Below are 72,089 nucleotides of genomic sequence, written 5' to 3' on the forward strand. Positions count from 1 at the left end.
AGCATTTTTTGCTTGTTGCTTTCTTGGTCTCATCATAATCAAACCATTTTTAATCACTTAAGGTCATCTTTGTCTACTTTGAAAAAAAAAATCCTAGTAAGCAATTTGAAAACAGGATGCAATAAGACTATTTACTTGCCTATTATATGCTAATAATTGTCCTTCCAAAAATCTAGACCATTTTGTAGAGTTAACTACAAAGTCTTGTATTTACATATTGAAACAATAATTAGTAATGCAACATAGGGTCATAAAAGCATTATTTGGCACTTATTTATGAAACTCCTTGATAATTGTACATTAAAATATGCTCTATAAGGGGGATTACTAGTCTCACCAACCTCACATGTGTACTCTTATTATAGTTGAGAATATTGACCCTTCTAAAACTTGACATTGCAAGCATTATTGAATATGAAATAAAAAGATGAGTGATAACTATAAAATGAGGCAAATTTTTAGATGGATCTCTTGCAACAACCACATGGGATCAAATGTTTTGAGAAATAGATGTTATTTAGTTAAGTGGGTCCATTTTTTCATTAGTCATCAAAAAAAAGATAGCCCATCTCCATGATGAATGAAATGATGTATATATTTGCTATAGAAATTTAAAAGTAGGATTCAATAAGACTATTTCCTTGCCTATTATATATGAAGACAATCATCTTTCCAAGAATCTAGACTACATAGAATTAACTACAAAGTCTTGTATTTCCATTTAATTGAAATAATAATTCCTAATGCAAAATAGGGTGAAAAAATAATTATTTTGTACGTGTTTGTGAAACCCCTTAGTAATTATACATAAAAATATGCTCTATAGGGGATTCATGATCTCCCCAACCTCATATGTGTACTCTTTTTATAGTTATTTGATATTATTGGCCCTTCTAAAACTTGACATCGCAAGTATTATTGAATATGAAATAAAAACATGAGCAATAATTACTAAATGAGGCAAATGTTAGATTGATCTCTTGCAACAACCACATGGGATCAAATGCGTTGAGAAATGGAGTCGATTTGTTGAGTGGGACCAAATTTTTATTATTGCCATTGAGAAAAATGTATCCCATCTCCACAACAATCAAAATTATATATACATATTACAATTTTCACAAAGCAAAGCTAGTTTGCTACTTGTTTGTGAGAGAGCCCACCTTGTATGTCACATATCCCCTTCATAAGAAAAGGGAGGCCTAAGACTAGAAGAAAGGAAAAATGGCAAATGAGAGAGAAGGAAGAAGAATGAGAATAAGAAACCTTTCTCTCTTAGTTTCTTATATCATTGTGCCTCTCTCTCACACACACACACACACACACACACACACACACACAAAAGCATATATCCCATTCTCCCTTTATTTTAAGATAATGATCTACACTAACATAGGAGAGTTGGATAGGGTTGGAGCTAGTGGGAGGAGAAATGATCACATTTAATCTTACTAGACTAACTTATATGGTAAGTAATGTTCCTTTTTAGTGATCATCACTACAATAGAATTGGGGTAGAGACGCAAAGGCATGATGCACATCAGCTAGCACATTTATCTTTTGGTGTAAATTCATGTGTAAAGATGTAGAACATTTATTTTTACAATTGTCAAGAAGAGGACATGAGAGAGAGAGAGAGAAGGAGAGAGTGTGTGTGTGCATAAGAGAGAGAAATACTGCAGGAAGAAAGAGAAAGAGAGCGACGAGAAAAGGAGAGAGAAAGATAGGAAGAGAGAGAAATAAGCCATGAAAGCTTGGAGAGGGAGGTGAAGATGAAACGAGACTTGTATTATTATATGGTCAAAAATCAAGTCCCTAACACCTTATATACCAGCTAGTGTAGCTAGTATTTTCCCATTATTAAATCCCCCACTCTTACATTCCATCTCTACCTGAAGGTTTTTTTCCTCAAAAACAATTTGGGCACTTATGATAATTGGACAGGAGCAAATCAGAGTACTACTCTGCTGCATTATTATAGGGGTATACTAATGAATGAAGAGGTATTATTGCATATGATGGGTCATTGGGGTATGTACGATACATAGGTATTATTGGGGAATTATAAAAATGAAAATTTAACCCAAATATCTTGAGTAAATGTGAGCTGCAGACAGTGGACAGCAAGTTGTTTACTACATGGTCCTGCTATAGTAAATGTGTCATAACTTTCTATAGGAGACTTTAATCGAGGCATGCTACACATCAAAATGGAGCTCTTGGTAAGTGCTTTCATCCCATGTAGGTTAGGTTTGGCTGTTCAAAGTTCGGAGTAAAACTTGGTGTAAAACAATGAGCTATCAACAATCTTCCATGCACTAAAATATGGCCATAAATAACTAATCTTCAGCCAAAAGAGTCTACCAAAAATATGGATGCTGGTCTAAATGAGATCCCAAGCAATCCATTAACCTCCTCGATCAAAATGTATTCCATCATAATGATTGTCCAAGAGAAGAGAATGCCCATCAACCACATACTCCAATCCACCTGGATCAAATGGATACAATGAAGTAACTCCATAATCAAGTCCATCATTAGGGCCAAAAACGTTTCAAAAATGGCACTTGTAAGAAAATGATTAAGTTACTAATTAGTTGAGGTTTTAAAATAATGAACCCTCCAAATTTGGCCATTCAGACGTGATTAATGAGAGAATTTATTATTTATTTAAGAGGTTAGCCATTAAATGCCTAAGGATGTTAACTCATGTCAGAGATCACTTTTTGGCCATTATTCTTTCTTTTTAAATATTTTACTATCACGTTTCCCACCAAAATCACACTTCTTTTTTCATCTACATTCATTTGAATCATCTTTTTCTCCTCTTCACTTTGTTTCTTAGTTCTTAAAGGAGATTTTACTCTGTCATAAAATTTCTCACCAAAATCACGTCCGGTTCTTACCAGCAGTGTGCATTGGTCTCCCTTCATCTCCTTTAACAAAATCTTGAGAAGGTGATCAACAATCAAAAGAATGTCTACATAGAGGATCAATACCACTTACTTGCCGATTGAGCTATAGAGATATGATCCTCCATGGACCTGAGACGAGATCATCTCGTTAGTTTTCAGCAGACCCAACTAGGTTGGGACATCCAAGCCGCATCTTTACTTCAACCCCTAAGATATCCATTCTGTAAGATTTTGTTTCAACTAAATCCAAGCTTTTTCTTCAATCTCTTCAATTTGATTCATAAGAAAATGGGTAAAAGAGTCCCATGGTGTTGATGCAAATTGGTAGGGATAGATATACTAAGGATAATCCTTAAGCTAATAGAATAGAAAGTGAAAATTTTCACTTTGATATTGACACTTGAAATAGAATATCTTCATTATACAGTGTTGTAATATCAACTTTTTAGCAAGGACTAATTGATAAGACAAGAATAATATATTATAATTAGAAGAAAGAAAGTACTTTGATTTCTGGGAGATAGAAATATTTACCTAGTAATAGATTAAAAATGTTCATTATTCAATTTTATCTCTTAAAATATAAAAAAATTAAACAAGTAATAGATAGAAGTATTAGTGATATTGTGTATCATATCAACTTTAGGACTAAGATGATTTTATGTGTGCAGGATGCTTCGAAGAATATGAAGGATACAACTTCTTACTTGATATTAGCTCTTGGGAGTATTTTTCCCATCATACCCTCAACTATGATTAGCACTATGGGGTTTCAAGTTTCAATATCTTCAATTGTGATTCTTTTTAGCACTATCAGATTTCAATACCTAAATGGTGGCTTGATGTCATGGGATGATACTACTCATGATATCATATCCTAGCAAATCTCTTAGGATCTCTTCCCTTGATTTGTAAGAAGAAATAGAAAGGACTTGACTCTATTTCTTTCTCTCAAAACTCTGATTCTAATGCAGACTGATTTTATAATTGAAAGTATCACTACATTATTGATGCTTTATCCTTGTATATCTTTTTTCAAATGTAATATATCTCAATTTCAAAAAAAAAAGACCATCAAAATAATCAATCTGCATTTCACCAAAAAAAAAACATAAGTTTATTAGGCTCTTAAAAAAATTTAGAAATTTTTAAAGATTTTTTTGAGCTCGTTTGCTATTTTAAAAATATTTTTAAGCAAAAAAGGGCCTAAAAGAGACCCAAAAAATCACAAAAAAACCACCCAAAAATAGCATAGCCAATACGGCGCGAAAATGGGCATAGCCGATACGGCGCAAAAATGGGGTCTCGGATACCCATTTTTGCACCGTATCGGCTATGCTATTTTTGGGTTTTTTTTGTGATTTTTTGGGTCTTTTTAAGGTCCTTTTTTGCTTTACTTTTTTAAAATAGCAAACGAGCTCAAAAAAATTCAAAAAAAATTCCATAAGTTTATTAGGCTCTGAAAAAAAATTAGAAAATTTTAAAGATTTTTTTGAGCTCGTTTGCTATTTTTAAAAACATTTTTAAGCAAAAAGGCCTAAAAAAGACCCAAAAAACACAAAAAACCACCCAAAAATAGCATAGCCGATACGGTATGAAAATGGGTATCCGAGGACGCTTGGATACATGGCGCGAAAATGGGTATTGGAGCGTCCTCAAATACCCATTCTCGCGCCATATTGGCTATGCTATTTTTGGGTGGTTTTTTTGTGATTTTTTGGGTCTTTTTTAGGCCATTTTTTGCTTTAAAATATTTTCAAAAATAGCAAACAAGCTCAAAAAAATCTTAAAAATTTTCTAACTTTTTTTAGAGCCTAATAAACTTGTGGAAATTTTTTTGATGGGTTTAAGGTCTCACAAAAAATAAGTCATTACAACGGGGTGTACTTTGCACGCGCATGTTTACTCCTTCACGATACGGATCTAGGAGAATCCCTACGGAGATTTTGTTGTGCCACTCTCGCACCATATCAAGTCATCCATGATACAGAGCGAAAAGTATAGTACCAAACATTATGCTTTTTGCCACGCTTGCGCCGTATGAGCTGCTCCACGATACGGCGCGAATATGACCCTGCGAAAATTTGGCTTTGCTGCTCTCGCGTCATATCAACTTATCCTCACATGGTTGACTTTATGACTTTATGAATTATCCTTACATCGTTGCTGCTCATGCTCATAAGATCACCCCAATGAATAAAGATTTTAATATGATTAGCAGAATAAGGTACCAAGGATGATGTTTGCAAGAGAAAAATCGATGTACTTGGACATGTTAATTATAAGAGAATGGGTGAGGTGTATGGGCAAATGGTTATCAATGTTTCTTGCATTTCTGAGGAAGAGGACTATCTTAGCATATCTCATGAGGAAAAGTCCATGCTAGTTGTAAAAAGGATATTTAATTGTTAGATTCTGTAGTTTATTATTGCATAAGGTAAGGCATTTTGACTCTAAAAATTTTTAGTATATAGAATAATTATGCTATTAATTGCAAATAACACTCCTTTATTTTTGCTATTAGCTTTAGAACATTGATTGCATCTCTTAGCCAATAAATCTCTAAAATTATGTGTATTGTTGATCCACTGTTATCAATGGAATTTTTTTCGAGATTTGGTTCAAATATAGCAATGTCTTTCAAAGCTTTTGATTCCATCACAACTACCATAAATTTTTTTATTATATCGGATACACTCACTAGAGAAATTATCCTCATGAACTCTCTAAGTGGTATCCATGGCCAAGGAAGAATGTGGGTTGAATGGAATACTGCTTGCTTTTTGGTTAATTATTTATTTTATTTGATTGTCTATTTTAGTTACATGTTTCCATTTGCAGTGCTGGCAGGCTCCTGACTACCTTCTTGGACACCACATATGAGGATATTGTTGATCCTAGAAAACCATATAACTCTCTCTAACAAGAAGTACCATTGCAAAGTCAGAAAGTCATACATATACTTGTGGAAAAAGAGTGCTTTTCAAATGTTTGCAGGACAATAGATTCAAAGATACTCAAGATAGATGGAGTGAATGTAAGTCTCTTTCATATTGTTGGTTTTTTTAGGGACCCTTTTTTACCAACTTGTTACATTTTTTCTCGTAGTGCTAAGATTACCCTAACTCATATATGCGATGGATAAGGGACCAATGTATTGAGTTGATATTGGATAGGGTAATCACACTAGTTGATTCTGATTCCCCTCCACAAAGCCACGAAACATGCATAATAAAAGAACCCACAATCTGATCAGCATAGATAATATCTGTGAACACCTTATGAATCACATGGAAGGTTCCACTTAAGCTTTCCATAGGTTGCCATTCCATACTTATTGATAGAAATATATCTACAACCAAGAATTCGTTATTAGTACTTGCTTAAATGAAAAAAAAAACGTTATTAACTCAAGTCTTACAATGTGTTTGCTGCGAAACATACTCGTTTGGAGGCAAGTGGATATCCTTCGCCATGTAAACATGTTGCAGTTTGATAAACCACCCTTCATGCATAATTTTGAAAGAAATGATACGTCCCTTCCAGTGATGTTTAATATCCTCTCTTTTTTTCTTTTCACCTTGTGAGAGTCATTGCAAGAGGGCAACATGGCAACCTAATCGTTTATACTAAAGATCTTTGGCTCCCAATTTTCATCAACTCTGTGGCTATAGACAGTGCAAGAGTTTACCAAATGAGAAGAGCGCCTTCTGGATGCCATACTTAAATTAAATTTGCAGAGAAAGAAGCTCATCGAGAAAGATGAATGAACTAAAAAGTAGAGAAAGAAGCTCACTGAGAAAGGTGAATGAACTAAAAAGGAATATTAAGAAGACTAATGAAAATATATTGGGCGCCAAAAAGTTTTCGACTTTCAAAAAAATCATCATTAACTTCACAGCAACTTTATTATGTCATTTGTCAGATTTTATAAGTAAATAAGGACTTCGGGACTAGATTTTGGCTAAAAAGGAGGAGAGAATCACGAAGTGGACTCTACTATCTCCAAAAAAGAGGAGACAAGAATACCATATTCTTGCACACGTGGCAAACTCTCTTTGGCCCTTTTCTTAATCCCGTGATTAACAAAAGTGCATTTTTTGAAGCGTTTTCGGCCCTAATGGATCACATCCATAATCTCCCGAATCATAGGGAAACACAATGCCATCTTCATATTCATGTATGCCCAAATCATGTATTATATCATCATCGGACATATGCTAGTCATCATAACCATGATCAAGGTACTCATTATCAAATGTGTTTAATGGTTGTTGTAAACCTTGATTAAGTGTAAACTAATGCTCAAGAATATTATCATGAGGTTTCTCCAAGAGTCTAAAACCTTCAGCATAACCATCTACATCTATGAGTGCTTCATGTGATTCATCAGCTAAGATGTCATCAACTTGTACATCTTGCTCTTCACTGTTCCCTTCTTGTATATGTTGTTGGTCTTCTTGGTCATCTTCTTGTTGCTCAAGTTGCTCATTATCCCAGTCTTGTTGTTTAGCTTGCTCATTGCTCTCTTCATCATCATTAGTGCTTTGAAAATAACTCATCATTACATTTGGGTAATCATGAGGTATGAACTGATTGGGATATAGGATACCGTGGTAGTTATGAACTTGTTGCTGATCAAGGCTAGAAGAGTATTGATAAGCATGACCATTATTGTCACATCCATAAGAACTAGGCTACTCAAGTAAGAAAGGTTCACATGTATGATCATAACTATGTTGTTGAAAAGGTGGATGCTCATAAGCATAAGCATGTTGCCCATAATAGCCATTTTGCTGCCAAGGTTCAATGGAGTGATACTCTGCATTATGACATAGTACATCATATCTATAAGCATTAACATGTTGTCTAGATGTACTTGCATATTGCTCATGTTCGTTTGCATATTGCTACTATCCATATTCATAAGATGCATGCATGTCACAGTATGTGCCATCATATGTACCATCAGCATATGCATGTTGGCCATAAGTATAAGCATCGGGTGCATAATATCCATGAGAATTCGCATTAACCGATGGAAAGGTGGTTCTTTCCGCATGTACATGTGACTGATCGTCTTGCTCTTTTCCCTTCATTTGGAATTCCATCCACTTAGTGAGCTAGGCAACAAGGGTGTCCATAGTGGTCTTCATTTGATCAATGCCTTCCATCAATTCTCTATGCCTCTCAACATGCCTTGTCTCATGTGAGCTGAGGGTGTTAGTATGAGCACACTGAGGCTCCCCACATCATCAGAGTATTCTTCATCTTCCATTTTAGGGTTGTTCTCAGTCCTTGGTTCTTGTGCATCCTTGTTTTATTGCTGAACGTCTTCATTGGCCTTGGTTTTTCCCCTATTCCATGCCATGGTTAGGTGCAGTCCCATTAGACCACCTGTCACTATTTTGCCCGTAAATTAAGCTAGGAAGCTCCAATTGACCTAATTTTTTGATCAAGTCAAAGCCAAGTATGCCCTCTTCGAATTGAGCATAATCATGCCTCCCAAGTTTTATACAAAAAATTATGTAATAGAAAAAGTATTGTTGTATTGTGTAGTCTAGAACCCTATCTACACTTGTAGGAGGCCTGTTTTGACATGTAAGTATCTTGTAGACTCCAAATAGAGCTCCAAAACTAATCAAAGCCCTTAGTAGGACCTGTGGGCACTCTACGAGACCTGCACCTCACTTCCTGGGAATAGGTATACTTTTGCAAATGCTAGCAAATTGCTTACAACACCTTGTGGGGTTCAAGAAAGGGGTTACAATGGACCAACTTGTCAATGCATGACTAAAGGGTCATTCCACATGGCATAATACATTGGCCAGTAATCCAAATTCACTATTTGTAGCCTTATTCCATAGCCGACCATTTCATAAGTATCTCTTAGCATAATTTCCCATGCATAGGCATCTCTCCCATACATTTCAAGCATCATATTCATTGCCATTAAATGCATATGTATTTTCATGTCTACAAATACATCCTCAGTAGTATTTTCACATACATTTGTTGCCAATAATACATCCATATATCAGCAAATACATCTATGCCAGTGCCAAGTCAATATCTTGGTTCTTCAAGAGAGTACCTACACCTGCAAGCAACTTTGGGCTTCAGATCACCAAGAGGTGGGCAAGATTCCCCCTAAGCCGGGTTGTGCACCCCTTTAGAGTCTTTGATGGCAAGGGGGAGGTCACCCCTCTTTTCTCTTTCCACCTCACTTGGCATCGGGCTTTTCCTCACCAGGAATATACATGGTAGACATTTATTAATTAAACACCTAGCATGAGATGCATTTGGAAGTAGGAATTGAACTTTTTCATGAAATGCATGGAATCGAAAATTGGGATCAAGGGTAGGGGCTTACCAAGCAGTGACTCACTGTTAACTTACCCTTATACAATGGATTTTTGTTTTTTATTTTTTAAATTCAGGTAGCTCAGTCAAGAAACAACAACTCAATTGGTTAAGATAAGCAAAAGCAATAATCCTCAATGAGTTTTAGCATGAATTTACCCATTCCACGCAATGAAAGTGAGTATGAAGAGTTGGACAGCAGACAAGCATCAAATTTATCTCCTAATGACTACTTGAGCTCTTGCATTCTCTCAAGAAATTGGTTATGACTCAACAAGAGAATGAATTTGAGAGAATAAGAGTTCAAGAACCAAGTACCTTTTGATGCTTGATGAAGATGGCAATCAGACAATGATTCAGCCTTTCTTGAGTGCTCCAAGATGCTCCATTATGCTCCAATAACCTCCATTGTTGCAATGCTCAACCAAGAGAGGAATCTTTGAGCTTGAAGAGGAAAATTCTTCAATTGGGATGGGAGGATTGAGCTCTCAATAGCTCACAACTTGCCTAGATGGGCATAGAACCTAGAGAGTGTGTTGTGGGTAAGTCCATAATGGTTTTTCCTTCTAGATTTGGCTTCAACAGATTACTACACTCCTTCAAGCTCGTCTTGGCCTCTTTGTCACTTGATTAACTACCTTAATGACGGGATTAGCTTCAGCAAAGGATACTTATAACATGGGCTTCCTATCCCTGCTACCAAATCCCTCAATTTGTGGTGGCAGTCACAACAGATACTCAATGTGATTGGATGACAGTTTTAAGCTTATCAAAAGCTATGAAAAAAAACTTGATAGGTGTTGTAGGGCCTACTTGCAATGGGGATACCCTCTCTGCAACACAATTCTTTTGGAGGAAAGGAATCAACAGCACACTCTCAAATCCTCCTGGTTTGCATAATTGTGATGGTTCCATTGCCTTCTGTGTGAATCTTGGTGAGAGCAACCACATTCCTGAAAATGGAGATGAGGAGGGAGAAGGCGATACCACTCCCCTTAATTGATCCGATGATATCTTAATTGCAATCAGGGAAGCCATGTTGATCCTCTGATTGATATCTTTCATAGTCACATCCCCTTGAATTCCACTGGCCTTCAGTAAAGAAAAAGGATATGCAACTAGATTTAGTTTCTCTGTAACAGCCTGAAACTGGGAGCGCGGTGTACATGTGCCTTGTCCTGAAGACCTCCTCACTACTTGCTTCCCACTGGTAGTACCCCTTGTCTCCAACATATGATTTGTTTTTGTCAACTGAGGATGGAAAATTTCTAGTGCGTATACCGATCTGCAAGCTTTCGGGATTTTTACACCTATATCTGTAGCATTCACCAGTCCAGTCTTTGTAAATCAATTTGCTTGATCTCGAGGGCAATGGTGACTCAGGTGGATGAGCTTCTTTTTGGTTCGGCTTCAATCGATATCTTAGGCTCTATCTTGGGAGCTCCGTTAAGATGCCTTCAGTATTTTGACAATGATGATCCTAATGAGGATAGACCAAATCAGTTAGAACAGGTTGATAAAGGTGCCATTCGAATTGGGAGCCTTGCATGTGATTCTATGGATTATCTGGAGACTAGTAGATCAGATCATGTGCATGGTGGAAGAAGTTCTTGTAAAAGAAGGATGTCTGCACCAGGTCCATTCTGAACTTCAGAATCTTCTCGTAGACGAGAAAACATTCCTACCAGGATAGGATTTGGGCCCATTAGGCCTGATTTGGATGCTTCTAGTACCAATTTAAATGGTACAGCTAACAGTTCTTTGGTCCAGGTAGGGGATGATTTTCGCAATGATCGGTTTGGCTTTATGGGCAATGATAGTGATTTTGTGGAATCATTCAGAACCAGTACTGCTGGTGAGAGTTTCCAAAGAGCCCATCAAAGCCAGACATACAATGCTCTCCAAGAATAGAGCTCCTCACAGCTACATTCACTTTTTGCGAGAAACCTAAGGAGGTCTGCCCCAATGGCACATGCACCTCTGATCTCAAGAAGAGCCAGTGAGCAGCTCTCTAGCGAACTAGATGGAAATGGAACTAAATCTGCTAGTTTCAATGAATTTGATCATTGGTCCATGGCATTTGGTGAGAGAGGCTCCAATCCTTTAGTCTTTTCTAGCTGGGGAGGCAACTGTTCTTACAGGAGAGGAAATATTGTTTTTCCTTCTCCTTTCCGGGAGAGCTCCTCAAGTTTGATCGATGGAAGCTGCTTCAGGAGTCTATTAGGCAGAGCTCCCAATTGGGCAGGAGCAGGTTCGGAGGCCTTCTTCCTCGAGCTTGTTTACATTGTTCATGCCTCATCCAATTGACTTATTCAGGCAGAGTATAATGAGAAGATAGTTCATGCATGGGTAGATCACGGCAAAGGCAATCTTCCAAAGAAAAAGATGAAGATAGAAGTGACAGGACTAGATCGGGAAGATCAAGAGCCAAGGCAAAGTGAAGATGGCCAAATGACTGCTTAGAATGAAGCTCAAGGTCCTTGGGAAGCTTTGGTAAAAGCCATCTGATCAATGGAGATGGGAGAGAAAAGATCAAGGGTGGTTCTCCTCCATGGAAGCTTGGCTGAAGCTTGAGAATGAAGAGAGAGAAGATTGTTCCTGAAAAGTAACTAGGACTTTCCCTCTTCTACTCCATTTACCATTGTCTTCTAAGAAAATACCTTCAAAATTGGCCAAAAATGACCCATGAGCTGCTAAATCTGGTCTTCCAACATCCAAACTTGGTCCAAGACTCCATTAATGCTTCAGACCTACAATCCTTGTGATCCAAAATTCCTTGATAATTGCACTACTGCTCCATGTCATGTCTGTACATGTGTACCTGTGGCTCTTAAATCTGTGTGACTACAAAAAAGATAACTGAATGGAATGTTGGCCAATTGGATCAAGAACCTATGGATCTGATACCAATTGTCAAGAAGAGGACATGAGAGAGAGAGAAGGAGAGAGAAAGTATGTGTGTGTGTGTGTGTAGAAGAGAGAGAAAGACTAGAGGAAGAGAGAGAAAGAGAGTGAAGAGGAGAGAGAAAGACAAGAAGAGAGAGAAAAAAGCCATGAAAGCTTGGAGAGGGAGGTGAAGATGAAAGGAGACTTGTATTATTATATGATGGTAAAAAATCAAGTCCCTAACTCCTTATATACCATCCAGTGTAGCTAGTATTTTCCCATTATTAAATCCCCCTCTCTTACAATAATCGATATATAAATGCTACTTTAAATATGTATAAAAACACATATTTTTTTGCCTCAACAAGCACTTGATTACACACACCTCTAATTTTAAAATTGCACACGTGCTATTTTTGGTTTCCTATTTGAGAATAAAGATAGAAGTTAAATAAAAGAGTGATACAAACACACAACATACATAGAGAGAGAGAGAGAGAGAGAGAGAGAGAGAGAGTGTGTGTGTGTGTGTGTGTTTTGGGGTGGGGGGGACTTGAGCTTTGCCAAAAGAGAAGGATTTGAAGTGAAGAAGGCACTTGCTTGCTTTGATTCAAGCTTACAAGATTAACTATTTATTTCTTACTATTAATCTCTTTTCTTATTATATCCATGAATGTAAATAGCATCATGATAGTAAGGGTTTGTAATTTATGCACAATAAAAGAGGTGTTTGCCATCTATGTTAACGCTAGTCTTGTAATTTGCCACAAAAGTGGCTACAAGTCACATTTGTGGCTTAGGTCTTATAAGTTTCACTATATTTCGAATGACGTCTATATAATACCAAAGTTGAATGAGATTTTACCAATATTATAAGATATTTGAAAAAAAGTTTCAAGTGAAACTTCATTTTTTACAAAAAAATGGATATTCAAAAGTGCATGAAAATTGGTCAAAATAGTACTCAGAGCAAGGCTTTTTAAAGCTCTTAAAAAAGCTAATAGTTTTTATCTCATTGTAAATATCTTAATAGAAATACATATTATAAATATTAAAGTATTTTTCATGAATGTTTTAGCTTGAATTTTTTTTGAGATGGTTTTGATTAGAAACACTAAATGTTTTCAATTTTCAGCGAAAATGGCCACAAAGATAGACATAGAAATATATACTTCTTAGCTTGTTTTGACCCTTTCTATTTTTTTCAACTATTATCTTATGTTGATCACATTTTTCTAAAATCATTTCTTCTTAATCTTTCTCGTTGTTGATGAGAAATATAGTTTTTTATAGAAGATCCAATTAATTACCACAAATGTGGCTTTTTTGCTACAAGTCTAGTGCTAGCACGGGGATCCTTTCACCATTATGAATGGACTTTTTTCTAACAAGATTGTTAACACGTGAACTATTTTTCTTAAAGCAAACGGGGCCTTTCGATGCTTGATTAAATGCATTACAAGGTAATTTAATGTGCAATTTGATATTGGGATTTTTAACACACTATAACTATAGCAAGTTTTTTTTACTTTTTGATGTGTTTTTTTACTAGTTTTTAACCAAGCTAATAATTATTATCTTTTAACTTTTTGTTGATTTCTTATGTGTGTAGGATGCAAGATTTACCTTATTTAGAAAAAGTCAAAGGAAGTCATCATCAGATAATCAATGGTACGACTATTTATATATAGTTTGTTGTTTGGTGTACTTTTCAAAAACTTAGGTTTATTAAAATAATAGTCAAGTGAGTAAGAGTATCCAAGCCATTACTTGGCATTGTATGCTAGTTTAAAGAGCAATGTGAGGATATGTAGAGTTAATGTATGTGATATAAAATTTGTTTAGACTAGGGCAGCCAAGTATGTAATCCCTAAGCCATATAGTACACCCCTTTTAGAGACCATGGTAGTTAAGCTGCTAAGAGGAGCATATTGTTGTGATGTGGTAACATGGACACAATGTGTTTGGAAAAAATCATAATATTGGTTTTGGTATTGGTAGTCTCTAGAAATAGATTAGGCCATGCTTATCATACATGTATACCTATGGCTATGCATACACATAGGTATAAATATAGGCTATGCATTTGTATATGTGTGATACGTAGCCTATGCATATGTTATATCTAAGTGTGTAGCCTATGCATATGTGTATACACATATGTGTATGCGTATGCATATGTGCATATATATATATGTATATGCTACACATACACTTATACATATGCACATGCATGGCCTATATATATGCATATGTGTATATGTGGAGACTATACATATACGTGTATATTTGGGTAGCCTATGTATATATGTATGCATATGTGTACATGTGCTTGTGCATAGCCTGTGCGTATGTCTACACTATATGTATACATATACACATAGGCTATGCATACACCTGTACATATATATATATGTGTGCGGCCCATACATATGCATATGTATATATGCATAGCCTATACATATACGTGTGCATTTGTGCAACTCATTCATATGTGTATGCATATATATACTTCTGCTTGTGTGTAGCCTATGCATATGTGTACATGTGTATGCATATGCTATGAATGCATACACCTATATATATGTGTGTGAGTAGCCTATACATATGCATGTGTGTATATTGAATAGTCTATTACACATATGTATTTGTGTAGCCTATACACATATGTATGTAGCCTTTGGTGTGTGCTTATGCATAGCATGTACGTATGCATATTGATGAATATATGTTGGCATTTGTGTATGCATATAAACATGTGTACATGCGTATGCATAGACTAGGCATGGATTTATATGCATAGATGTGCCTATATGTTTATATACACATATCCACATAGACTACTTATATGTATATACACATATATATACCTATGTGTATGCATATCCACATAGAGTATTTATATATATAAGCATATACATATCTACATGTATACATATATATAAGGATATATGTGTGCATATGCATAAGCTTATGTGTACTAGTATTTCATGTCATGCTATTAATCACAATTTATTGTGTTATGCTACATGTACATCTAGACATATGTATACACATAAGCTATGCATGTGCTTATAGGTATATATGTTTCTTTATGTATATGTATCTACATATCTATGTATATTCATATGTCATGTCATGCCACTAATCTAGTTACACTATACTTTTGTAGATGTTTCTATTCATCTTAATGCAAGTTTTGATGCAACGAGGGTCATTATCTCATGTCCCTACTCTTGAGGATGTGTGCAAGAGAGAATGATGGCCGAGGTAGGAGCCTTCTTTGTCCCACCCCACATGATCTATATGAGTATGTGACCATCCCTCGACCTTATCAAGTGTGAACGATTACACAATCCTCAATAACTCCTACAATATTAGCTTTACCTTTTCATGATGCAAGAGCTCCACAATCCTTAGAGCACGAGCCATCCCCCATGAGTTTGGTAGGAGTAATAGGTATAGGTTGTTTTGGTGGTGGTCTGAGTCCCTCTCCATAGTAGCATAGAGAGAGTCTAGTATAATCCCAACAACATGAAGAGAGGAAGGCAAAACCTAGCCAAATGTGTACTAGTAATTAAATCTTTCAGGTGGGGTTCCTCTAAAATCATGTGGGAAAGAAGGTCTTAAGCTACTTGTGTGTCCTAACATCGCAAACTATAGAAATTTCTTTTTAGCCTTCTAAAACCAAGATCCAAATACAATGTAAGCAACCATTACTGCAAAGCATGAGAAGTACCCTCGCAATCCAAAGCATAGTGAAGCATAGGATTGTCAGCCCACTTGGAGGGAGAGGCACAATGAATCTAAATAAAGTGATTTGGTTCATTGCATTTTGGATCAAGAGGCGTCGACACATGGAAAGTAAACTTTGTAAGTATCTTTTTTAAAAAAAATTATGTGTGATTATTGATTCTTTAACATTAATTATATCCAATACTTGTGGTCTTTTCATTTTGTAGCTGAGTATTGTTGGCTAACTACCCACTAGCTATTGTGAGATAGCTTATAAGCATTATCATAATAGTAGGCTCAATACACAGACACACTTGTGATAACCACGCATCATTACAAAGCAACAATAGCGTGAAATTATGGTATGAAAATTTTATTAATTCATATTTTTGTTAAATGGATTGAAAATTCTAAGTTATCCTAAGCCTGAATTTTTTTCATTTATAAGGACAACACAATGATGCAGTTGGAGAGAGAGGAAGCAGAGCAAGGGATGATGCAAAGCACCATGACGAGGAGAGTGATGGCCATGAGGATGATGAAATTAGCGATCCTACAGAGGGAGGGGATGGTGATGATAGCTCATTGTAGGATATATGAGCTTTGATGTACATAATAGCATGTTAGGTAGTAGAAGCCATACTAGCTAGCTTAAAATTTATGTATACATAAGTTTAATATATTTCAAGTAATACAGTTACTCTTGGTCATTTTTAGTTGTCTCAATCTATGCTAATGTGTGTAATCATTTCTTAACATATGCATTCAATTTGTAAAGCTAATGCTCAACTCAATGACTACATAAGAAGGGAAGAAAAAAAAAACTAGGGACTTAGATGTTTGTAGCTAATAAATGTCTACTTTTTTTTCTAACCAAAGCGTGTTTACAACCGTGTGAAATGTCATGAAAATTGCATGTCAAAGCATGGCTAACTGAACACTTAAAGGAATGTGAAAATTGGAAGTTAAATTGCATATAAAATTTTGAAAAAAGTGGTGTTTATGTTTCATGAAATAAGCACAATTCGAAATGCAACTTGCAAGTCTCTTTACACACATTTTATCACAACTTTAGGTGCGGTTGTAAATTTTCTTTATCAATTAAGAAAATATGTCTATTTGAAAAAGGCGACAAAGATAGTCAACTATTTATGAATCCAAGCAAATAACTCTAGGTTTGTGTGCAAGCATCCTAAGATAAGGCACTTCCACATCGATGGCATCATGCTTCTTTTCATTACGGTAAAGGGCTTAGCAATGAGGTGGCTCCCTTTAGTCTCACATGTCCCACATTAATACTATTGTAGGGAAGGGTGATAATTTTTACAATATGACATCAATAAAGCATCAAAACTAGAAGTTAGATGTGCCTTGAAGGATGATCTTTTTTGAATCCTCTACACCATACTTCACTCCATTTTGATACTCCAACTTCTTTGGACAAATGGCATTTGGTGCTATGCTTTTCTTTCTAAGCTTGTCTCCAACAGTAGGCAAGTAAAGCTTCAACGGTTCTTGAAAATCTTGGGGCTGAGGATAAATATCAGTACGGGTCCCCCTCTTTGATTGATGTGGAAGGGGGGGGGGGGGGCTACTAATCAGTGCCCGCTCAAAAAATGTGAAAATAATTTTCATCTTTCCTCGGTGCCCCCATGGCCCCACCCCTTGCATTTCCAGCACCAGAATGTCAGCAATTAATACCCTTAACTTCCTATTCTTCCCCATCGTACTCCGCATCCCCTTCTTCTTCCGCTATAGCGCCTTTTTCCTCCTTCAGACCCGCTCAACCCATGTCCTTTGTTCCTACTGGATATGCATCTTTTTTTCACATTAGGAGTTCAATGAGTTACCTAAAATATGTATATCATGGAATTGTTGATGCGGGATTTAAACACACCTAATATTGGAATTGTCACAAATGTTTCTCATTCTCCCTTTTTCCCCATGGAAGGTTGCCTCTTTGGGTTTCATTTGATTAAATGCTACTCCATGTTGGCTTACGCTTGATATTCCACAAAAAATAGATAATTTTTTGCATATACTTGGAGATTTTAATTGATTTATGATGTCATTCTGCTACAGTATACATTATACTTGTTTATTTTACAAGTTAGTCATCACATAACCTGACAATGACTTTGTATACTTTGAGAGCCCACCACATTATACTTTGGAGAAATTAATATGATAAGAAACCCATCACATTGTGCAAGAGTCCCAAAACTAAATATTTTCAACTGAATATATGTATTATTTATATTAGTAGCTAATTGAACAACAAAGGAGACATTTAGGTCAAATATGTGTTATTTACAGAATAAGTAAGGAGAAGGAAAATAGACACAAATGTACCTCATGCTATCATGGCTCATAAGGCCTACTAAAACTACAACAGTAGTAGTAGAAAGTTGGACATACATTATCCATAAAAGGTTCATGGAGTAAGATTTCTACGCATAGAAAGCAGGATATACATCGCCCAATGTTTGGGACGATGTTGTAGCTGCTAGTTTGGATTGGAATGTGTAGTTGGGGAGATGAGACTTAACTAGTCGCAATGGTTGGATGCATTAGCATTAAGGTAAGCAATAATCTACTTGTGGTGTGGGTACCCACTTCAAGATAAGTAGGACTTTTCTATCCTAGGATGTGGATGCAAAATGGAGGTTACTTTGCAAAATGGAGCATGGATGCAAATGACTCTGCAAAATGGAGGCTTGGGGCATCAGACTATGGGCAAGATGCTTTTGCTATGTTGATTGCATATTTTGAAATACTCTTAGTTAGCTATGGGCAACATTGCTCTTTTATCTATATCATGAAGGAGCCTAGTTTAACTTGACTTTGCAATATGGAAAGTAGAGATCTAGGTATAGGAAGGAGAGATAAGGTGCAAACTTGGCAGAAGAAGAGGTATATCCCTACTCTAGAACCAAAATGCTACGTGGAAAGTAGAGATCAACTTGCAGGAAGGAGGGGAAGGTAAGGAACTTAGCAAAAGAGTGTGAGGAGGAGAAGAAGGTGAAGAAGAAGAGTAGGATACCTTAGTGTGAAGTGGATGTTGTTGATGGCTGAGGATAGATATCAGCATGGCCCCCCCTCTTTGATTGACGTGGAAGGGGGGGCCTGCTGACCCACGTGATGTGGACTTTGGAGGTGAAATTCTTCTATTGTTTTCACCTCGGCACCCAGCCCCACCACTTGCTGCTCCGGCTCATAGGTACCGCACCACCACCCATCGATTCTGAGATTCCTTTAGGATTAATAATCCGCTCTCTCTCTCTCTCTCGTCATGTGAGTAATCTATTCATTATTTTGCCTCTAGATGGCCTACCACCTTAAAATTTTGGGAATTTGGAGATCAAATAAACGATCAGGTTCTAATGCCTAAGAATTCAAAGTCAAAATTGATTGGTGAAACAACCTTCTCATCTAGCTATTTCACATTATTTGCCACATGAGGTTATAATGTAACCTTCAAGGGGTTCTCACCATGGACTCATTTTTTCGTATTTCAATTTGAGAATTGAAAGTTTTCTGAATAAATGGAAATGGCTTTAGCAACTATTTTATGGCATTATACCTTTCACTAATTATCCTTTTGATGAGGCATGATGTCCATTTGGAAATGGTATGTTTGAGAGAAAAAAACATACAAGTTAGTCTTTAAGAACTTATTCAATAAATTCACCTTTGATGTGGATGTATAATGTTATTTGAAAGACATCTTATTTACTTTTACAATGAAAGCACTATTAAAAAGAAGAATGCACCATCAATCACAAAATGTTGTATCATTTCCAAGAAGATAGTTTGCAGTGTTGTATCAATCCCTCCATCTCACAACTATTGTTCCAGGTACTTCATATAACTTGCTATCACAATGAAAAAATATAGAGAACAACAATCCAAAATCAATCACCAAAAATGTTGAGCGGATGGTGGGCATAAAGGTCAAACCACCACCGAGCACCAACTAAGCTGCTTACAAACATCGAGGGGCCTAACTAGGAATACTTCGTTGTTTGGTGTGACGAACGATTAGACTAACATGTTACGGAACGGACATGGCGACGATTGGAAGCGACGACATGGATCATGCAGGTCGATGGGAATAGGGGCCGGAGCAGGCCTGAGACGATAGCGGCTTTCAGAGGATGGAGTGTGGAGATCAAGATGACGCGGAGTCGACAGGGGAGTTGTACCAGTTGCCCGACGGGAGGGTGCGGGTGGCGACGGCGCAGAGGCAGCCGCACACGCGCGAGGCGTGGTATTGGCAGCTCCCGCGCCCGGGCGTGCGTGAGCCCGACCACTTCCTGCGCCAGCACTTCCCGGCCTGCCTCACCCGTCCGGCCTTCGCCCCCGCCCCGCCCGACCTCGTGGTCCAGGTGCTGGCCCCGGGCCTCGGCCGCGGGGGCGGTCACGCCAGCCCGCTGGGCCACACCACCTACGTGGCGATCCACTTGGCGGTCCTGAGGGCCTGCGGCACCGGGACGTTGCTCCACCTCTACAATACGCTCGGCCCGCCAGAGTGCATCGAGTGCTGGGGCATCTGGCAGGTGGTGAGAACCGTCCGGCAGCCGGAACTCTCCTTCTCGGCCCTCTGCTCGCTCCTGGAGTGGGTATATTCCTCGTCGGAAGTGGCCTCCCTGCACCCGGAGGCCCCGCACTGCTGCATCTGCTGCGTGCCAGACCTTCTCTCCGTCCGTCAGCTAGCGACGGCGACGATCCCGGCTCTGCAGGAGCTGGCGGAGCTCCTGGCCCTGCCGCCGCTGGACGCCATCGCTGCCGCAAATCAGCCCCCCAGCTTCCACGGCTTCGAGCTGTCGATCCAGCAGGCCGCCATGATGTGGACGTTCTTCTTTGAGGTCCTCGACGAGCCTGTCCGGGACTCCGCCGGCGGCCTCGCCTTCATGCGGCCGGGCCTGCACGTCGTCTGCCGCGGCCCACTGCTGGTGGCGAACGTGGCCGGGCACGTGGTCCCTCGCCTGCGCTCCGTCGACAGTGGAGCCGTCGTCGACGTCGGGCGGGCCCGTTCTAAGGGCTGCTACGCGCTTCTCATCCCGGCCACGCACAACCTAGTAATCTTATTGGACTACCTTCACTGGTGCCGCAATCTGACTGTGCGCGCGCGCGTGATGGCGCGCCAGCTCCGGCCCGCCGACGGCGACTCCATCCTGAAGGAACCCCCGGGCAGTCACTGGGTGCGGCTTTGCCTGCGGGTGCCGGCCCACCACGCCAAGAACGTCATGCTGCTGATGCCGCTAGATGTCAAGACCCCGTCGTCCAATACGCACGTCGACTTCATGCCGGAGGGCTCCGTCATATGGACGCTGCAGACACTCCGGCAGCTCGACCACGTCGACATGCACCTACGGGGATACCTCGCCTTACCCTTGAAGCTGCGCGTCCTCGACGTCCTCTTCTCCCGGCTCGGCTTAAGCTTCGCCTTCGTCAACTTCAGCAGCAGATACAGTCTCATCGTCGAGGGTGATGTTCCGTCGCTCATCGACATTCTAGATAGCTTTCGGCTCTCTTTCCTTCACGACCCTACGCCCAATGAATCGATCATGATGTTGCCTGACGTTAGGACCGGTATAAGACTAGTGGAAGTTGCCATGGACGACTACCCTTCCAACTACTAGTACATAGCAGCTTAGGGTGGTCTCAAATGAATGGCATTACGAGAGCCATGTGCGAGTCCACCGGACTTGCACGTGTTGCTTCCTTGGAAAGCCATGCATGAGTTGGCATTTGAAAGTTGGAGTACACGGAGGTTTCATTTCCACGAGACGGGGAGAAATGAACTTTTCATAAACCTTACATGAAGTGCATAAATGAATTCGCCCTTCAAAATGAGGATATCCTTAGGGTAAAAAGAGTAGCATATCCTTCAAAACCCTAAGAGTAGCGTATCCTTCAAAAGAAGGCCATCGTTAGGGTAAAAGGAGTAGTGTATTCTTCAAAAGAGTAGATAAATTGAGGTTTTAGTTATAGCCCCTCAAGTTCAAAATCTTTTGGTATGGTGGACACATGCAAGTTCATTCCGGTAGTGAGCATTAAAAGTTTATGCCAATGCAAATCCTAGCTATTGAGAGAGGAACATTCAATTGACGTTTGAATCAAAATGATAATGGCCTTAGTGTGTAAGGATAATGCCATGCATAAAGTCTTGATTATGCTTCAAAGTATAAGTAGGCATATTTTTAGAAAGCAAGGAGGCAAATGAACATGCTGGACTATGTTTACTTTGCATGCAAGACTCCCCTAAAGTTTCATTGAGCTAGGTGCGACATGGCCTTAAAGCTTAACAAAGCTAAATCTACATAAATACATTGATACATTATACGAACCTAAGCTCATCACATTGAATCATTGGTATATGAGAAGACGAGCTAAAGACATCACAATGAATTGGTAATACATCCACCTCACAAATTGTGAGATACTAAGATTTGCAAATAATCAAGCTTTCTTGCGATGATGTGAGAGGCATAAATGAGTTGTTATTGAGGACATAATTTGAGGAGTCATGTCCCAAAAAAGCTACTTATAATTGAAATAAACTAGGGGCTTCAAGTTACTATTAAAGTCACACCAATTGGCAAAGAGGGCATGTACTTTGAACAAGGTCTTTTACTCATATCATTCAATCAAGTATCATGAACCTGACATGTATATTTCAACAATTAAGAGAATATAAATAGTTTTCACTTACAAACTTTTCACTTGAAGTTAACAAACTTAAATCATCCTATCCAACATATTGGGCATCAATCCTTGATAATGTGGTTCCATTGAAGGCCTTATAGAAACATCACACAACAAATAATGCAATATGTTGATGGGTCATTTTAGAGTTTACAATGTATAAAGAGGTGGTCATCAGATTACTCAAAAAGTAGTAAACACCATAATGCAATCGTAAGTGCTCAACCTTGCTTACTTTTTCATACACATGTTCAGAGAAACATGATCATTAACAAAAGCTAAGAGAAGTGTGTGCATGTGCATGTATGTGTGCATGCATGCGTGTGTGTGTTGAAGCAATATGTTGAAATGCAAGCTTTATTAGAAAAACTTGAAGTATATAATACTTAAAAATGGCCAAATATAAATAAGCCAATTTAAAAATAAAATGTTATGATATTTGCATAAGTAGTTTCTTAATCACTTTGTGTTTTACACTTCACTAACCATTTATGCATATTAGGAAGTGCACTTGCAAGAGAACACAAGGGAGCCATAAAATTCAATCAATGTGCTTTCTCCAACTTCTTATCAAAGAGAACGCAAGCTTTCTATGAGTCCATATGCATAATCAAGTCTTGAAAAAAATCATAGGTAAGATCCAAGGCACCCAATAATGAGCTTCTTGTGTGAGACTTTGGTTCTAGAAAAGTCCCTAATAAAGCCTCTAACAATTTCCTTGTATCCCTTTGGACTACATTAGCATACCATAACTTCTTATTCCATGATAGTGAGTAGATGATTCTAGCGAAAAGTTTTAGCATGAGCAATAAGGCAATATTAGATCAAATATTCATATTCTTAGAAGAGATCACATCTTTAATAACTCATTTGGAATATTTTGAGAGATTATTGAAGCCTAAAGGTTTTGAGAAATTTTCTAAAGAAAACATTTAACTAGAGACATCAAAGTTTGTATTATATTAGGTGTTTCCTCAAGCAAGCTAATTAGAGCAAGTGACATGTAGACATGATTTCACCCTCAAAGGTGGTATTGCTATGATGGTGAAATATCTATTCATTTACCTAGTGGATCCATGATAAAGTAAGTCTTCATCATGTCTTCACAAGGTTCGTGAACTTTAAAAGAATATAAGGATGTGGCTTGATTAAGTGATTACATTAACACTTCATGGGAAATTGCATTTATAAAATTTATTCATGACTTTTCTTTAACTTGTGTTTCTAGGAAAATCTTATTGACTTTCTTATGCCTTCTCAATATAGCATTCAGATTTTTGCACTAGAAATACTTTACTACATGTTGTTCATATAGTATAAAACATCATAGATTGAAACAACTACCAATTTTATGAAGGAAAAGTTGAATTATTCAAGATTGAAAGTAGCATTTCTTTACTTTTGAGCCTATCACCTAGTAACCTTTTCTCCATGAGATCTAAAGGATGTAGTTTGGAGCACTTTATAAATATCCAATACCAATATTACAAATGAAATATAAGAATTGTGTGACTTGCCCATTAATTTTGATGAATAAAGATGCAATATAAATTTCTCTCCCAATTTTTCTATTTTTACAAACTTGCAAAGGCTGTTATTTGTCTTGCGATCTACTTATCGATGTAGATTATTATATAGTAATGATGTTAATATAGTTTTATTCACTCCATTTTCATTATCATACCCTTGTGCTTTATGGTTGGAAAAAATATAATGGAAGTTCTTGTGCAACGAGAAATATATGATTATTTGAAATCCCTAAAAACTTAGATGTAGATTGGATATGGAATTATTTATTTTTGATACAAGACATGTCAACCTATTGGTCCAAACAAGAGACTTAATCAATGAGGATAGATGCATCATTGGCTTTTATTGTGGCAAGCATAGAAGAGTGAAAATCAATTGTCTTCATTTAGTTGCATCTATACAACCCTATTATTAAAATATACAACATAAGAAAGAAGTCTTTCATATAATGTTTTCCTCCTACGAAATATTCTTTCATATGAAAGATATCCTTCATTGGAGCTCACAATACTTTATATGATCTTTAAAAAAATATTTAATTTTAAAATTTTTAAAAATAATAAATATAAATAATTAAGAAATTAATTAATTAAAATAAATAGATTAAAATTTTTTAAAAGCAACATTGGAAATAATCAACACATTGGTGCCTATTTACATGCATCCTCCACCAATGTGTTTAGAGTTAGGAAATATATAAGATAGAGATGAAGAAACATTAGATTTTAGCAACACCTTGGTGCTAGTGTCCATGCTTCCTATATGTTTAGGATTAGAAGAAAAAAAATGTGTTAAGATGATAGAAAACATCGGTGCAACATGCTTGCATTGAGCTTGCATCTTGCACCATGCTTAGAATGAAGTGAGTTTTTCTATATACTTATAGTAAACATTGGCATGGTGTAGCATGCATATAGAGATACCAAGTATTGTTGTATAACATGATTATGTTGTGTATAATATCTGTATGTCATACTATCCATAGTGTAGCATACTTATATCGAACACTAGTATGCTCAAGATAGAAATATCCTAGGATTTAGTATTAACCATATCACATAAATAACTTAGACATGCACATATAGTGATTTTAAATTATTTGCTTACACAACAAAGTATACACATATACTACAATAATTTGTAAAATATGATTAATAGTAAAAATAAAAATAATCATTAAATTTAATAATCATCTTAGTTTATGAATGTAATTTTTATTTTTAAAAATAAGTAAAAGTTATATTCATATTTCAAGTCTCTATGATGTATGTTAGCAAAATGTGGAAGAAGAGAGATATGCTCACAAAATAAGAGCATAAATCTTTCACTAGTAATGTCATCATGAGAATGACCAACATGCGAAAAGAAAACTTGGCATGCTACTTTGAGATCATCCATGTGTGGAGACCTTTGTACAAGATTTTGCAAATCAAGGATATCAAAAAATGTGTGATCACATCAAATATGTTGCACTACAAGGATATGGAGGTATAGCGACAGTGCTTTCCAATGCAAAATAGCGGCGTCGCTATTAGCATCACATTTGCAATGCTAGCAATAGTGACGCAAATAGCGACACTGCTTAGATGAAAAAAACGTGGGCCGAAACTCAAGCACGTTATTTTGCGCGTATACATGAAAGAGAGAGTGAAAGCAAGCACGAACATCTTGCATTTGAGAGGGAGAGGGAGAGAAAGAGAGAAAGAGGGAAAATGAAAGTTTCTCACCACCGCCATCGCCGTTCGTGAAGAAGAGGAGGAAGTGTACGAAGGGCAAAGAGGAGCCGCCGTTGCGAAGAGGAGCCACTGAATCCATTCTCGAGCCTTTACGTTGAGTGCATTATTCCTTCTTGCTTTGCTTTTGTGTTTTCTCTTTCTCTTTTACTTGTTTTTGTTAAAGTTCATATGTGTATTGAGAGAGGGAGAGGAAATGACAGAGAAAGAGAGGGAGAGGGAGAGGAAATGAGAGAGGGAGAGGGAGAGGGAGAGGGAGGGAGATGAAAGTGAGGGAAACATTAAACATAATAGGGAAAGAGAGAAAGAGAGGGAGAGGGAGGGAGAGGAAATGAGAGAGAGAGAGAGAGAGAGAGAGGAGAGAGAGGGAGAGGGAAGAGAGGGAAACATTAAATATAATAGGGAAAGAGAGAAAGAGAGGGAGAGGGAGAGGGAGGGAGAGGAAATGAGAGAGGGAGAGAAAGAGAGAAAAGGAAAGAAAGAACGAGAGAGAGAGGGAGAAAAAATTAAACATAATAGGGAAAGAGAGAAAGAGAGGGAGAGGGAGAGGGAGAGGGAGAGGGAGAGAGAGAGAGAAGGAGGGAGAGGTTGTTGCTATTGTTGTTGTTTTATTTCTTCTTTTCATTTTTTATTGTTTGTTGTTGTTGTGGTAGTTGTAGTAGCGGTAGTGGTAGTTGGAGATTAATTTCTTATTTCCTTGTTTGTTATTTTTGTGGTTGTCGTAGTAGTGGTAGTGGTAGTGGTAGTGGTAGTGGTAGTGGTAGTGGTAGTGGTAGCAGTAGCGGTAGTGGTAGTTGTTATTTAATTTCTTATTTTTTTGTTTGTTGTTGTTGTGGTAGTCGTAGTAGTAGTAGTAGTGGTGGTGGTGGTGGTGGTGGTAGTGATAGTAGTAGTTATTGTTTAATTTCTTCTCTTCTAGTTTGTTGTTGTTGTGGTAGTCATAGTCGTGGTCGTAGTTGTGATTGTAGTAGTAGTACTAGTAGTAGTAATAGTAGTTTTCTTGTTTGTAGTAGTAGTAGTAGTTTTTTTTTCTTTTCTTGTTTATTGTTGTTTAGTTTTCTTGTTTGTTATTGTTGTTGTTGTAGTTGTTGTAGTTGTTGTAGTAGTACTAGTAGTTTTTTCTTCTTTTCTTGTTTGTTGTTATTGTAGTAGTTGCAAGATGGAGGCGCTTTGGCCGCAGTCGAGTGCTGATGGTCGCTTGCAGCTACCTTGCGCTCCTTGGGTTTTGTCCACTAAAGAAGAGCGCATTTTGAAGTAAATAGTCAAGTCTATCCGTACTCCAACGGGCATGATGCGTTCTCTCAGGTTTGCGTTTTCTAAAGACACCAATTATCAGGGCTAAAATCCAATGATTTGCATAAGATATGTCAGGTTTGTACTACGAATGGATTGTAAATGGCTTGCTCATTTTGGTATTTGGAGTGCAGTCATTGTTCATAATGCTTTCTCATTTGTGGCAGTTTGTATTATCGATCACAATCGCAAGATGCCTTACTCCAGAAATACACGGGGTAATTTATAGGTTGTCGACTTTAGTGCAATGGATCTCACAGAAGGAGATTAAGACGTCCTCTATTAAATCCGCGAGGTGGAGAGTAGTGGAGAGACGGTTTGTCTCTTTGAGAAATACCTGCCTACCAGCATGCTCACGATACAAATCTACCTTCTTATGCATCTTGTAGATGAAGTGGAGATTGTTGGACCTGTCCATATACGATGGATGTTCTTCTTGGAGCACTTCATGAGAACCTTGAAAGGCTTTGTGCAACAACGAGCTCGACCAGAAGGTAGCATGGCTGAAGGTTGGTTGGTATCTGAGGCGCTAGTGCATATTTCACAATGACTATCAACGATGGATCCAAACAACAATATGCTATGGTCGCTGCAGGACGATGATAGACTGACCGGAGATGTGGCTGGAAATGGGGTAAAAAAATCCATTTTGTATGTTGCACCATGCCTCTATGGAGACTTGGCTCGCCAGGTATCACTAGTACCAACAAGCTAGGCAAATTTGAGAGGAAGCGTGATCTAAATTTTGACGTAGTACACGCCATTGACCGATTCGATATCCCGAGGGCATGGAGGAGATGCCACGGTTTATGTCAACATGATGGTTGCATGGAGCTTTGACCATAGCGTCTTGCGAAGGGGCGGAGGTCTCAACCGAGGAGTGAAAATTCTCGAGGGGATGTAGTCCAAAGGTGATGACGTGTTTAGGGTTTGTTGTATCTATATTTTATATACAACAACTAATTGAGTGTTTCAATGTACAGTATAAAATAATTAGTGCAACGTGGTCGTACGGACGAAATTTCTGCGTGGAGCGTATTGACAAAATGCGCTCCACAACAGACTGAGGAGTCATGGTAAGGTTCGAGCAAGAGAGCCGACGACGAGCAACGGATCCAAGCACAGTTATAGATGAGATGGAGTATTTTGGGAACTTGCAAAGTATTGTTATGGTGGATTATCGTAGCTTCTTCATAATACTATTCCTCAATGTGTGGTGGTTCAAAGTGGTACTTGAAGGAGCTGGAGCAATAGTTCGACAAGGTCCATCTAGATTTCTCAAAATAGATTTCAAAAAAATGGACGGATTTGCGCGACACCTTTGTGTTGCCGGCCCATTGTGAACAGGTGCATGAACTCATTTGTTTATTAATTGTATTATGATATGGTACATGTCACAATAGTTAAATCTCTCTTGTACATGTTTGTGAATAGGTAATCTTCTATCCAAACCCCCAATAACCTCGATGGTGGTATGTTATACCTTCAACTCTTCAAAGTGCGAGAGTATATGATCAAAGCGATGTTCCAAGCATAGATGACGACAATATGCAAATAGAGGGGTCAATATTGCAAGGGGTGGAGGCCATCGAAATCTTGGAGTATGTAGAGGAGCCATCATCGGATAACAATGATGGAAATACAGGAGTCCAGAACAAGGTGAACAAGGTGGACTCATCCTTTTGTGGTGCCATGACTATCGACCTTCTAGTTTATGCCGAGTTGTGTCAGGAGATTGACATGGGACCATACGATTCTTCATATTTTGAGCATCCACTTACTCAATTCGTTGACGAATCGCTTATAAGGGTACGAAAGATATAAATTTTAAGTAAGATAATTTTTTAAAGATTTATATTACCGTGCTTTGTATGATTTAAATTGATTATACTAACGTCATTTTTTATCTATGCAGGTGACCTTTGTGGATATTTAGATCATTAGGATGAGTCGAGAGATGAGCGATGAGGAGTTGTAGGATATCTTCATGCACATGTCTCCAGATCAGATGGTGAGATTCAGAGACATGGCGGACCAGGAGCTGTCTCAGACATCGTCATACCACTCTATTAGATCTACTTTGGCGCGATGTGATGCTTTAGTTTTAAGTAGTCAAGGTCGACGCTCCAGACTTGGGCCAGACAGAGGGAGTGCTTCAGGGGGATACTGTAGAGATCTGGATGCAGTGAGTCCATAGTTGGCTTGGGATACAGGTGCTACTCCTCGCTCTCATGGCGGTTCTTGAGAGCGTGGCTTAGGTGGTTACTGTGGAGGCACGGATACGGTGTCTCCGTCTCGTCGTTCTGCTGGAGTTACATCACCTCTGGGATTTGTCACACTTGTGGGGACGTCTACTCCAATCACTCCGGCTTTCGCTCAGCCATCCGCAGGTGGCACCCATATGGGTGCTACTCCGATAGATACTACCCCGATCGGTACACCAGATGTACATGGGTCTCTTGGATATGCCCAAGAGCATGGTCGCAGGTGAGAGAGGACCCATCTTAGCCATACCCCGGAGGGGTATGCCTACCTTGTAGATGATAGGTCAGGAGCCATCATTATGAATGATGAGGGGAGGAGGGTGATGTCTTGCATGAGAGAGTTATGCCAACAAGTTTTTCGGCACATCTTGGATCATTGGAAAAACATACCAGAGGGGAGCAAGGACAACATCATAGCATCCTTGCATAAGTAGTTTCCGGTACCAACCACAATAGATAGATTTTCTACAGGCTGGATGATGGAATGCATACGTGCATATATGTCACACAGACGATCTAACGCATACAAGGCACTCAAGAGTAGGGTTGCAAAGCCCGAGTGCCTAGACGCGGACGACTGGCGCCGAATCAGGGAAGAGGCTACGGATTCTCCAAGTCATTGGAGACAGCAGCGCGAGGTGGCGAGGGCACGACTAGAGGCCGAAGTGGTCCATCATCTTGGGAGTGGCAGCCACAGGACATATCTGGAGGACTTTGTAAGTTTTTCTTTTATTTTTCTTGGTTATTTTTTTGCAATATCCTTTGTACTAATAATCATGTTTCTAACAGTTAGTATTTTGTTTTCTTTGCAGCACTCCATTACAAATCATGATCCGACCAGCGTTGAGACTCGATATGCAGAGAGGCATGGTCTCATTGGATTGATCGACCAATTGTATGGATGCGACAGCCCTGTAAGTCACTCATCTTTCTTGTCCATAGTTACCATGTTTAATTAAAATGCATTATTGTATGATGGACTTATGTGTACTTGTTTCTTTTTTTGCAAAGTCCATTCGATGCTCCTTTGCGGCAGGACGAGCTTTCGGATGGTGATGATCTATAGCTTGCCCTTGGATCCTTGGAGCTCACACACCCTTCTTTTTTGGTCACGTGATCTGTGTAGACATTTTCTATGTAGTAGTGATATCTTGTCATGATTGTACTAGTCGCTTTTATTATGTGATAATGTATTTATTTCATGTATCAGTGTTATGATTTAAGTACACTTTGTCTTTACTTACACGAGCATTGTACATAACAGTGCAGAAACTATTTTGTATGGCCCAAATAAAGCATATAGTACTATATGTGGCAGGGCAGTAAGCTGCCCCGCCACAATTTTTTTTCCCTGTTACCACCGCTATTAGCGTTGTAAACTTACTGCACGTGTCATTATTGGCGTCATTATTAGTGTCGCAAAGAGTTGTTATCAGCGTCGTTATTTGTGTCAACATCAGCGTCAATGATACCGACGCAAATAGCGACGCTGATAACAACACTAATACCGACTGTTCTATGGCGTCGCCAATAACGATGTTTTTTGCGACGATGGGGGAAATTTTCTTTATTAACATTTTCGTCGCTTTTAACGTTGGTATAGGCCTATATCTTGTAGTGCTAGAATCACTCATGATGCTACCTCAAATGTATTCATATTTGAGATTGAACATATGCTAGAAAATATCACTAGGGAGAAACTACAAAAAGATATTCAATCTTCTATTCGATGCTACCACACATGGCAAGGATAAGGTAGGAATTTTCCTCAAAAATTTTCACAGTGTGTGTATATCAGTGTGTATATCCTCAAAAATATTTCTCAGTGTGTATTTGAAATTATACACACTGATATACACACACATATAAGGATCTTATGTGAAAGAAATATTAAAGAGAGAAGAAATCAAGGTATATGTGTGTGTATGTGTTTGAGAGAGAGAGAGAGAGAGAGAGAGAGAGAGAGAGATTTTTATTGTTCCGAGGGGAGTATAGTTGCAAGGCTGAAACTTAAAAGAATTGACAGAAGGGCACTACCAAGAGTGGAGCGTGCGGCTTAATTTGACTCAACGTGGGAAATTTTACCAAGTCTAGACATAATAACAATTGACAAATTGAGAGCTCTTGCTTGATTCTATGGGTGGTGGTGCATGGCTGTTCTTAGTTGTTGGAGTGATTTGTCTAGTTAATTCCGTTAACGAAGGAGACCTCAACATGCTAACTGGTTCACTACAAGGAAACGCAAGTATAGCGACGACGGGTAGCGACACAGAAATAGCGGCATCACTATTTGCGTCGCATTTGCGACACAAATAGTAATGTAAATAGCAACGCCCCATAGGGAAAAAAAAGAGGGCCAAAACCGGAGCGCATTTCATTTCGCACATTCGTGAGACATTTCGAGAGGGAGAGCAAGAGAGAGAGAGAGAGAGAGAGAGAGAGAGAGAGAGAGAGAGAGAGAGAGAGAGAGAGAGCGACCATTTTGCATAGAGGGTGAGAGAGGGATAGAAAGAAGGCTTGCCACCGCTGCCACTGCCACCACTGCCATTCGCGAAGGAGAGGGGGAGCTACCGTTGCGAAGAGGAGCCACCAAACCCTTGCCAAATCTTTAGGATGAGTCCATTCTCTCTCTCTTTTGCTTGTTTAGGGTTTAATTTGTGTATATTGAGAGAGGGAGAGAAAATGAGAGAGAAAGAGAGGGAGAGGGAGAGGGAGCGAGAGAAAGAGAAAGAGAGGGGGAGAGAAAGAGAAAGAGAGGGAGAGGGAGGGGGAGGAAATGAGAGAGGGAGAGGGAGGGAGAGAAAGAGAAAGAGAAAGAGAAAGAGAAAGAGAAAGAGAAAGAGAAGGAGAGGGAGAGGGAGAGGGAGAGGGATGGGGATGGGGAGGAAATGAGAGAGGGAGAGGGAGGGAGAGTGTATTCTCTCTCTCTTTTACTTTTGCTTATATGATTTTTGTATATATATTGAGAGAGGGAGAGGAAATGAGAGAGAAAGAGAGGGAGAGGGAGAGGGAGGAAATGGGAGAGGGAGGGGGAGGGGAGAGAGAGAGAGAAAGAGAGGGAGAGGGAGAGGGAGGAAATGGGAGAGGGAGGGGGAGGGGAGAGAGAGAGAGAAAGAGAGGGAGAGGGAGAGGGAGGAAATGGAGGAGGGAGTGGGATGAAATGAGAGCGAGAGGGAGGGAGAGTGTATTATCTCTCTTATTTATTTATTTTTTGTATAATTTGTGTATAATGAGAGAGGGAGAAGAAATGAGGGAGAGGGAGAGGGAGGAAGAGAGAGAGAAAGAGAGGGAGAGGGGGAGGGGAGGAAATGGGAAAGGAAGAGGGAGGGAGAGAGAGAGAAAGAGAGGGGGAGGAAATGAGAGAGGGAGAGGGAGACATTAAACATAATAGGGAAATGAGAGAGGGAGAGGCAGGGGAGACCAAAATATAATAGGGAAATGAGAGAGGGAGAGGGAGGGAGAAGAAATGGGAGAAGGAGAGGAAGAGAGCAAAAGGAAATGAGAGAATGAGAGGAGAGAGAAAAAGAGATAAGATGTTGAACATAATAGGAAAAGAGAGAAAGAGAGGGTGTGGGTGAGGGTGAGGGCGAGGGAGGGAGAGGAAATGAGAGAGGGAGAGGAAGAGAGAAAAGGAAATGAGAGAGGGAGAGGAGAGAGAAAAATAAATGAGAGAGAGAGAGGAGAGAGAAAAATAGAGATAGATCATTAAACCTAATGGAAAAAAAGAGAAAAAGAGAGTCAGGGTGAGGGAGGGAGAGGAAATGACAGAGAGAGAGAAAGAAAGAAAGGGAAATGAGAGAGGGAGAGGAAAGAGAAAAAAGAGAGAGAGAGAGAGGAGAGAAAAAGAGAAAAAATCATTAAATCTAATAGAGAAAGAGAGAAAGAGAGGGTCAGGGTGAGGGAGGGACAAGAAATGAGAGAGGGAGAGAAAGAGATAAAGGTAAATGAGAGAGAGAGAGGAGAGAGAAAAAATGAGAGGAGAGAGAAAAAACATTAAACCTAAAAGGAAAAGAGAGAAAGAGAGGGTGAGGGCGAGGAAGAGAGAAAAGGAAATGAGAGAGGAAGAGGAAAGAGAAAAAAATGAGAGAGAGAGAGACAGAGGAGAGAGAAAAAGAGAAAAAAATCATTAAATCTAATAGAGAAAGTGAGAAAGAGAGAGTCAGGGTGAGGGAGGGACATGAAATGAGAGAGGGAGAGAAAGAGAGAAAGGGAAATGAGAGAGGGAGAGGAGAGAGAAAAAGGAATGAGAGAGAGAGAGAGAAGAGAGAAAAAGAGAAAAAATCATTAAATCTAATTGGGAAAGAGAGAAAGAGAGGGTTAGGGTGAGGGAGGGAGAGGAAATGAGAGAGGGGGAGAAAGAGAGAGTATATGATCAAAGCAATATTCCGAGCATAGATGAAGATAATATGCAAATAGAGGGGTCAATATTGTAAGGGGTGGAGGCCGTCGAAAGCTTGGAGCCATCATCGGCTAACAATGATGGAAATACAGGAGTCCAAGAATTCTTTGAGAACGAGGTGGACTCATCCTTTTGTGGTGACATGTCTATCGACCTTCCAATTTATGCGAAGTTGTGTCAAGAGATTGACATGGAACCATAGGATACTTCATACTTGGAGCATCCACTTACTCAATTCGTTGACCAATCGCTTATAAGGGTACATAAGATATGCATTTTAAGTGAGATTTTTTTTAAGGATTTATATTACTGTGCTTTGTATAATTTAAATTGATTATTCTAACATCATTTTTTGTTTGTACAGGTGACATTTTCAGGATGAGTCGAGGGATGAGCGATGAGGAGTTACAGGATATCTTCACACGCATGTCTCCAAACCAGATCGCGAGATTTAGAGATATGGCAGACCAAGAGTTGTCTCGGTCTTCGTCAAGGCGCTTTGTTAGATCTACTTCAGCACAATCGGATGCTTTGGCTTTGAGCAGACGAGCTCGATGCTTCAAACTTGGGCTAGAGGGAGGGAGTGCTTCGGGGTCAGGGGGATACTGTAGAGATACGGAGACAGTGAGCCCGCGGTCGACACGGGATACAGGTGCGACTCCTCACTCTCATGGCCCTTCCAGGGAGCATGGCTCAGGCTCAGGTGGATGCTCTAGAGGCACGCACGCGGTGTCTCCGTCTCATCGTTCAGCTAGAGTTGTGTCACCTCAAGGATTTGTTACACCTGTGGGGATGTCTACTCCAGTTACTCCGGCTTTTGCTCAGCCGTCTCAGCAAGTGGCACCCCTATGAGTGCCAGTCCGAGAGATATTACCCCAATCGGTACACCGGATGCATAGGGGTCTCCTGGATATGCCCAGGAGCGTGGACACAGATGGGAGAGGACCCATCTTAGGCAGACTCCAGGGGGGTATGGATATCTAGTCAATGGTAGGTCAGGAGCCATCATCATGAATGATGAGGGAAGGAGGGTGATGGCTCGCATGAGAGAGTTGTGCCAACAAGTTTTTCAGCACAACGTCTTGGATCATTGGAAGAACATACTAGAGGGGAGCAAGGACTACATAGTAGCATCGTTGCACAAGGATTTTCCAGTTCTAGCCTCAGTAGATAGATTCTCTACGGGCTGGATGATGGATTGCATGCGTGCATATATATCACACATACGATCCAACGCACGCAAGGCAATCAAGAGTGGGGCTGCAAAGCTCGAGTGGTTAGATGTAGACGACTAGCGCCGACTGAGGGAGGAGGCTACAGATTCTCCTCCAGGATGTTGGAGTTAGCAGCGTGAGGCTGCGAGGGCACGACTCGAGGGCGGAGTGGTCTATCTTGGGAGTGGCGGCCACATGACATATTTGGAGGACTTTGTAAGTTTTTCTTTTGTTTTTCTTGTTTATTTTTTTACAATATTCTTTGTACTGATAATCATGTTTCTAGCAGTTAGCATTTTGTTTTCTTTGCAGCACTCCATTACAAATCGCGATCTGACTGGCCTTGAGATTCAATATGCAGAGAGGCACGGTCTCACTTCATTGATAGATTGATTGTATAGATGCGGCGGCCCTGTAAGTTACTCATCTTTTTTGTCTGTAGTTACCATGTTTAATTAGAATGCATTATTGTATGGTGGACTGATGTGTTGTTTCTTTTTCTGCAGAGTCCGTTTGATGCCCCTTTGTAGTGGAACAAGCGTTCAGAGGGCGAGGATATGTAGCTCGCCCTTGGATCCCTGGAGCTCACACACCTTTATTTTTGAGTCACTTGATCTATGTAGAAATTTTCTATGTATTAGTGATATCTTGTCATGATTGTACCAATCGCTTATTATGTGATCATGTATTTATTTCATGTATCAGCGTTATGACTTGAGTATACATTGTTTTTGTTTACAAGCACATTGTACACAGTGCAGAAACTATTTTGTATGGCTCTAATAAAGCATACAGTGCTATAGGTGGCAGGGCAGCTTGCTACGCTGCCACAAATGTTTTTTCCCTATTACCATCGCTATTAGCATCGTAAATTTTACTACTCGCATCATTATTGGTGTCGTTATTTACGTCGCAAACCGTCGGTATTGGCGTTAGTATCAACGTCGCATACCGACGCCAATACCGACGCTGATAGCGATGGTGATACCAACTATTCTATAGCATCGCCAATAACAACGCTTTTTGCGATGATGGGGGAAAATTTTGTTATTTGCATTTTCGTCACTTTTAACATCGGTATAAGGCCTATACCTTATAGTGGTTACATGAAGGATCCTCTTTGTAGCCAACTTCTTATAAGGACTATGACCATCTAAGACATGGAAGTTTGAGGCAATAATAGGTTTGTGATGCCCTTAGATATTATGGGTCGATATACCCTTATATATTCTTAAATCTTTTGAAATTTCATCATGATGGGGATAGATCATTGCAATTATTGATCTTCAATGAGGAATTCCTAGTAAGCACAAGCCATTAGCTTGCATTGACTACGTCCTTGTCCTTTGTACACACCGCTAGTCATGCTCGTACCAATTTAATGGTCCAATGAAGTTTTGAGATTGTAGTGACGCTGATGGTTCACCATTGGTGATGTTGTGAGAAATTCATTAAGCCTTATCATTTAGAGGAAGGAGAAGTTGTAACAAGGTTTCCATAAGGTGAACTTGCATAAGGATCATGCACACACATTCGTGAGAACAACGCAAACCATCGAGCTCTTCAAAGTTGAGGCTTGCCCTTGTCGACCAGAAACACAACTCAGACGTCAAATTAGGCAAGGCTACTTTTGCTGACTTTAAGCATATCACCAAGCAAAGGACAAGAAACTAACTGGGATTTCCCTAGTAGCGGTGAGCAAATCGAAAAGAGCCCAGCTTGGAAATAATGTGACTTTGCCATGTGAATTATAGTCTGGAGAGGCATCCTCTGTGGACAAACCAAGCTCAAGCCCTCCTAGAAAGGGGTATTAGAGAGGATGAGAGCCCCATCAAGCTCAAACCCTGTCACTCCTCAAGGCACCATTGATGAGTCGGGCTCTTTGGGAATATAGCCCTAAGTGGGTGGTAAAATCCATTCCAAGGATAAATATGGGTAAGATACCAATAGTAAACAAGTAAAACAAGGAAAAGATGAAAAGGACTTTGAAAAAAGAGTTTAAAAGTGCTTGAAATTGCTAGGAGGGAAGTGAATGGAGACCGCAAGTGTGCCCCAATCGGATTCGAAAGGGTGTGAATTGGTCCATCACTCACAACATAGGGCATTTGTTAACGTGCACCAGTGCAGCAAGATAAGAGTGAGCTTTAGATGGCACACCAATACTGTTGTGTCAATCGAGAAAATAACCATGCGCCACTTGTGATGGGCTCTACACCTGCATGCTCGAGATATTGGCACTCTACGCTTTCCATGCAACCCATCTCAAAACACGGACCAAGGAGTCTAATATGTATGCCAGCCCTGATGGGTGGAAAACCTATGTAGATGCAAGGAACCCGATAGGTGGGATTCCCTTTATAGGGTGCACCATCAACCGCCCATGATCTTCTATGAAAGGTTTGTGATTGGAAGCATACCTGCTAGGACCTAAAAGATGGTGAACTATGCCTAACCAGGGCAAACCTAGAGGAAGCTCTAGTGGAGGCTCCTAGCAAACTGATGTGCAAATCATCCTACTTGCAATTTTATCAGGTAAATGGAATGATTAGAGGCATCATGGGTGAAACACCCTTGACCTATTCTCAAACTTTAAATAAGTAAGTAGTCGGGGTTGATCTATTGAACCATAATGTAGAATGCAAGCTCCAAGAGCGCCATTTTTGGTAAGCACAATTGGTGATGCAGGATGAACTGAAAGCTAGGTTATGGTGCCGAATTGCTCACTAACCTAGATTCCACAAAGGGTGTCGATTGATTAAGACAATAGAATGGTGGTCATGGAAGTCGAAATCCACTAAGGAGTGTGTAACAACTCACTTGCTGAATCAACTAGCCCCAAAAATGGATGGCGCTGAAGCACATGATCTATACCAGGTCATTGGGATGAATGCAAGGCCTTGATGAGTAGGAGGGCATGGGAGTCATGGCATAGCTTTGGACATGAGCCCAAGTGAAATAGTCCGTGGTGTAGATCTTGGTGGTAGTAGCAAATATTCAAATGAGAACTTTGAAGACTAAAGTGGAGGAAGGTTCCATGTAAACAACAATTGGACATGGATTAGTTTATCCTAAGAGATGGGATAGTCCTTTATCAAGGGTGCAATGTGTGTGACTCATTGAAAGGGAACCAAGTTAATATTCCTGAACTAGGATGTGGCGGTGGACAAGACACAGTAACATGACCGAATCTAAACACGCCGATGGGGGCCCTGCGAAGAGTTCTCTTTTCTTTTTAACAACCCACCCACCCTGATATCAGATCTCATGGAGATAGGTTCCAGTAGGCTCATAAAGCACCGCACATCTCACAGTGTTCTGTGCACCCTCGATAGTCCGTGAAAATCTAGAGGAGTGAATGCTGATTAGACCTAAAGATAAATTGTCTCATAGGGCATATACAATTAGAGGTGAGCTTCACTACAAGGATATTCACGAATAGCAATGAGCAGTTCGGACGCAAATTATCGACATCGGTATTGCGTCACAAATAGCGACAATACTTAGACAAAAAAAGGGCCAAAAATCGAGTAGAACATTTTGCCATGAAGAGAAAAAGAGAGAGAGAGAAATAGATTGTGCGCTTGGGAGGGAGAGGGAGAGAAAGAGAGAAAGAGAGAGAAGGAGAGCTTCTCATCGTTGCCACCTCCATTCACGAAGAAGAGGAGGAAGTACACGAAGGGCAAAGAGGAGCCGCTATCGCAAAGAGGAGACAAAGAATCCATCCTCGGGCCTTTGCCATGAGTGCATTGCTCCCTCTTGGTTTGTTCTTCTTCTTTCTCCTTTTCTTTTGTTTGTTTTTGTTGAGAATGAGGTGCATTGAGGGAGAAAGAGAGAAAATAAAAGAGAGAGAATAACAAAGAAATAATGAGAGAGAGAGAGGGAATAAACATGAAACATAATAAAGAAAGAGAGAAGTAGAGAGAGAGAGAAATAGAGAGAGAGAGAGAGAGAGGGAGAGAGGGAGAGAGAGGGAGAGAGAAGAATGAATGAGACAACGCAAGAGGGTAGAGAAAAACGAAGAGAGGATTTGTTCTTATTCATTAATTTCTTCTTGTTTTTTTGTTTTTTTTACAATGATGTGCATTGAGGGAGAAAGAGAGGAAATGAGAGAGAGAGAGAGAAGAAGAATGAAAAAGGAAGAAATAACGAGAGTGAGAGCCAATAAACATGAAACATGATAAAGAGAAAGAGAGAGAGGGAGGGAGGGAGAGAGAGAGAGAGAGAGAGAGAGAGAGAGAGAGAGAGAGAGAGAGAGAGAGAGAGAGAGAGAGAGAGAGAGAGAGAGAGAGAGAGAGAGAGAGAGAGAGATAAAGCCATTATGTGATCTGAGAGCCAAAAAGTATGTGACAGAGGTCAACTTGTTAGATTTTGATGCCACGGAGCCATCTGTCTAGTCAGATCTCAATTCTGAGTTTGTTTGCTCCTCCAAAATGGTTGAAACCACTTATGTCCAAGTGTGAACATGAAAAGATGAAATAGTTTTTTTAATGTTTAAGCCTTAAGCCTTAATTGAAAGGCTTACAACTCAACAAATCTGAACTGTGGGGGGAGGGAGGGTGCTATTTTTTTTAATTCCCCCTTCTTGATTAAAAAATGATTTTTGTGCTTGGCATCAGGGGGAGGCAAGAGGGCAGCAAGATGAAGATTTTCCTCGCCATCCTTGCTTCAATCATATCAGAAAATGATGTAGTAAATGAAGAGATTAGTTTTTAGTATTTATATCTCCTCTCTCCTCTTGTTGTGTATTTCCATGGTTCAAAACTCAACAAATCTAAATCGTGGGGAGAGGGGGGAGGGGAGGGCATTGTTGCGCCCCCTTCTTGATTTAAAAAATGATTTTTGTGCATGTTGGCATCAGGGGGATGCAAGAGGGTAGCAAGATGAGGATTTTCCTTGCCATCCATCACTTCAACCAGATTTGAAAATGATGTAGTAAATAAAGATATCAGCTTTTAGTTTCTCTCTCTCCTCTCTCCTCTTGTTGTGTTTCCATGGTTAATTCTATTAGAGAAGGGGGTGGGCTGAGATGAGAGATTTTGATCGTGAAATGATACTGAAGCATAAAACAGTGTAGATCAAGGTTGGAAGGATTTCACTGGCTGTTGGGAAGTATCAATAGGCCTCCAATCACGAGATGCATATGACATAAAGCGCAGTCTTATGAGTAAGTGATAGATTTTATTGTTTTATGATAAATTTTGGTTGAGAAAATGGTTGTATTTGGTTGTCAATGCTGTGATTGATAAAAAATGTTAAGGAAATCAAGAAAAATCACCCATCTAGTCATTTCTGTATAAATACGAAAAACCTGTAATATTGCAATTTTAAGAGAAATCATGTGATTTTAGGGTTTTATTGTGCGTATGGTGTTCCTATGGAATGGAATGTGATTAAAAAATAATTCTTAGTAATATCAATTAGTCCAAATCAGTAAATTAGAAAATATTGGTATTTATCAATAAATAAATAGTAAAAAATAAGGAAAAAATAAAAAATATGTTTTTAACATCTGAAAAATAGAATAAAATCACATTTATGTTTGTGAATGTATAATAAGGTTGAGGCATGAGTTTTAGCCTAGATTAAACCCTATATTTATGTTAAAGTGTGTATTCCCTATATTTTTGAAGAAAAAATACATTAAAAATGCTCTCTAAATCTATCACTGAATGCAAAACCTTAAGTGGTAGGGAGAAGGGGGGTGTTAAGGGCTTATGATACGCTAAATTTTGATGTTTTTCTAATGCATGGCATATAGGAAACGTGTGGTTTAGGTCCAATAGCACGAGCATACTTGGTGTTGGCCTTAAAGGCAATGCAACAATCTTGTTTAGAGTAAAGGAATGGAAAGAAATGTTTTTTCTCCTTCACAATGTTGGTTGTCAATAAGAATAATTGTTTGAGCACTAAAAATCATACACAATTGCATTGCACACAACATATGGTATCATCTTGGATGCACAATAATTGTTTTTATGAATAATGACCTACATTGAGGAGGTGGGTATCCTAAGCTATAGGGTTAGTGGTTTGTTTCCTTTGGGATGTATCAGTGAGGAATATATCACATCTCTTGGAAGAACGATTAATTAAAAGAGGGGATTATGTATCCTACATGCTTTATGTCTATGCTCCCTTTGTCTATGCTTCTCTCTGATAAAATGATAGTGTATCTCAATGTGTTTAGTTCTTGCATGGTATATTGGATTTGTTGCCACAAGTACACTACTGAGATTGTCACAAAATAAAGGCACTCGAGCATCCACTTGTATGTCCAAATCAGCCATAAGCTTGAGCAGCCATGCAATCTCACATGTTGCCAATGCAACACCCCTGTACTTTGCCTCAGTGCTAGACAATGCAAGTGTTGGTTGCTTCTTGATGCTCCAACTAATCATTCCACTTCCAAAGACAAAGGCATAACCACTCGTAGAGCTGCGATCATATGAGCATCCTGTCCAATCTGCATCTGTATATCCAACCAGTTTCAGGGCCTTATCTTTCCATAAAATATCCCATAATCTACATTGGACTTTACATATCTTATAATCCATCTAACAACATCCAAATGTGGATTTCTAGGCTTTTGCATTAATTGACTTATGAGCCCAACACCATAACTCAAATCAAGCTTGGTGATGGGTAGGAGATCAAGCCTCCAACCATCTACCTATATATAGTCTCATCATAAATTTCAGCTCGAGTGCTAATGTCCAACTTGACATTCTGATCAAGAGGTGTATCAAGCGGTTTACATCCAGTCATACCATATTTCTTCAGCATTTCCATGGCAAAGTGTTTTTGCATCAGCCATAAATCGTTTTCAGCCTTGATTACCCCAATACCCAAGAAGTACTTCCGCTCACATAAGTCCATTATATCAAATTCAAATTTTAGTATTCTCATAATATTATGTATCCCCAAAGTCATCATCACTTGTGATTATCAAATCATCCACATAAATAACCAACACTATCAAGTCTTTTTTGTGAACAGACTATGATCAACCCTACCAATTGTGAATCCCAAACTCTGCAAGTAATTACTGATCCTTGCATGCTAGGCTCTCGGAGCCTGCTTCAGTAGCCCATACAAATGTTTTTTTCATCTTGCATACATAATGCTGAAATTTAGGGTGTACATATCCTTTGGACTGATCCATATAAACGTCCTCTTCCAAGTCACCATTGAGGAAAGCATTCTTGACATCCATCAGCTTTGCAATTTTTAGCCTTTGGCAGCAGCCAATGCAATCATTGTTTGTATGCTTGCCATCTTGGCAACATGGCTAAAAGTTTCTTTGTAGTCTAGTCCATACTGCTGAGCGTAACCCTTAGCATTCAACCTAGCTTTGTACCTCTCTACACTGCCATCTGACTTGCATTTAATCTTTTAGACCCATTTGCAACCAATGGTCTTTTTTCCATCTCGCAATGGAACAAGATCCCAAGTACTATTTTCAACCAAGGCATTTATTTCCTCATCCATAGCTCTGCACCAATTCTTATACATCATTGTTTCAACATAATTCACAGGTTCCATAATTTCCATAACCTTCGCCATATAAGCATAATGCTTCTCTCAGAGTAACCCCTATAAGTCAATCTATCCACATGATACCTAACCCTCTACAAGCATCTTAAATTGTGGTGCACTACTCGATTCCCCTCTCTCATGAGGTGGAGTGTACTTGTTCTGCCTAGTACCAGGCGTATACATAGTCAAAATGCCAAGTTCACTGTCTAGACTACCATCTGAGTCATAGCCTGAAGTCATCATGCCATGTGTCATCATACAATATGCATCCTCAAGGACTTTTTCTTTCCCTTTATTTTCCATCACATCATATCTCCCCCTCATTGACATAGTGGTGTTAGTGGATGGTAAGCCAGAACCATGCAATATCCCTATCCATGGAGATACAAAAGAAAATACATCCGTTACACTAGGACCTGTCAATGCAGTATTCTGTTGCAAATCAACTGTAGAAGCATGTGCAGAAGGAATATCAGATGATACCACTATAGGTGATGCATATTAAGTAGCCATCTCATCAAATATAACATCTATGCTCAGAAGTGTCTCCCCTGTAGAGGGATCATAGCATTTATATACCTTCTTTCCTTGTGCGTAACCAATAAATACACACTTATGTGCTTTCAGATCCAGCTTCTTCTGCTTCTCATCAGGAATATGCACATAAGCAATACACCCAAATACTTTCATGTGACTGACATCAGGTTTGTAACCATACTCTCTCTAAAATGGTATCACATCATGAATGCCTATAGTGAGAGTCCTGTTCAAGATATACATGGCTGCCATAATAGCCTCAACACAATAATATACCGGCATATTCTTCTCATTCATCATTGCATGAGTAGCTTCCATCAATACCATGTTCTTCCATTCAACTACTCCATTCTGCAGTGGAGTGTAGCTGCGTGTAAGTTTCCTACGTATGCCATTTTCAACTAAAAAGTTGTCAAACTCATGTGATACATTCTCCCCACCGTTGTCCTATCTCAAACAAGAGATGCAGCAATCAAATTATTTCTGAAAATGCTTCTTAAACTTCTTAAAAACAGCCATCACTTCATCTTTTGTTTTCAATATGTACACCCAAGTTTAGCGACTAAAGTCATCAATGAATGTCACATAGTATTTGGAACCTCCCATGGATGCATTATGGGCTAGTCCCCCACACATTAGAGTGAATCAACTGCAACGGTCGCGTACTATTCCATACATGCTTGACAAAAGGAAACTTTGACTATTTACCAAATTGACAAGTATCGATGCATTATGGGCTAGCCCCCACACATTAGAGTGAATCAACTGCAATGGTCGCGTACTATTCCATACATGCTTGACAAAAGGAAACTTTGACTATTTACCAAATTGACAAGCATCGATGCATTATGGGCTAGCCCCCACACATCAGAGTGAATCAACTACAACAATCGTGTACTATTCCATACATGCTTGACAAACGGCAACCAGCTTGACTATTTACCAAATTGACAAGCATCGCAAACATGACCAATATCAGTGTATACAAACTTGGGTAGACCTATCACAAGTTGTTTCTTCTGCAACATTTGTAGCTGCTAAAGATTAACGTGCCCCACTCTCTTATGCCATATTTCTAAATCTCTAACTATGCTTGAGCCATGAGAAAATATGGCTAATTTTAGTTGTGATAAAGTGGCATCCAAAGTGAACATCCTACCTTGTTCCTGACCACGAGCAATCAATTTGCAGTCATTACCAAACTCTTCAATGAAGCATTCATGCTTATTAAACCAAACCTGTAGATTCTGCTTAGTCATCTAACCCACAGACAACAAATTTTAAGTAATAAATGGGACATGAAATACATGATGCAGATTCTTCTTTCTGCCATCAAGAATCACTAAAGGTACTCTGCCTTTATGCTCAATGCTATGCTGCATGTATGTCATCTCCTATGTATATATAGCCATTCCTGTCAGGCACCATGTTAGTAAACTAGCCACCATGAGATGTCATATGATTCGATGCTCCCGAATCAATATACCAAACTGCATCCTCAATAGACTTCTCAGCAGCCCTGTCTTTCACATATGTCATGGCAAATAGTCTATCCCCAAATGCATCTTCTATCTAGATGATGCATAATGTCCATGCTACTTTCCCTTTTGATTACCCTGCTTCTTCTAGTAGTCCTTGGCAATGTGAGTGTACTTACCACAGTAGTGACAATCCTTATCCATGTTAGGATTGTCAAAGGTCCTTTATGGTGGCTACCACAAAGGACCAAGCTTCTACTTGTAGGGCTAGATCTCCCCTTGCCTCTGAAATTTCCACCTCCTCTTGCATTTGAACCCTGGTGGCCATTATTGCCATGAGACACATTCTGCTGAGATCCTCTACCAGAGCCATAACCTCTACCACAGCTACCATGGCTGCATTGATTCAAATAAAAAACAACATCCTTGCTCTTAGAGCTGCTAAAACCTATAGCCAATCCTTGTTTAAATTCCTTATGAATGAGCAATGCAACAAGCTCATTAAAATCTAGCATTTCAACCCGCACAGATATGGAAGCATCAAATGATTTATATTCATGCCCCAAGCCATTTAATGCTACTGAAACCATGTATGCATCCTCCACCTGTGTGTGAATGGATGCTAAATGGTCTGCAATGGTCTTGATTTCAGTAACATAGTCCTGAATAGGCCTACCCTTTCTATCCATATTATTGAATTTTTGCTTCAACTGTATCTTTTTGACACTTGTGGTTGTGCCATAATACCTGATCAAAATGTTCCATCCATCTACTAGTGACTTGCAATTCATTGTTTGCATCACCATAACATCCGATATGCATAGTGACAGCTAATGTAAAACCCTGCATGCTCTTTCCATCCAAGCTTGATGTGCCCATCTCTGGGAGTTCGAGTTCAGCTTCAACGCTCGTTACCAAATCCCAATAGCATTTTCCTATTAGGAAGTTCTCCATGCGGAACTTCCATATGGTATAGTTATTGATGTCAAGCTTTTCCCCCACTATCTGGGTTATGTTGTCGATTCTATCTGCATTTTCCATATTGCAAACACTACCTGACTATCTTCTGCAAAATAAGGCTTCTTAATTGATTAGTTTCAATCTTCCAATGCAATGACAGTTTTTAGCATCAACCTCTGCTTAGATCAATGATATTTCAATCCAAAATACTTGTCACATGCATCCCTGTCAAGTGACAAACCACCTAGGTATTACAACTCGTTTACTTGAGATACATTCACTACATATTCAAAATGTATTGAATCTTACTAAGAGTAAATAGACAAGCAGTCTATTTACTCTGAGCAAAAATTTTTAATGGCCAGCAACCCTTTTCTAGTCAATACTGAGTCTATATGCCTCAAAACACCCCTACATCACTTCAAACAATTACCTCTACATATGGGAGTCCATACATGTCAATCTAGGCACAAAATAACTCATTTAAAACAAGTACAAGAGTCAAATAACCTTCCTGTAGGTTGTAGCGAGCTCAAACACAGTCAAAACAAGGTGTATCCCAGCCCAAAAAACTCCTCAAAGTGTCATATACATATGCCATGACAATTGGAAATCAATCACTACATATTCAGAATGCATTCAAGCTAACAGAGAGCAAACAAACAAGTAGTCTTTGAGAAAAAAAAATTAGTGACCAAGAACCCTTTTCTAGCCAAAAATTGAGTATATTTGCCTCAAAACACTCCTACAGAACTTCAGACAATTACCTCTACATATGGGATTCCATACATGTCAATTTGGGCACAAAATAATTCATGTACAACAAGTACAAGAGTCAAATAACCTTCTGGCAGGTTGTAGCTAGCTCAAACATAGTCAAAACAAGGTGTGTCTCAACCTAAAAAACTCCTCAAAGTGTCATATACATATGCCACCACAATTGGAAATCAATACATGATCATTTCATCGTCCAAAGAGGTCCTATCTTCAAGAGCTAGTGTCCTATTCATAAATGGCCAAAGCCATGTTAATACTTTTTTTTTCAGCTCCAAACATTAGCATTCAATTCCATTCTCAATCCACAAGACATTTACCAAACATATGCCAAGTCATACATCTCACAGGAGCCAACCAAAGTCATGGAGTGCTTCAATGTAAACCAATGGTTGCTACCAACAACTTATGACACATTTTCATCTTGTCTCATGAACTCTCAGATTTGTATATTATAGCATATAAATCTCTATCCGAACTGAGAAAATGAATTGCTTGACATAGGCATAACATCCCCTAAGTATTCAACATCAATCATAGCCATTCGAGCATCAAATGAGCATAATCAAGGAGCATGAAGCGTCAAGAGAAGGGGTTTCCCTGTTTTACATAACCTGTAGACTATTGTTCACAATCCAAAACTGAAGATATGGTGGTCAATCTCAATCCCAACTGTCAATAGTCAATGTCGGGGTTCATTGCCACTAACCAAAGGTGTAACCAAGGAGGATAAGCTGCCATTGAGCTGAAGTAAAAGCAGGAGAGGACTAATCTAAGAAAAAATAGGTCTGGGCAGATGTCATGAATTTGTGCCTACTGTTCTTGGGACTGGGCAACAACAAGTGATGGCTCATAAGCCTCAATCAAGGCTATAAAAAGGCTAAGATAAGCCTAGACCAAGTCTAGAGCAAGCCTCCATTGCAAGCCAAGGGAAAAGGGACTGCCAATCTTCATGTGCAAAAACTGAGGTGAAACTACCCTGTAAACTGAGCTGAAAACTCACTATCTTGAGCTCAACATAAGCTCAAAGAAGCCCTGCAAAGCAGCCACAAAGCTGGGGACTACTTGTCTCGCTCTGATACCATGTTGAAAGTCAGAGAATGGTTGAGGAAACTAAGAGTAGCAATGTGCTATCTCCTCTCTTTTTCATTATTCCATAATCGCACATAACTGAAGTGAATACAACACTTACATCACAATAGACATCTACACTCATTGTGATTAAATCTAGAGTCACCGACTTATTCAATGTCAGCATATGGAGATAGTTGGACAACATCTAAGTGTCGATTACACACTAACCAAAGATAAAAGAGCTTTAAGTCTTAACAAAAACCTCCTCAATTAGAGTTTTTATTAACCCCAACACGAAGAAAGCAAAAGGAAATAAAAAAGACGCAGGGCAAAGGTGGAAAAAAAAGGTAGCCCGACTGAAGAAAGAAGAGGAGAAAATGTCAAAAGTGCAAGGACAACCTTAAAAATTCCAAGGCAAATGCAAAAGGAGAAAGGTGCATTTTAAAATACAAAGGCACACCTTGGAATCTTGTAAAAGAGTGCCAGGCAGTGGAAAATCCAGAAAGCTAAAACAGAAGACAAAGACAAAGGTCAAGGCAAAGAGAAACTGAAGACAAAGGCGCACAAGGAAAAGCGCAAGTCAAAACTATTGTAAAAGAGCACAAGCGCATCATGGTTTAATTCAAGGAGCGTTGGACTCTCACCCGTGCAATTTGTAAATGTAGACGGGTGGTGGAAAGGAAGCTAGGGAGAGTGAAGGACAATGGGAAAAAGGGCTTAGGCTACGGCCGGCCATGTAAGAAAGAGGAAAAGGGGATGACCACCCAAAAGGGATTTAGGGTTTTGTATATAAAGTTGAAAAGTGAATGAGAAGATCATTCTTTGGTGTGTGGCAAAAGGAGTCTTCTTCTTCTTCTCTTCTTCACTCCTTCTTGCTTATGTGTGCTCTTGAGGGAGGGAGTGTGAGAGTGTGAGGGAGTAAGTGTGTGGGAGTGAGGGATCAAGAGGGTGAAGCTCTTCACCATCTCCTCTTCTCTTCTTCTCTTCTCTTCTCTTCTCTTTTCTCATGCACGTGGCTATGGAGGATGGAGCTTGGAGATGGAGGAGCCTTGAGGATGCTTGAGCTAGCATCAAGAATCATGGAGCTATCGAGGTGTGCGAGGGAGGAGGCTACTCACATCGGCATCAAGGTAAGCTCACTACACTCGTAAGATCAGCGGTGCATCGGCTAGGTGAGAGATAGCCATTAGAGCTCACTTGAAACGCTTGAAGCAATAAGCGGTCCATGGGTCTTGGCAATTGAGTGAAAGCTCCCACATTTTGGTTCCGTGCCGAGGCCAACGGATTCAAGCTTGAGCACTTATGCCCCTCATATCGAGCATCGAAGTAGGGGATTCATCCCCGAAACGGAGCTTGAGATAGGTAGGAAGTTTGGGTGTTTTTGATCTTCAAAACAAGTAAGTATTTTGGGATATTTTGGTTGTTTGATGATTGGAAAACATGGAGAAATTATTTCAGTTTTTTGCTTTCAATTTTTGTTGTGTTTAGAGTAGGCTAACATTAGGAAATCCAACCCAAAAGGCATAGGGTTTGTTGCTGTAAAACAGGGAGAAAATCGGGGAAAACAAGTGGAAAATGGAGGACATGCTCATTTGAATGTATAGGAATCGCAAGGAGAGTGATCGGTAACATCGGGGTGATGTCCAGTAGGAGTAAAAGTTCTTGGAGGGCAAGGAAATCCTCATTTGCAACTAGTTGAGAGAGAGAGAGAGAGAGAGAGAGAGAGAGAGAGCTTGGGTGACCCATTTCGATCGATCAGTGCGAGGAGTTACATTGTTATCGGCGATCCCCAGGTATATAGATCTCTTCCCCATCACTCCAGCATCATTCCTGTTGAATCTTGTAGCTTGTAACGATCAATACCTTAAGATTTTTGACGATTTCATGCTCGAAAGTGCGTTCGGGTCGGCGGAATCGGACATCCGATCCAGTGTCCGATTCTCAGAATCGGACGCTCGGGATCGGACCACTCGGACCAACCCGTTCGATTTTGGAAATTGGACCATAGGAAATCGGACCACCTGTCCAATCGGATGCCTTGTCCGATCGAGGAAATCAGACCCACCCCTATCCAATTCGTAGAATCGGACCCATGGATTAGGACACGTCAGCAATTGGACCACCCACCTAGTCCAATCGGACCACTTGTCCGATTTTTAAAAATCGGACACTTGATCCCTGTTCGATTCTGAGAATCGAACAGCTCAAAATCGGACCACTGGTAAATCGGACGTCTGATTCTCAAAATCGGACACACCCTTAGGCAAAAAAAAGAAGACATCAAAAATTGATCCCCGCGACCGACTAGAAGTGCAACCCGCTCCAAGACAACATAGCGAATGCCTTGTAGGTAGTTCCCGACGTAGGAGTCACGACCAAGGGACAAGGGAATAGTGCTGGAGCACTCCCCAGCAACCTGATGGGTTGAGAATGGAAATCCAATCATAGGACTTGTGATCGACCCCCGAGTGAATAGCAAGAAGCAGCACAGACCCTAGAATCCGCTAGAACAGCCAGGACTTGAGCGACGAAGCTTATCAGGCCCTCTAACTTAGACCCTTGGGCAGTAATGGCCCTACGCGAGCATGGAGGCTCCCTTGAAGAAGAGCAACCAGAAGCCCGCACTCAAATAGGGGCAAACCGAGACCCTAGAACCTTAACGGGCCAATCTAGCCATCAAGGGCAAAAATGCCACACCACGAGAACACAAAGACATTGTGTTCAGACCATGTCTAGTTAGAGAAAAATGCAACATCAGCAAGCTACAAATGCCAAGATGACTAGACATGACACTCTTGATGAGAGATGTACCTTGAGCAACACTGCACAGACAACCCAAGACATTGGTGGAGAATCCACGTCCGGTCATGCAAGTGGGGACTCAAGGGCATCTGTCAGAAGGCTTAAATTTACAAGCCAAGACCCAAAAGATGAAGACATAGTACCACCTACTTATCTTAGGGTCAAACTCACCGCGAAAAGAGAGCATACTATTGATGCTCTGATTGATGAAGGAGCAGATTTTAACATCTTGACCTATGAATCATGGACCCTACTAGGCCAACCAGAGCTCACACCGACTAGTGTCACTCTTAGCCCTTATGAGGGACACCCACAAGCACTCACAGGGAAGTGCAAAATCCTTGCGACAATTGAAACGGAAAGCTTGCCTATCCTATTTCATGTTCCTCCAAATAGTGCTAGCTGCAGGAAAGAAACCCTCCTAGGAAGACCCTTCAAAAGGGTGACCAAGTGTGAGGCCGACTATGTAGCACAGAGGATACACCTGACACTATCGGGTGTAAGGATAGTCACGACTTTAGCGAGGGTGACCTGATCGAACCTCGAGGGAAAGGCAAGCAAGGTGCTGATACAACAGTCAAGCTTGCTGATAAGAGCAAGGACTTGTTGGAAGAGTTAATACAAGCATAGGTTGAACAATGTGAACCAGTGAGTGAGGCCATGCCTGAAACAAGAAGGTCAAGAGACAATGCCAAGGATGGGCTTTGGACTTACAAATATCGTAGAAGACCCCAAAAGAAGCCCAAGCCTTATAGACGCAGGCATCGATGGAGGGTCAGCACAATGCCGCGATGGATATCCAAAGCATTGCTTCGTGCTCAAGGATATTATGTAGGCAACCAATGGATTTGGGTACCAAAACCCCCTCCTAAACCACCTCTGTCAGAAGCCCCAATTATGTCAAAAGCAAAGAGGCGTAGGAGGAAATCTAAACGAAAATCCAAGTCTCGAACCAAAAATATTGGAGTGATTGAGCCCCTCACGATTGAAATCGAGAAACCGAACATGACCTATCAAAAAATAGATCCTCAGCCTAGCGTGCTTAGCAGGCATATATCAGAGGTAACTGTCGAGTGCACACAAGGTCCACTAGTGCTCAAGGAGCCTTCGACTTCCCAAGAGGATAATGAGCACCACAGGCAAAACATTGCTCATGATAAGGCCGATTTCTCAACAAAGCTAATGACAGAATCACCTAACAATCACAAACAAATTCTCCAGTCAGTGCCAAGCCCACGTAGGAGTCCCAAATCTCCTACATCATCTTCACCTAAACAGACGCAGGAAGCATGACAGCAGCAGCCTCGTGCCGCTGCTCAACTTGCACAAGTGAATGCGCAAAGGGCAACAAAAGACAATATCACTTCTGATCTGCCTATGGACTTGTCACCACAGTCTACCAATGGTAGCCAGTCCACTGTACTGGCCACCACTACTTCCAATCACGGACCACAATAGTCACAGCCTTTGGCCATGACAACGCCCCTTGCAGAACGTGTCCTTAGTAGTTTACCTATGAAGGAGGTGTCGCGACCTACCTCCTTAACAACTCCAGTACTTCCAAAGCGCCTACAACTTGGGCTGGAGGAGTTAAGCATAGGGGAACGAGCGGAAGAGCTAGACTCTCCCAAAAGGGAGACAGTTGTACCCATGCAACCTGGTAGGGCTACTCCACAAGCCATGACTAGGTCCCATGAGGACCCACTAGAGAAGGGAAATGTTGAGGCCCAACCAAGCACATCAACAATCGATATAGCCCAGGGTCCTGAGACGTTAGATGACTGACCAAGAAAAAGAGGAGAAAATAGTAAAAACAACAACAGTTGCAGGTGGTTGCAGACCCCAAGGACATTGGGATGAAGAGTGTTGGAGAGCTGATGAATAAAGCATCGAGTCCATCCACCAATGAGCCCACTGATGCCTCTCCTAATAGCGGTGAAACCTCAGACACATCCGTCAGCTCCGACAAATCAAAGCAATCGTTACCATCAATGGCAGCTTGCAACACTCTATCCACTGACAATAGAACTCGCATTGACAAATCAAGAGTGGATACAACACTGTCACGATGGGGTGATGAATTCACACCAATCACACCCAAGGAGAACCATGACGCAATAATGAAGCCTCAAGAGAAACATGGAAACCCCAAGAGCATGAGCAATCCTAGCGTTGACCAATCTTGCTCATATAGGCCTGAACACCCAACTATGCTAAAACCTAGGCAAACTCCTAGAACCTTGCATGAGATAGCAACCGAGAAAGCCCTCGTTGAACATAAAAGTGTCATGGAATGCTTAACTGAGTTGGGTGCTAAGCTCAAGGTGTTCGCACGGGTCTACGTCCTTGCGGACATGGGCGCATTCCCTAAGGAGCAGCTTGGAGATTACTTGCCCTTCCCTTTATCTTGGGAAGAGCAGGAACACCTTGATGAGCACTATAGCAAGCTCCTACACGAATGCTTGTGACTCATCTCAAACGAGGAAGCTGACGAACTGCGCTTAACTGTCATGTTCAATGAAGTGCTCTACCGACCGAATCTCATAGACATAGAGCAACTAAAGCGACTGTCAGCAAGCCAAAGTCAATTTGAGCAGCGTTAATGCGAAGGCCACATTTCAATGTCCAAACTAGGGGCTCAGATCATGACAGTCTCTGAGGAGTGATTGGCCAAATGGCAATCCCAAAGAGACCCAACCTATGTGGCACCAACTTCCCTTCGAGTGCTAACTGCCATTCAGGGCAAGGACTTGGCCAAACCAAGCCAAGAAAACCCTCTGTTTGATAAAGTTCTTGCTAAGGAGGAGTTACATGTTGCCAGCAGACTCAGAAAAGATTCCATGCTACTCAATGTGGCGAAATATTTATCAGTATTAAGTAAGCTACCACGTGTGCTAGATGGGTGTGCCACGCTTGAATAGAATCCGGAGTTCTACCATTGGTTTCTATCCTAGTGAAGCGACAAGGGCTCGGACAAATGTATTGTTGAGATATTGAGCTCCATTTGTGATATGCCAGGGTGACCGTTGTGCATTTATGTCACTGACTTGTCAGTTGCAGATGCAGTTGGTACACCACCCATGAATAATAGCTAGATGACAGCTATCCTTATCTACTCTAGTTCGTGGCTCAGCTAGTATGCCACCTTAGTTAGTTGAGTTTGGTTTGAGACCCATATATAGGGTTCTTCTATTTCTATGTACTAGAGTTCTTTTTGGCTTACACAACTAAGAAGAGAAAAATTGTTTTCAACCTCCATCCTTGTGTGTATTCCCCCATTGTGCAAGCAAGAAAGCTACAAGTGAGACTCCTTCCTTCTCTCCCACAATCTTGACATGGTATTAGAGCCTTGTTCGTGGTAAGAAGCTCAAGAAAGCAAGCCAAGTTTGCGGTGTTCTGGTAAGAGAACCAGTGTTGCTTTCATTTTTCTGTTTTGGGAGCAAGTCTATGCCGGTAGCACGACCGAAAAGTGCAAGAGTGCATTGTCTCAGATTGAGACGCCCTTCGCGGTGTAGCAAGAGGGCAGTATATGCTACAGGTGAGGACTTTAGCCCTCAATTGCTCTGTTTTTTTAATTTGAGGCCATTTGGGGGCCTGTTTTGGAGGTGGAAGTTTTTTGCACGCACTCAGGAAAAGGCCCTGTTTTATGCTGTGTGACCACTGTTCTTCAGGTCAGTGAAAAGTTACCACAGAAATTGCATCGTATGCTTGTGTGCAGAGACATTGGGAGTTACAGAATCATCCTTGTTTCCTGTTTATGCAAAATCGTCACTAGGAAGTGACTGTGTGGTCAAATACCACTTTCGCCAGTTTTGCAGATTTGCCCTTCTGAGGGTGAAGCTATGTTTTTTGCAGTGACAGAACTTTTTGAAGTATTCTGTAATGGCGTCTGATTCTCTTTCACAGATTGTAACTAAAAAGCTCGTCAAGAACAACTTCCAAGCATGGAAGTTAAGAATGACGAATTTCCTTATGGGAAAAGGATATTGGGAATTTGTTGCAGGAAATGAAGAAGAACAAGTTCTTCCTGATGTTCCCAATCAACAGCAAATGCAGGCATTTAAAGCATGGCATGAAAGAGCCATGAAAGTTATGCACTAGATGTCTATCAATATTTCAGACTCTATGATTGTGCATATGTAGGATGCAAGAAAAATGGAAAAACTAGGATTTGTGGAGACTGGTGATGATACTGCACATCCTATTGTGCAGATTGGAAAAATTCCTTTGTCTATGCAGGATGGGAAAAAGAAATACCTGTCAGATGTATTTCATGTCCCGAATATCACCAAGAATCTGGTTTTTGTTAGTCAAATGGTTGAGCAGGGCTTGCAGGTCAACTTTAATCCTCATGGATACTTTGTTGAGGATATGAAAAATAAAGGTTGCTTGATAGCAAAAGGAAAGAAGAAGGGCAGAATGTTTACATTGGATGCAGACATGCCTGAATTGAGTGCAGCAATGTTTGCACATGGGACCGCTGTAGTTGCGGATATTGATATCTGGCATAAACGCATTGGTCATGTTAATGTACAGCGACTTAAATCAATGCAGGCCCAAAATATTGTTGTAGGATTGCCTAAATTCAAGGTTGCAGAAATGCATAAAGGTATGTGAAGCCTGTCAGTTTGGAAAACAGGCAAGGAAACCATTTCCTAGACATGTTCAAGAGAGTAAGAAGCCATTGGAATTAATCCACTCTGATGTGTGGACTACTAAAGCTGCATCTCTTGGAGGCTATCATTATTTTGTCACTTTTATTGATGACTATAGCAGAAAAGTTTGGGTGTATTTTATGAAAAAGAAAAGTGAAGTTTTTGGGCATTTCAAAACTCTTAAAGCTATGGTTGAAAAAGAAACAGGCGTGCAAATAAAATGCCTAAGGTCAGATGGAGGGGGAGAGTACCTCTCAAATGAGTTTGTAAGATTCCTACAGGAGCATGGTATAAAGCAGCAATATTCATGCAATCATACCCCACAACAAAATGGAATTGCAGAAAGGAAAAACAGGCATATTGGAGAGGTATCTCGTGCCATGCTCAATGAAAAAGACCTGCCAGATTTTTATTGGGTTGAGGCAGTTGCTACAGCAGTCTACATAATGAACAGGACTCCCACTACAGCAATACATGGGATGACTCCAGAGGAGAGGTATACTGGTAGGAAACCAGATAGTTCTCATTTGAAAATTTTTGGTTGCATTGCCTATGTTCATGTGCCAGATGAGTTGAGATCCAAGTTGGATCCAAAAGCTGAGAAGTGCATTTTTATTGGTTACTCTTTGCAGCAGAAAGGGTATAGATGCTATAACCCTTCTACTCATAAGTTTACAGTGAGCAGAGATGTTTTTTTTTATGAGATGAGTAGCTAGTATAAACCAATAAATGTGATTGATAATGTAGATGCACAAAATGGTAATGCTGCACAAAATTCATAGCAGCAGTCATCACAAGATATTAGTGGACCTGGAGCATCCTCTAGCAGTGGTTCACATTCTTCGCCATGGACAGGCAGATTGAGATCAGGAGAATCTTCTCAAAGCAATGCAAATAGTGGTATGCAGGTATCACGAAAAGGAAAAGAGAAGGTAGATTAGCCCATGTTTGATGTGAATGTAGGTCACTCTTATGTGGATGGTGAATCCAGTGACTCAGAACAGAGCATTGATGATGAGTTGGGTATTCCTTCTATTGTTACACCTGGAGTAAGGAAGACCAGGGATGTTTTGAGAGCACCTGGGAGTGAGCCTACTTTGTGTAGGTCTACCAGAGCTAGGTATCCTGTGGATAGGCTAAAATATGATGGATTTACAGCCATTCACTATGCATATATAGTCAAAGTGATACAGGAACCAGAACCCACTTCTTTTGAGTAAGCCATGGGAAAAGAAAAATGGGAGAAAGCCATGGATGAAGAAATGGATGCCTTGGAAGCAAATGCTACATGGGAGTTGGTACCTTTGCCTAAAGATAAGAATGCAATTGGCTGTAAGTGGGTTTATAAGGTGAAGCACAACGCAGATGGTTCTGTGAACAGATACAAGTCAAGATAACTAGTCAAGGGGTATGCACAAACATATGGCATTGACTATGAAGAAACATTCAATCCTGTTGCAAGGATGGCAACCGTAAGAGCAGTCATTGCTATGGCTGCATCAAAGGGATGGTCTTTACATCAGATGGATGTAAAGAATGCCTTATTGCATGGTGATTTGCAAGAAGAGGTCTATATGGAGCAGCCACAAGATTATGTGCATGCTGTTTATCCTAAGTTTGTTTGCAGGTTGAAGAAAGCCTTGTATGACTTGAAGCAAGCACCTAGAGCATGGTCTGACAAGATAGGAGAGTAACTTGTCACTATTGGCTTTCAGATTTCCAAGGCAGATTTCTCACTTTATGTGAGAAAAACAGAGAAAGGTATTATGCTGCTTGTCATTTATGTTGATGATTTGATTATCACAGGTGATAGTGATGAAGATATCCTTCATGTGAAAATGCTATTGAAGCAAAAGTTTAAGATGAAGGATTTGGGAGAGCTGCGCTATTTCTTGGGCATTGAGGTGATTAGATCACCAAGTGGGATATGGCTCTTGCAAAGGCAGTATGGATTGGACATGTTGTCCAAATATGGGATGACAGGCTGTAAGCCTATTTCAGTTCCTTTGGAGCAGAATGTGAAGTTGAGCGCAGATGCAGGTGAGCTTCTGGAAGACCCTACTATGTACAGATGCATAGTAGGAAGTTTGATTTATATGACTATTACCAGGCCAAATTTGAGCTATGCTGTTGGATTGGTAAGTCAGTTTATGCAGGCTCCAAGGAAACCACATTTGGATGCGGCTAGACACATACTCAGGTATGTGAAGTCCACATTGCAGTATGGACTATTTTATGAGACTGGGATTCAGATACAGTTGCATGGATACACTGATGCTGATTGGGCTGGTAGTATTTCTGATAGACAATCTACCAGTGGATATGTGTTCTCTTTTGCGAGTGCTGCAGTCACTTGGAGCAGCAAGAAACAGCCTACACTTGCCTTGTTGAGAACAGAGGCTGAGTACAGGGGTACAGCAATGGCTGCATGTGAGATAGCTTGGTTGCATAAGCTACTTTATGATATGCATCAGTCTACAGATGGGCCAGTTGTCATTTATTGTGACAACATGAGTAGTATACACTTGGCAAATAACCCAGTCTATCATGCTAGAACAAAGCTTATTGAGATGCATTATCACTATGTGTGGGAGAGGGTTTTACTAGGTCTTATTGATCTAGTTTATGTCAGCACAAAGGATCAGGTAGTTGACATATTCACGAAGGCATTGGGCGCAGAGAAGCTGCGCAAGTTCAGAGACCTGTTTGGTGTGCAGGAATTGGGATTGAGCTCGAGGGGGAGTGTTGAGATATCGAGCTCCACTCGTGATATGCCAGGGTGACCATTGTGCATTTATGTCACCGACTTGTCAGTTGCAGATGCGGTTGGTACACCGCCCATTAATAATAGCTAGATGACAGCTATCCTTATCTACTCTAGTTCGTTGCTCAGTTAGTATGCCACCTTAGTTAGTTGAGTTTGGTTTGAGACCCATATATAGGGTTCTTCTATTTCTATGTACTAGAGTTCTTTTTGGCTTACACAACTAAGAAGAGAAAATTTGTTTTCAGCCTCCACCCTTGTGTGTATTCCCCCATTGTGCAAGCAAGAAAGCTACAAGTGAGACACCTTCCTTCTCTCCCACAATCTTGACATGTATGTGCACATATATATCCAATGATTTTCGTATCACCTTGTATAGACATTATCAACACACACAAGCCATAACAAGTCAAGTGCAGATAGACAAATCGGGGCTGCCAAGCTATGCTAGGCCAGTTCCATGTTCACCAGATCATGCTCGCCTCCGGGCAAAGAGCATGTGCTCCTCATTACCACCATGGTAGCTTTGTCCAACATCCCTAGGGATGTAAGCAGGGCGCAGTCTCTCTCTCTCTATACACAATCCCCTCCCCGGCCTATCCTTTTGAGGAGGAGCCTTCCAAATGTAGAACCACCAACCAATCCAACTCGGTGTGAGTCAAGACCTGCTCGTAGTTAGCAACCAGAGGGACACCACTACAAGAGTCCAGCATGTTCCGCACTTCCTCTTCTAATCACATACGTTTGACAACCCACACCAAGTCCCTCCTATGGGAACGCTCTTATCCCATATCAAAGCCTAACTCTTGGATTGCATTTTGCAGGCTTCCAAAGGAAAAACATGGAGAACCACGGTCAGCTGGCATGCAAGGACGCTCTTCGTACACGCCGAGAACATACGGCACGTGCCCCTCCACCAGTGCGCTACGTGCCCACCCTTAAGAGGTACGCGAAGAAGCGAAGCCCTAAGCGACACCGTCCCGGATGAAGGCCGAAGAATCCCCAGGCCAAGAAAGTCGAGACTCAAAGAAACACGCAACATGTGGCAACGCCAGTTGCATAAGGCGGCCTGGGATAGGAAAGAATTTGATGAATTGTTCAAAGACATTCTAGAAATGGTAGCGGCCCGGGACTACACCATTCATGTCCTGACCGACATGTTCCCTGTCCAGCCTCACGGGAACCTCGCACTAGCACCGCCTCGGTCACCTGGCCCACAAGACTCACCCCGCCTCGTATCTATCGACTAAACCCCCATGATGTATAAGTAGCTCGCCAAGTCAGCATGCCATAACTTTTTGTTTTTGATGAGTAAAGGGGCAAGATCCCCACTTGTATACATTTTCGTTACCTCTCGTTACTGTATGCGACCTTAACAAGCAATGAAATAGGCTCCCAATAGACATCATAGAATTCTGAAAAATTATGTCTTAACATGATTGCATTTGTTCAATGTACTTAACACAAGCGAGCATATACTCTCGCGAAGTGACAAGTGGATGCAAGATGACACAGGTCTTCGTGCAAACATGTCCAACGGCCAGGCCACCGCAAGACCACCAACGCACATGAACCGCAACACAGCCATGATGCGGAACACACAAAATCACCCTTGCAAGTACCCACATCGCACGCACCAAAGCAAAGTCATGGGCTCCACTCTCTTCTTCGGCCAAGCGATATAGTGAGCTCACGACGGGTGTCCCCGCAATCGCACCAATATTGCAACAATGGCTCCCCTAACAACGAGGCTCGAGCACAATCATCATTGTCATATCCATTTCCTGAACCTTCCAGGCTTGACATTTCCCTACCAAAAAGGCTCATAGCCTCAGCATATTGCAGTGGTTGTACTTTGGTTTTTTTTTTTAAAAGAGCACGGAGCAATAAGAAGCACCCACGATCACAGCACCGCACCTAGGGGTCCTTAAGTGAGGTGCATCCAGTGCCCTTGGTCGGTTGGCTCCGTCCCTAATCCCCCCCTTTGTACATCCCCCACAATTGTTCAGGGCACATCAAGGGCAGGACATACCTCGGGAGCCCGCCTCGCCTATGGTTAGACCTGTCACCTTGAACCACTTGCACAATTCTTTTACACTCCATCTCAATGCCATTACAATCAACAATGGTAAGCAAGGCATTGATCCGGGTTTTTTACAACCCGGATTATTACCACAAAATTTTGGCCAAAGCCCCTATCAAGAGCTTACCATATCACTTTGGGTTTACTCTTCAAGCACTAGGTATGCTATATTGCTTCTCGATTATGATAACTCTAGCAAATGGGGGGAACAAGTTCTTAGAAGGCATGTCAATGTAAAGGGTCAAAGGGATGGTTATCTTAGTGAAGATGAAAATGGATTACACCTAGGAGTTGAGTGAATGCATAGATTTTTCAAAGGACTAGCCTCCAACTACATATGGGCTCCGTTTGCATCATTAAGATTTGGAATCTATCACCATCATTAGAGGACACCTCACCCTAGCACACAAGTCAATATCCACATCATGGTGTCATTTGGATCTTGCACAAAAGCTTACAAGCATGGACCCCTTTTGTCACATACTTATATGTATTTATATACATATGGGGGACTAAAGTCAAAGCAACTTTTGAAAGCCATTTTTTATAATCTCAATAACTCCCAAGAAAAAGCGAATTTCAAGAAAATTCTCACGAGGCCCGATTGGTTTTGACCTGGTCTACAAAGTTGCATAAGAAACTTTTTTCAAATTCCTCACAGATTTGAAGTTACGAAGGCGCAGACTGCTGGCTACATGCAATTTTCTTCTCTCTTTTACCACACCAACTTTCCACTTTATCCTTCTTGTAAATATATTATAATAATGTGCTTTGGGCACCCACCTCTTGTAATCTAGCTCAATTTCTCTATTTTGTCTACCACCACCCTTGGCTTCTTGCATGATGACCAAGGTGGGGACTTGTCCCATTTACTATGCTCCATATTTTCAAAGATGCCATACATCATCTAGGATTATGTTAATCAAGAAGATTAGCTTAATCTAATCCCTTATGGAGGCTATATAAAGAGCCCATGGAGAATGAAGAGGGGAAGGAAGGACAATGACAAGTCCATGAGAGCACTCTAGAACATCCTCATCTCTTTGAGGTAAGCTATGAGTGAGTTCTTTTATTATGTAGCATAATGGCAAGCTTCCTCTACCTCTTCTCCTATTATCTCCCTCTCTTCTCATCTTCTCATTCCATGTAGCATAATGGCAAGCTTCTTCTACCTCTTCTCCTATTATCTCCCTCTCTTCTCATCTTCTCATTCCATGTAGCATAATGGCAAGCTTCTTCTACCTCTTCTCCTCTTGTCTCCCTCTCCTCTCATCTCTCTCTCTTATATTCCAATATGGTGTCTAGCACATATATTCTCTCTTGTAAATTTGCGTCTTGGTTCTCTTGATTCTCTTTGAGAAAAGGGATGTCCTAGCCCATCCTCCCTTTGGCTAGGTGGTGCCCCTCTTTAGTTCTCTTAGTGAGGATTGGAGGTTGGATGGGTAAGAGGCAACCCGTTCATCATTTTAGCCCTCAGCATGAAAGACAATGGAAAAGTACACCATACTTTTCAAAGCACTACAAGTAGCCACTAGCTACCAGAAGCTAAGACATCAAGGAGCTCAGTTATGCTACATTGCCTTGACAAGACCATGATGATGTCTCAAGAAATCTTCAAGTGTACTCCCCATCTTCATCGACAAATTTTTCCATCAACTTAGCCCCTTGCTTCACTGACCCATTGCTATACAAGGAACCAGGTCGACAGTCTTCTAACTAAGTAATACCTAAATATGCACATGTACTCACTTAATATTCACACTATAACCTATACACGATTTGGGTCCTCAAGTGCAGGACAATACTCCAAGCTTGCTTAGAGTTTGACCTGTCTCCCATGTCAAGATTGTGGGAGAGAAGGAAGGAGTCTCACTTGTAGCTTTCTTGCTTGCACAATGGAGGAATACACACACATGTGGAGGCTAAAAACAGTTTTCCTCTTCTTAGTTGTGTAAGCCAAAAGAACTCTAGTACAAAGAAATAGAAGAACCCTATATATGGGTCTCAAACCAAACTTAACTAACTAAGGTGGCATACTAACTGCGCCACGAACTAGAGTAGATAAGGATAGCTGTCACCTAGCTATTATTCATGGGCGGTGTACCGACTGCATCTCAAAACTGACAAGTCGGTGACATAAATGCACAACGGTCACCGTGGCATATCACGAGTGGAGCTCGATTTCTCAACACTTCCCCTTGGGCTCAATCCCAATTCCTGCACACCAAGCAGGTCTCTGAACTTGCGTAGCTTCTCTGCACCCAATGCCTTTGTAAATATGTCAACTACCTGATCCTCTGTGCTGACATAAACTAGATCAATAAGACCTAGTAAAACCCTCTCCCGCACATAGGGATAATGCACCTCAATGTGCTTTGTTCTAGCATGATAGACTGGGTTATTTGTCAAGTGTATACTACTCATGTTGTCACAATAAATGGCAACTGGCCCATCTGTAGGCTGATGCATATCATAAAGTAGCTTATGCAACCAAGCTACCTCACATGCAGCCATTGTTGCACCCCTGTACTCAGCCTCTGTGCTCGACAAGGCAAGTGTAGGCTATTTCTTGCTGCTCTAAGTGACTGCAGCACTCCCAAAAGAGAACACATATCCACTGGTAGATCGTCTATCAGAAATACTACCAGCCCAATCAGCATCAGTGTATCCATGCAACTGTATCTAAATCCCAGTCTCATAAAATAGTCTATACTGCAATGTGGACTTCACATACCTGAGTATGCGTCTAGCCGCATCTAAATGCGGTTTCCTTGGAGCCTGCATAAACTGACTTACCAATCCAACAGCATAGCTCAAATCTGGCCTAGTAATAGTCATATAAATCAAACTTCCTACTATGCATATGTACATAGTAGGGTCTTCCAGAAGCTCACCTACATCTGCGCTTAGTTTCACATTCTGCTCCAAAGGAACTGAAATAGGCTTACAGCCTGTCATCCCATATTTGGGCAGCATGTCCAATCCATACTGCCTCTGCAAGAGCCCTAACCCACTTGGTGATCTAATTACCTCAATGCCCAAGAAATAACGCAGCTCTCCCAAATCCTTCATCTCAAACTTCTGCTTCAATAGCATTTTCATATGAAGGATATCTTCATCACTATCACGTGTGATAATCAAATCATCAACATAAATGACAAGAAGCATAATACCTTTCTCTGTTTTTCTCACATAAAGTGAGAAATTTGCCTTAGAAATCTGAAAGCCAATAGTGACAAGATACTCTCCTATCTTGTCAGACCATGCTCTAGGTGCTTGCTTCAAGCCATACAAGGCTTTCTTCAACCTGCAAACAAACTCAGGATGAACAACATGCACATAACCTGGTGGCTACTCCATATATACCTCTTCTTGCAAATCACCATGTAAGAAGGCATTCTTTACATCCATCTGATGTAAATACCATTCCTTTGATGCATCCATAGCAATGACTGCTCTTACGATTGCCATCCTTGCAACCGGACTGAATGTTTCTTCATAATCAATTACATATGTTTCTACATACCCCTTGACTATTAATCTTGCCTTGTATCTGTTCACAGAACCATCTGCATTGTGCTTCACCTTATAAACCCACTTACAACCAATTGCATTCTTACCTTTAGGTAAAGGTACCAATTTCCATGTAGCATTTGCTTCCAAAGCATCCATTTCTTCATCCATGGCTTTCTCCCATTTTTCTTTTCCCATGGCTTGCTCAAAAGAAGTGGGTTCTGGTTCCTGTATCACTTTGACCATATAGGCATAGTGAATGGCTGTAAATCCATCATATTTTAGCCTATCCACTGGATACCTAGCTCTGGTAGACCTGCGCAAAGTAGGTTCACTCCCAGGTGCTCTCAAAACATCCCTGGTCTTCCTTACTCCAGGTGTAACAATAGAAGGAATACCCAACTCATCATCAATGCTCTGTTCTGATCCACTGGATTCACCATCCACATAAGAGTGACCTGCATTCACATCAAACATGGGCTGATCTACCTTCTCTTTTCCTTTTTGTGATACATGCATACCACTATCTGCATTGCTTTGAGAAGATTCTCTTGATCTCAATCTTCCTGTCCATGGCAAAGAATGTGAACCACTGCTAGAGGACGCTCCAGGTCCACTAATATCTTGTGATTGCTGTTGTGAATTCTGTGCAGCATTACCATTTTGTGCATCTACATTATCAATCACATTTACTGGTTTATATTAGCTACTCATCTCATCAAAAACAATATCTCTTCTCACTATAAACTTACAAGTAGAAGGGTTATAGCATCTATACCCTTTTTGCTACAGAGAGTAACCAATAAAAAAGCACTTCTCAGCTTTTGGATCCAACTTGGATCTCAACTCATCTAGCACATGAACATAGGCAATGCAACAAAAATTTTTCAAATGAGAAATATCTGGTTTCCTATCAATATACCTCTCCTCTGGAGTCATGCCATGTATTGCTGCAGTGGGAGTCCTGTTCATTATGTAGACAACTGTAGCAACTGCCTCAGCCTAGTAAAAATCTCGCAGGTCTTTTTCATTGAGCATGGCACGAGATACCTCTCCAATATGGTTGTTTTTTCTTTCTACAATTCCATTTTTTTGTGGGGTATGACTACATGAATATTGCTGCTTTATGCCATGCTCTTGCAAGAACCTTGCAAACTCATTTGAGAGGTACTCTCCCCCTCCATCTGACCTTAGGCATTTTATTTGCATGCATGTTTCTTTTTCAACCATAGCTTTAAGAGTTTTGAAATGCCCAAAAACTTCACTTTTCTTTTTCATAAAATACACGCAAACTTTTCTGCTATAGTCATCAATAAAAGTGACAAAATAATGACAGCCTCCAAGAGATGCAGCTTTAGTAGTCCACACATCAGAGTGGATTAATTCCAATGGCTTCTTATTCTCTTGAACATGTTTAGGAAATGGTTTCCTTGCCTGTTTTCCAAATTGACAGGCTTCACATACCTTATGCATTTCTGTAACCTTGAATTTAGGCAATCCTGCAACAATATTTTAGGCTTGCATTGATTTAATTCGTTGTACATTAACATGACCAATGCGTTTATGCCAGATATCAATATCTGCAACTACACCGGTCCCATGTGCAAACATTGCTACACTCAATTCAGGCATGTCTGCATCCAACGTAAACATTTTGCCCTTCTTTCCTTTTGCTATCAAGCGACATTTATTTTTCATATCCTCAACAAAGCATCCATGAGAATTAAATCTAACCTGCAAGCCCTGCTCAACCATTTGACCAATAGAAACTAGGTTCTTCGTGATATTCGGGACATGAAATACATCCGACAGGTATTTATTTTTCCCATCCTGCATAGACAAAGGAATTTTTCCAATCTGCACAATAGGATGTGCAGTATCATCACCAGTCTCCACAAATCCTGGTTTTTCCATTTTCCTTGCATCCTGCATCCATTCTGCATGACCTGTCATGTGGTTTGATGCACCTGAGTCAACATACCACACATCGTTGCTTTCTTTTGCACTTGTCACAGAATTGGTCATGTGCTGCACCATAAACAAATGTTCTTTTCTATCATCACCCTGTCTACTAGAAGATGCATAATTTCCTTGTTGCAATTTTCCATTCATGATGTCATTACCCATTTTACCACAGTAGTAGCATTCAACATTGTTGTTTGCATTTTGGCCTCTTTGCCATCTACCACCACCTCTTTGGCTCCCCCTGCGTCTAGAGTTACCATGTCCTCCTCCATAGGACTGGTTTTCTTGAGTTTGCTGCATATTTTGATTTCTACCACGGCCTCCAGATCGGCCTCCTCTACCTCTGCCTCTACCTCTTCTAGATTTGAGTAGAAGACAGCTTCTTTTGAAGTTCCTCCTGAAGAAGATGCACCACCATTTCTCTTCTCCTTTGAAATTAGAAGAGCAATCAACTCCTCAAAACCAGGAAATTTTTCATGGACAGAAATGGATATTCGGAACTGTGCATAATCCTTTCCTATACCATTCAAGATCACAGAAACTAAATCATCATCTTCCACTAGCAACCCAGTGGAAGCAAGTGCATCTGCAATCTTCTTCACCTTCATGTGGTATTCATTGATGCTCATACTTTCTCTTTGCACATTGTGCAACTCTTGCTTGAGTTGCATTTTCCTGGCTTGCATATTTGTGCTATACATTTTTGACAAAGTATCCCATGTCTCCTTTGGCATACTTGCATCTTGAATATGCACAATCATAGAGTCTGAAATGCTGATAGACAGCCAATACATAACTTTCCTGGCTCTCTCATGCCATGCTTTAAATGCCTGCATTTTCTATTGATTGGGAACATCAAGAAGAACTGGTTCTTCTTCATTTCCTGCAACGAATTCCCAATATCCTTTTCCCATAAGGAAATTCGTCATTCTAAACTTCCATGCTTGGAAGTTGTTCTTGTCAAGCTTTTCAGTGACAATTTGTGAAAGAGAATCAGACGCCATTACAGAACACTGCAAAAAATTCTGTCACTGCAAAGAACACAGCTTCAGCCTCACAAGGGCAAATCTGCAAAACTGACGAAAGTGGTATTTGACCACATAGTCACTTCCTAGTGACGATTTTGCATCAACAGGCAATAAGGATGATTCTGTAACTCCCAATGTCTCTACGTACAGGCATACAATGCAATTTCTACAGTAACTTTTCACCGACCTGTAGAACAGTGGTCACACAGCATAAAACATGGCCTTTTCCTGAGTGCGTGCAAAAAACTTCCGCCTCCAAAATAGGCCCCGAAATGGCCTCAAATTGAAAAAAGGCCCTTTTTTGGAGGCGGAAGTTTTGGAGTGACTGCGAAGGGCGTCTCAATCTGAGACAATGCACTCTTGCACTTTCCGATTGTACTACCTGTAGAGACTTGCTCCCAAAACAGAAAAATGAAAGTAACACTGGTCCTCTTATCAGAACACCGCGAACTTGGTTTTCTTTCTTGAGCTCCTTACCACGAACAAGGCTCTGATACCATGTCAAGATTGTGGGAGAGAAGGAAGGAGTCTCACTTGTAGCTTTCTTGCTTGCACAATGGAGGAATACACACACATGTGGAGGCTGAAAACAGTTTTCCTCTTCTTAGTTGTGTAAGCCAAAAGAACTCTAGTACAAAGAAATAGAAGAACCCTATATATGGATCTCAAACCAAACTCAACTAACTAAGGTGGCATACTAACTGAGCCACGAACTAGAGTAGATAAGGATAGCTGACATCTAGCTATTATTCATGGGCGGTGTACCAACTGCATTTGCAACTGACAAGTCGGTGACATAAATGCACAACGGTCACCCTGGCATATCACGAGTGGAGCTCGATATCTCAATATCCCAAACTAATCAAAATATGACTTGTGCACGATAAAGAGGACTAGCACTACCCCTTAGGGAGAGACCACATGAGAGGTTTTTCAATTGCAGGTATTAAGATCCAACGAAGGTGTCGTTCGCTCTTCATCCACACTCAACTCCGACTTCCCATCCTTATCACCCAGTAAGCCTACCATAAATCATCATGTACTGAATCCTCACCAAACCGCCACTTGTACTCCATTAGTGCAACCCCCCCAAAGAATAGACCTACCACCAACTCCCATTGCCCTACCACCTACCACCACTTAACCCACCAACATGCCCCCAACGACCTTCCTCCCCACCACTACCAACACTCTACCATGGCAACCATCGACGTCCTTGCCACCCATGTCTTCGGTGCATGCTAACTCGTGCTACCTACGATGATCAGTGCCATGGGACTGGCACACGTCTAGGAGGGGGGTAATGTTAACCCCAACATGAAAAAAGCAAAAGGAAATAAAAAAGACGCAGGGCAAAGGTAGAAAAAAAAGGTAGCCCGACTGAAGAAAGAAGAGGAGAAAATATCAAAAGCGCAAGGACAACCTTAAAAAGTCCAAGGCAAATGCAAAAGGGGAAAGGTGCATTTTAAAATACAAAGGTGCACCCTGGAATCTTGTAAAAGAGTGCCAGGCGGTGGAAAATCCGGAAAGCGAGAATAGAAGACAAAGACAAAGGCGCACAAGGAAAAGCACAAGTCAAAACTGTTGTAAAAGAGTGCAAGCGCATCATGGTTTAATTCAAGGATCACTGAGCTCTCAATTGCTGTGCAATTTGTAAATGTAGACGGGCGGTGGAAAGGAAGCTGGGGAAAAAGGGCCTAGGCTACGGCCGGCCATGTAAGAAAGGGGAAAAGGGAATGACCGCCCAAAAGGGATTTAGGGTTTTGTATATAAAGTTGAAAAGTGAATGAGAAGCTCATTCTTTGGTGTGTGGCAAAAGGAGTCTTCTGCTTCTTCTTCTTCTCTTCTTCTCTCCTTCTTGCTTGTGTGTGCTCTTGAGGGAGGGAGTGTGAGAGTGTGTGGGAGTGAGGGATAAAGAGGGTGAAGCTCTTCACCATCTCCTCTTCTCTTCTTCTCTTCTCTTCTCTTCTCTTTTCTCGTGCGCACAGCTATGGAGGATGGAGCTTGGAGATGGAGGAGGCTTGAGGATGCTTGAGCTAGCATCAAGAATCGTGGAGCTACCGAGGTGTGCGAGGGAGGAGGCTACTCACATCAGCATCAAGGTAAGCTCACTACACTCGTAGGATCGACGGCGCGCCGGCTAGGTGAGATATAGCCATTAGAGCTCACTTGAAACACTTGAAGCAATAAGCGGTCCGTGGGTCTTGGCGGTTGAGTGAAAGCTCCCACAGTTTTCCACTAGAAGCTATGCCCATTTTATAGTTAGTGGGTCATTTGGACTCTGCACTCAAATAGCAGGACAAAAAGGGAAAGGTGAGGCCCATGAGGAGATCCAAAGGGATATTATGGACTCTAGAGTCTCAATAAATGAAGAGCCTAGTTTGACACAAGATTTTAGTAGTAAGATGCATGAGGAAGTGCCCAATATAGACCCTTATAGCATGCTCAATCATACCCTTTGTGAACATGAGATCAATCACATGGAAAGGCACAATGATATGGTTGCCAATCATCCTCAGATGATCTCAATAATAGATCTTGCAATTGAAAAAATGGCACTTTTCAACTCTTGGACTCAACAAACCTTGGAATACCAACACCACCCTTGTAGCCTAGCTAACTACCACCTCGGCACAAGATAAGGCAAATGAGTCCAAGCACAAATCATGACAACCTCCACCATTGAACCTGCTTCATGGCCCACATGGTATTCTTGGAACTAAGGGTATCCCTCCTCCTTTCACATTCAAGATTGGTGAGCCTTCTCATAGTCAAGATGAGCCTCTCTTGAGCTCTCCCATCATCCATGTATCCCATCCCCCCCATAAGACCCCTGCCCCACACTAGCCCATGAACCTCACCCACTCTCCCCAAGATCCCCAATGGACCTTATCCAACTCAGTGCTATCATGGACATCATGGTATTAATGGCCAACATGGCAACAATGGGTAGCATGGGTGGTTTAATGCAGAACCTACATGTATAGACAACATGGTATGCATGGATGGCAAGGCTATCATGGGTAGTAGAGTCCCAATGAACTCTATGACAAGATCATTCTTACCAAGTACAATGGGCATTCACCATCCCCATCAAACTTGTAAGAATGGACCTCCAAATTAGAGTTCTATCTCAATATTTACACATGCACTGATAATCAAAAATTTATCTTTTCTTCTCTCCATTCACAGGGATTTTTCCACATATGGTGATGCTATATCAGTCACGTGAGAATGATCAATTCATTGATTGGGAAGACTTTAAGATGCATATGGTTCATGTCTTTATATCCCCAGTGGAAAAAGAGAAGTTGTTGGCAAGATGATGGTATCAGTTTAACCAATATAATCTCACAATATAGGAGTATAAAAATCAATTCATGAACTTGACCATATATATTGAGATTGTTAGTGATGATGCAAATTTGCACAAGTACATCTACTCAAAAGCCTTCCACTTTATTCAATGCAATTCAATTGACTGAAAGATATGCAAGAAAGTACTTTAAAAATCAGAATTTTCAATAAGGTTATGGACAACCCCATGCCCCATTGAGGTTAGCCCCATATGGGAGTGTTTTTATGGGCAGCCCCATGCCTAGTAGTAGCAGCCCCAAAATACCTACTTACCCCTCCTTCATGCTAAAAGAAAGTGTGGCACTTTTGTGATAGCACTTGGCTCTAATGGTAAGAGTAAATACACTAAAAATAGACCCCCAACTACATCAACCTCAAATGGTCCAAGTGGTCAAAGGATCATCTCCCAATATGTTGTGAAGGAGAAAAAATAAAAAGGTCTATGTTTTAAAGGTGGTGATACATACACAAATGACCATGCCTCAAAATCCCCTTACAAGACAACAAAGACCAAAGTTCATAGCATGTATGTAATGGAAGATTGGAACAATTATACGAAGGGATTGCATGTTGAAAATGAGGAGTATATTGAGGATTTGGACTAGGAGAAATTCTACTATCTAGAGGATGGGTTTCCCTTTCATCCGAGTGATTTCCCATCTCATGATCTTGATTTGATTACCCCTACTACACCCCACCCTATTACCACTTCCCTTTGCTCCGTCTCCATGGACTCATGGACTAGCTCTAAGAGCCTTGGCGCTATGCACATTCAAGGTCGTATTAATGGAAAGCATATATTTATCCTTGTGGATAGTGGTAGTACATACAATCTTGTTAATAATCAACCATTGATCAATTGAAATGCACTGCTATGGAATTAGCAAATGGTGAAGAAGAAATCAGCACATATATATGCTCCAAAGATTCCATATGCTTGGTTGAAAATTGTGGCATTAGTTGATCTAATTTCATTAGACATGGGCCCCATTGATGTTGTCTTGGGTTGTGACCTACTCAAACAATTGGATAAAATTTCTATGGACTTCTCTCATCTCTACATGGAGTTTATGATGAATGGACAACTCATCCACTTAGAGGGAGTTTATGATAATGCCGATTTTTGGATAATTACAACAAATCAACTCAAAAGGAAGTTTAAGAAATGCCCACATACCTTTGTCTTGTACTTGAATATGAAAAATTCAAATTATCCCTCCAAAGTTTCTAAGAATTCAGCCTTAAAGGTCTTACTTGAGGAGTATAACGATCTATTTTAGATGCTTCCAACCCTTTCCCCTCTAGGAGGCAAGTGGACCACCCACTTGATCTAGAGCCCCATTCCAAGAATGTGAAAAAGCCACCTTATAGACTCTCCAAGTGTGAACATGAATGAGTTGCATAGCAAGTCAAAGAGTTATTTGAGATGGGGATTATTGAACCGAGTGCCTCACCTTATGCATCTCCAGTCCTACTAATCAAGAAAAGAGATGGCTCTTTCTGCATGTGCATCGACTATGTCAGGGACTCGAATAAAAACATAATCAAGAACTAGTATCCCATCCCACGGATTGATGACTTGTTTGATAATTTAAAAGGGGCATAGTTTTTTACTAAGATTGATCTGTGCTCTGGCTATCATCAGATACACATGAGGGAGGTGATAATATCAAAACAGCTTTCAAGACTGATCATGGACTTTATTAGTTTCTACTAATGCCTTTTGGATTGACTAATGTCCCTACCACATTTCAGAGCCTCACGAATAAAATCTTACACCCCTTTCTATTCAAGTTTGTTCTCATTTTCTTTGATGACATTCTCATTTATAGCAAATCACAAGAGGAGCACTTAGTGCATGTTAAAAGGGTGTTTGATATCTTGAGAGAGTATAGGCTATTTGTTGAGGAAAGTAAATTTTCTTCATTCAAACATCAATGGAGTACTTGGGGCACGTTGTTAGAAAAATGGCATACATGCTGACCCTAAAAGGTGCAATGTGTAAAGGACTGGCCCACACCATCCAACACTACCTCATTACTTGGTTTTCTTGGTCTCTCTTCATCTTGTAGACACTTCATCAAGCATTATGCCACCATTGTAGCCCCTTTGACTCATCAATTAATGAAGGATTCATTCTTTTGAGATGTTATTGATGATCATAGCTTTACATAGCTGAAGGAAATGCTTACTTCAACCCCCATCCTTGTATGCCTTGACTTCTCAAAGGAGTTTACTATTCAATGTGATGCAGTGGTTGAGGTATTTGTATTGTATTGCTACAAGATCATGGTGTGATTGCTTTTGTGAGCCATAATATTGATAAAAAGGAGATGTAAATGAATATTTATGACTAGGAGATGTTGGCCATCCTCCATGCTATTATGAAATGCCACCATTACCTATCTGGCAGCTAATTTCGAGTAAAGAGTGGCCATTGTGTCCTCCAATACTTCCTAACTCAATCTAATTTGACTCCTAAGTAGAGGAGGTGGGTGGAAACTTTGCAAAATTATGATT

At 40.5% G+C, this 72,089-nt stretch overlaps 1 protein-coding gene and 1 pseudogene across 3 annotated transcripts; both read left to right on the forward strand.

Annotated features, from left to right (window-relative positions):
* The first annotated feature begins 19,982 nt into the window (after window positions 1-19,982).
* LOC148036139 (uncharacterized) lies at window positions 19,983-24,087 on the forward strand. 3 transcript variants are annotated; one of them, XM_087679088.1, is made up of 3 exons: window positions 19,983-22,823; window positions 23,113-23,243; window positions 23,577-24,087. In XM_087679088.1, exon 1 carries the CDS (start codon window positions 20,057-20,059, stop codon window positions 21,542-21,544), a length of 1,488 nt encoding a protein of 495 aa, XP_087535214.1. In that variant the 5' UTR covers window positions 19,983-20,056; the 3' UTR covers window positions 21,545-22,823; window positions 23,113-23,243; window positions 23,577-24,087. The 3 variants fall into 3 exon arrangements, with proteins under 3 accessions (XP_087535214.1, XP_087535213.1, XP_087535215.1); XM_087679087.1 differs by having other exon boundaries at window positions 23,618-24,087; XM_087679089.1 differs by having other exon boundaries at window positions 23,117-23,243.
* A 12,560-nt stretch (window positions 24,088-36,647) lies between these two features.
* On the forward strand, window positions 36,648-38,478 carry LOC148036140 (25S ribosomal RNA; annotated as a pseudogene).
* The last annotated feature ends 33,611 nt before the right edge of the window (window positions 38,479-72,089 follow it).

This window comes from Lygodium microphyllum, chromosome 5 (genome assembly GCF_053477565.2).
Source record: "Lygodium microphyllum isolate KBCC chromosome 5, Lygodium_microphyllum_v1.1.10, whole genome shotgun sequence".
NCBI lineage: Eukaryota > Viridiplantae > Streptophyta > Polypodiopsida > Schizaeales > Lygodiaceae > Lygodium > Lygodium microphyllum.

What these genes read in the sequence shown, in the direction of transcription:
- LOC148036139 (XM_087679088.1), top strand. Translation starts at nt 20,057, where the DNA reads ATGGAGTGTGGAGATCAAGATGACGCGGAGTCGACAGGGGAGTTGTAC.